General features: G+C 40.0%; 2 protein-coding genes and 1 long non-coding RNA gene across 4 annotated transcripts; all 3 read right to left on the bottom strand.

Moving 5' to 3' along the window:
- Positions 1 to 255: 255 nt before the first annotated feature.
- On the bottom strand, positions 256 to 6,109 carry malsu1.L (mitochondrial assembly of ribosomal large subunit 1 L homeolog). The gene is made up of 4 exons (XM_018267356.2): positions 5,745 to 6,109; positions 5,161 to 5,348; positions 3,098 to 3,179; positions 256 to 717 (listed from the first exon to the last, which is right to left on the bottom strand). The coding sequence occupies exons 1-4, from the start codon at positions 6,013 to 6,015 to the stop codon at positions 545 to 547; spliced, it is 714 nt and encodes a 237-aa protein (XP_018122845.1). The 5' UTR covers positions 6,016 to 6,109; the 3' UTR covers positions 256 to 544.
- Positions 6,110 to 10,173: 4,064 nt separating this feature from the next.
- gpnmb.L (glycoprotein nmb L homeolog) lies at positions 10,174 to 18,978 on the bottom strand. The gene is made up of 11 exons (NM_001095618.1): positions 18,903 to 18,978; positions 17,189 to 17,341; positions 16,735 to 16,878; positions 16,493 to 16,657; positions 16,176 to 16,334; positions 15,159 to 15,530; positions 14,685 to 14,864; positions 13,645 to 13,747; positions 13,342 to 13,547; positions 13,099 to 13,189; positions 10,174 to 10,718 (listed from the first exon to the last, which is right to left on the bottom strand). Exons 1-11 carry the CDS (start codon positions 18,973 to 18,975, stop codon positions 10,571 to 10,573), a joined length of 1,794 nt encoding a protein of 597 aa, NP_001089087.1. The 5' UTR covers positions 18,976 to 18,978; the 3' UTR covers positions 10,174 to 10,570.
- A 15,905-nt stretch (positions 18,979 to 34,883) lies between these two features.
- Positions 34,884 to 46,226, bottom strand: nup42.L. Of its 2 annotated transcripts, XR_005961780.1 has the most exons (8): positions 45,924 to 46,187; positions 45,855 to 45,887; positions 42,634 to 42,877; positions 41,852 to 41,946; positions 40,191 to 40,267; positions 39,329 to 39,415; positions 36,488 to 36,566; positions 34,884 to 35,783 (listed from the first exon to the last, which is right to left on the bottom strand). It is a non-coding gene; the product is annotated as a nucleoporin 42 L homeolog (long non-coding RNA). The 2 variants fall into 2 exon arrangements; XR_001936092.1 differs by having other exon boundaries at positions 45,855 to 46,226.
- Between the last annotated feature and the right edge of the window lie 14,722 nt (positions 46,227 to 60,948).

Genomic DNA, 60,948 nt, shown 5'->3' with positions numbered 1-60,948 from the left:
AATAAAATGCATATGGTTTAATACACACATTTGCATCCCATTCACATTCAAGGAAAAGGCTCTGTCTGTGACAGATACAGCACTTTCCATCTCTGCTTAATGCCAGTTTTTGTGACAACAGTGTGAGCTGCCTTTTGATTGTCTTAGGCAGACCATTCTTTATAGTCAACAAAAAAACAAGTTGCCGTAAATGGATAAAATTTGGAGATTGTTTTCTACCTCCCGTGTGAGCAGAAAGACCCCCAACACCATAAATTATTGTCTTTGTACTTGAATGTTTTATAGAAAATACAATTGATCAGATATACAATATTGGTTGTGAATCTTTTCCTCGTATGTAATAGGTTTTTACATTTTACAGACATGGAAAGCTGCTTCCAGTGAGAAAACACACTAGTGCTATAACGTGGAACTTGCTGCACCTCTCTCTCACCAGGTACCACGTGTTCGAACAAGATTTAAACAGGACTCCCTTGTGCTTCTATCACGGACACCGATATGCAAGAAGTACATTTACTTTATCCATCCATTAAACCAACATGGCTCACACTCCTAGGATTCCATCTTTGTGTGACTGAAGTCCAAAAGTAAAGTCAGAAGGTAAGACCTCCGGGGCAATCTGTGACAACTGATCATCATATGAGCGCAAAGTCCATAGTTTCTCCAGTTCATATTTTTCTCTGGTTTCTGGCAGCATAAAATGCACAACAATGTTACCTGTAAAACACACACAGATAGAGGTAAGTTATAAAGGAATTTACATTTCCATTTTTTAATTCAAAGTGTGAAAATATTAAACACTATAGGTAAACTTCCCAACTCTCTATTCACTTATCAGAGCGCTGGACTCGTGCTTTTGTAAATGTGTTGCCCTGTGGTGGCTTTTTTGAGCATTCCGCACACTTGAGATCATGTAAACAATCAATATGGATGCAACTGTGCACAATTGTACCTGAGTTTGCTGTATATGTGTGCTCCCATCAGTAGTTAACCAATTCTTTCCAGTGTGTTGGAATGCACAAAAAAAAATAAACCAGCCACTGACATGTAAAGCCTACATTTTCCTACCAATAATATATAAATTGGGCATATCTTCCCCACCCAAGCCACATCATTTGTACTGCATAGACCCCCTCCATTTGCCAGCGCCATCACATTTTCCTAAAACAAATAGCACCTTCCACCTGGCGGCCATTTTCCCCTCATCATCGGTAATATTGAGACATGTATGCTGTAAAGTTCATGCAATGCAGAATGCACGACATACTTAGATAAAAATCTCTGCTGGGGTTGAGCACTGTAAGGGCAAGGCCAGACGTGGCGTTTTTACGTTGCGTTTTTTTAAAAAGAACAGCCAGGTGTAAATACGCCACTGGAACCAAATGCATCCGTCAACGTGCATTTTTCATGCGTTTTTCAGCACGTACGATTCTTTTCCCAACATTCACTTCTCATTGTTTTCATTGTTCTCATTTAGAATTTGGACGCCATATTTAAAATACGCTGCGTATTTACGCAAAGTGTGGTTTCAAACGTGCAGATCCCATAGAGTCTATTGATTTGGTAGTTTCTTGACGTATTGGCGTTTCTGCTAAAAAACGCCAATACTGGCGTCCTGTGGCGGATTTTAGATTGCAAGCACCCTGTGTGAATTCCCATAGTGCGATTTCCATTAGTTTCAGTGGTAGTGCAGTTTATGCGTATTTACGCCTGGCTGTTCTTTTTTAAAAACGCAACGTAAATGTGAGCTCAGGAGAGTTGGTTAGGAGAAAGAAATAGGATCAGACAGCTAGAGTTTCTATGGGAACTAGGGAACAAAACAAAGAAGTAAAAAATGTTTTCCCCTTCCCACCACTAATTTGCATATACAAATTAGGGTTCGGTATTTGGCCGAATCTTTTGCGAAGGATTCGGGGTTCGGCCAAATCCAAAATAGTGGATTTGGTGCATCCCTAATGGGAACCAGCAATTGACAAAGGGCGCTGCCCGAAACATGTTGTGTATCTCTATCCCCAGTAAAGAAGTTTTGCAGTCCAGTTGCTGCCTTGGATTTGTCCCACACCTTTACATATTTCCACAGATTGACTCAATTGGGATATCACACACAGGATACCCAGTGCGAAAATCCGACAAAGAGATTTGGTGAGCTCCACTTGTACTCTTAATTGTAGAACCAGCAATGCTATCTCTTCATTGGCTGTTAGAGTGGAGGGTGTGTTTAGTAATCTGAGCTAAATATAGAACTGAGCATGCTCACGAGCCAACAGCCAAAGTAAATTCCAGAGGGAGGGAGCAGAGTGGGTTAGAGGAGTATACGGATTTCTAAGTGATTAAGTGTTTCATGCTTACCTAGCGCTTAGTCATAGACAGACAATCTCTAATGGGACACATGTCCCAGATACTTATATTCCATCTTATATAAACCCTCCCAATACTAAAACCAATCACAATTCAACACATCTGTTGTACAAGTCATTAATTAGAGCCTTGTCTATTGGCCCACTCAGTTAGATAATACATAATACAATAATACATAATACAAATTCCATGTTACGGGGTAAAATTGGAAAACAGTTTTTCACAGTTAAAACTGACAATATAAATAGTTTTCAAATATGGTTAAACATCACAAGTATTTGAAAACTATATTGTCAGTTTTAACAATGAAAAACTTTTTTCAACTTTTACCCCGTAACATGGAATTTGTATTTTGTATAAGTGTTTTCTAACTGAGTGGGCCAATGGACAAGGCTCTAATTAATGACTTATACAATAGATGTGTTGAATTGTGATTGGTTTTAGGGTTTATATGAGATGGTATATAAGTATCTAGGACAAGTGTCCCATTAGAAATTGCCTATGACTAATTGCTAGGTGAGGATCTAACGTGTTAGGCTCCATGTGGAGTGTTTTTGATATTTTAATATGATCCAATAAACAATATTTTTTACATAAAGAGCATGCATTTAGAAAAATGTTTTTGAATAACATGTTATATGTCTGTTTGGTCACTAGAGGCTTCAAGCATGCCAGTAATGGTTATCCATTTTATTTATAGCTCTATATCCTAAAATCTAGCTGTTGATTGTTTATTTACCAAAATCTATGCACATCCAGTCATCCGTGTCCGCACCTTCTATCTGAACGTGTGGCTCGTCCTCCCTTTTCAGGTATTTATACTGAGACACAAGAATAAAACACAATAAATAAAGTAAATAAATGTTCTTGCAAGCATTTGAGCTGCTCCAGTGTTACAAACGTCTCACAACTTACCATTTTCTGAGAGCCAGATACTGTATGATCGACTATGGACATACGTAAACCTTACGCTGATCAATTTGTGATATACAGAATGACCTTGTTTTTTACATTAAATGAGGTGGTTCACCTTTACGTTAACTTTTAGTATGTTATAGAATGGCTAACCCCAAGTAACTTTTCAATTGGTCGTTATTTTTTTAAGTCCAGATGATCTGACTTATTTCTATAGATATTTTTTTTATAGTTTTAAAATGATTTGCCTTTTTCTTCTTCTGACTCTTTCCAGCTTTCAACTAGGGGTCACTGACCCCATCTTAAACAAATGCGCTTTAAGGCTACACATGCATTATTGCTACACTTTATTTAGGGATGCACCGGATCCAGGATTCGGTTCGGGATTCAGCCTTTTTCAGCAGGATTCGGATTCAGCCGAATCCTTCTGCCCAGCCGAACTGAATCCGACTTCTAATTTGCATATGCAAATTAGGGACAGGGAGGGAAATCACATGACTTTTTGTCACATAACAAGGAAGTAAAAAATGTTTTTCCATTCTCACCCCTAATTAGCATATGCAAATTAGGGTTCGGATTCCGTTCGGCCGAATCTTTCGCGAAGGATTCGGGGGTTTGGCCGAATCCAAAATAATGGATTCGGTGCATCCCTAATTTTATTACTCATCTTTCTATTCATGCCCTCTCCTATTCATATACCAGTCTCTTATTCAAATCAATGCCTGGTTGCTAGGGTAATTTGGACCCTAGTTTCCAGACTGCTGAAATCACAAACTGGAGAGCTGCTAAATAAAAGCAAAGTTAGCTCAAAAACCACCAATATAAATAAAATAAAAAGCAAATGCAAATTGTATCGGGATGTCACTCTCTACATCATACTCAAAGTTAGCTCAAAGGTGAACAAACCTTTTATATTACATTTTATTTGGTTTAAGAGTTACCAGCATGCCTACAGTTTAAGGGTGATGCTGGGACACGTGGGCCATGCTGTTTAGGACAGAATGTGTACAACGCATGCATGACTGCGGACCCCAGCTCAGGAATGTGAGGGGGGTTTTATACTAGGGAAAGGCTGGTCCTACCATTGGAATTCTCTGTGAGAAAGGATTTGACCTGATTGGGTGTTATTGTTTGGTTTGGCCAGTGAAATTGATAGAAGTAAAGCATTTAGTTGTTATTTAAAGGGATCCTGTCATCGGAAAACATGTTTTTTTCAAAACGCATCAGTTAATAGTGCTACTCCATAGAATTCTGCACTGAAATCCATTTCTCAAAAGAGCAAACAGATTTTTTTATATTCAATTTTGAAATCTGACATGGGGCTAGACATTTTGTCAATTTCCCAGCTGCCCCCAGTCATGTGACTTGTGCCTGCACTTTAGGAGAGAAATGCTTTCTGGCAGGCTGCTGTTTTTCCTTCTCAATGTAACTGAATGTGTCTCAGTGAGACATGGGTTTTTACTACTGAGTGTTGTTCTTAGATCTACCAGGCAGCTGTTATCTTGTGTTAGGGAGCTGCTATCTCGTTACCTTCCCATTGTTCTTTTGTTTGGCTGCTGGAGGGAAAAGGGAGGGGGTGATATCACTCCAATTTGCAGTACAGCAGTAAAGAGTGGTTGAAGTTTATCAGAGCACAAGTCACATGACTTGGGGCAGCTGGGAAATTGCCAATATGTCTAGCCCCATGTCAGATTTTAAAACTGAATTTAAAAAAATCTGTTTACTCTTTTGAGAAATGGATTTTAGTGCAGAATTCTGCTGAAGCAGCACTATGAACTGATTCATTTTGAAAAAAAAGTTGTGAGGATTTTATTTAAAGATGTATCTTTATTCACACTCTTAACTACTCATGGCTAATAATGCAACTTATGGGGTAAAGAAACGTACCACTTTCAAAGCATACTGCGCCATGGCTTGGATGTGCCGCGTAGAGAATCCACTGACCACCACAAAATGGTCCGTGTACTTGAGTTCTGGGGGGACGCGTATCACGCACAGGTCTTTGGCGTTCTCCTGCCTCAGCAAGCCGACCAGGGTTTCAATGTCAAAACTGGGAAGCAAATCTTCTGTACAAACTAAAATATAAAATGACAATGAATTCAGTTAACACTGTGTTTCGCTAATGTCCAAACGCTGTATAAAAGGCTACGAAATAAAAGGAACAGTAAGAAGTAGGCGGACACATTGCATAAAGTTTGAAGAATACATTTACTTCCCCTTTAAGAGCTTGGCGGGGGGAGACCAAATAATAGTTCAAGTGAGGGGGGTGCTGAATCCAAAAGCAAGCTGGGCAAATGGCTGTTCCACGTAACTGTTGTCTGTGTGTGTAAAATACATATACAAGTACATATAGTGACTGCTTGTTCCTCTCTGGCTGCCTTTCAGTGCACGGTGATATGTATATAGTAACAGCCTGTTGCTCTGCAGCCACTTCCCAAGATCCCCTGAAGGCCACACATAAGGTGACTTACCCACTTCCGCCTCTCCATCAGGGTTGGCGGAAGGATCCTCAGTAAACGCGCTACCATGTGAGTGGGCTTCGCGTTGCTCCGCTTCGCTGATAGGGTCACTCACCCTGCTCCCGGCTGAGCACAGCGGCCTGATCCCGGAGTCCCACGTGAAAGCCGTCCGGCCCTCTGGCTTCAAGGGCATATGGCGCCGCCAATACAATTGGTTCTTAATGAGGCATTTCCCCGGTCGGTACAAACGAACCGACAACCGGGACAGACACTGTGCCCACATACTCCTACCGCAACGATAGCCGCAAAATGCAGCAATGCGAGTTACAGCGCCGCCTCGGAACGTCCTGATGCGTCAGTTCGCCAATTTGCGTCTGTGACGTTCCCCACTACCAAATTGTAGCGCTAGGTGGCGCTGCTGAGCCATACGTTTTTATTTTATTTCTAAGAAGACTAACCACAGATATATATAATGGCTAATTCTCAGCAATTTTTCAATTGGCCTTCATTTTTTCTTTTTATAGTTTTTGAATTGTCTTCTGACTTTTCAGCTATCGAATGGGGTCACTGACCCCTCTAAAAACAAATGCTCTGTAAGGGTAGGACTCCACGAGCGATTTTGTCGCGATCCGACGCGCTGCGACAAAAATAAGGTAAGAGATAGAATTGTCACATGGTGTTGCTGCGTTGATCCGACGCGACACGACTGTCGGATGCAGACGCCATGCGACAATTCTATCTCTTACCTTATTTTTGCGTTTTGTCGCAGCGCGTCGGATCGCGACAAAATCGATCATGGAGTCTACCCCAAGGTTACAAATGTATTGTTATTGCTACTTTTTATTCCTCATCTTTCTATTCAGGCCTCTCCTATTCATATTCCAGTCTCTTATTCAAATCAATGCATGGTTGCAGTGGTGTAACTTTAGAGGAAGCAGACCCCACAGTTGTGGGGGGAAAAGGGGGCCTTGGCCTAGAGTCCTGCACGGGTCGGGTACCTGCAGGTTACTGCAAGAGTTTAGCCAGCACTCATACCTCCAAAAATCCTTTCATTTGGTGCAAGTCTCACAGTTTCCACCACCAACTGATTTTGAATCCTTTGTATCACAGACAGCATCATCCATAAATGTATTTTCTTAAAATGCCTTTATTGAGACATAGGCTCTTGACCCAGATACACAACGTTTCAGAGCTGCATAGGACTTTTTTCAAGCCAAAAATACATTTATGGATGGTGCTGTCTGTGATACAAAGGATTCGAAAACCTGCAGGTTACCCGCAAGAAAAGCGGCACCCTGCAGAATGAGGGGAAGATTTTCAGGTACGGGTATACCCGCGGGTCTAAATTTATTATCTCATGTAATATTGTCTATATTTTAAAGTTTTACAGAAATTGTTTCTGTCCTCGCCCACTTTTGATGATGCCACTTCCTGTTTGATGGTGGTCGGTGGGTTGCGGATAAGGCAGTGGCGGGGTCGGGTCGCGGATCAAAGTGGGTCAATATGTGTTTTGCGGAATCGGGTCTTAGAAATTGGTTCCGCACAGGACTCTACCTTGGGCTCAGCTTCCACCTGTGATGGCAGGCGTGCATACACTTGAACGGACGGGAAGAGCCAGGAAGCCGCTCTCTGCATTTGGTGCCTGACCCCTTCAAAGCTTTTTCGCCGAGGGAAGAGCGGCCCAGAGTTGTTGGCGGGGGGGGAAGAAAGCTGGGGAAACAGCTCCCTGCAGTTGGTGCTGGGCCCCTTCAAAAAAGTTGTGTGTGGGGGGGGGGGAAGGCCCAGAGTTGTTAACACCACTGCATGGTTGCTAGGGTAATTTGGACCCTAGCAACCAGATTGCTGAAATTGCAAACTGGAAAACTACTGGTTAAAAAGCTAATAACTCCGTAACCACAAATAATAAAACAAGTGCAAATGGTCTAAAAATATCACTTTCTACATCATACTAAAAGTTAATTTAAGGCGGCCATCTCTTTTCTACCAGCCACACAGTGCACGCTCAATGCTGTACAGATCAGCGGGGAATCCAACCTGCTTCCCTCTAAATGAAAGTTTCAAGTAGGATTTCCACTGGTTTTGAATCTCGCAGTCTGGTTTTTAAAGAAGGGAAGTGACCGTTTGCACAATATAGTCACATGGCTATAAATTATTTTTGCAACAATATCCAGGCCCGGATTTAGGGAAAGGCCCCCTAGGTCCGGGCCTAGGGCGGCAAGATGTTAAGGGCGGCAAGAAGACGCCCCCTAACATCTTGTGTAAGTCGGCTGCTCCTGATAGATCCGGCTGGCTTTAGGACCGCTCCTCCAGCCTATCTCCCGCTGAGGCTCCGCCCCCTCCCACTCCTCTCTGTGCTCGTGCTGCGGCTGCCTCTGCTGTGCTGCGTGTGTCCCAGCAAGGTGATCTGTTCCTGGTATGTACATTTAATATTTTCCCTGCAGATCTGCTGTATATCGGCCATGTAGAGAAATATGTCAGTCAACTTGCAGATTTGCTGGAGGTGCAGAATCACAAGTGTTCTAACGTCTAAACCTGTTACAGATTTTTTTATGTCCCTTTCCTGCTTCCTACAAAATGAAAACCATTTCAGTTCTTGTATTATAAGGGATAATGTACCCCCTACTGTAAATGATAAGGATATTAGAAGTCACTGAGGGGTTCTATGGCCATATAAAGACACAAGGCTGCAGGCTGAGTTATACAGGGAACTCTGAGTATCACTTATGTATTATAATGGATAATGTACCCCCTACTGTAAATGATAAGGATATTAGAAGTTACTGACGGGGTTGTTCTGTGACCATATAAAGGCACAAGGCTGCAGGCTGAGTTATACAGGGAACTCTGAGTATCACTCATGTATTATAAGGGATAATGTACCCCCTACTGTAAATAAGGATATTAGAAGTCACTGAGGGGTCCAGTAACCATATAAAGGCACAAGGCTGCAGGCTAAGTTATACAGGGAACTCGGAGTATCACTCATGTATTATAAGGGATAATGTACCCCCTACTGTAAATTATAAGGATATTAGGAGTCACTGAGGGGTTGTTCTGTGACCATATAAAGGCACAAGGCTGCAGGCTGAGTTACACAGGGAACTCAGAGTATCACTCATGTATTATAAGGGATAATGTCTGCTGAGAAATAGGAACTACAAAGATTATGATGCTGCCAAGATTTGACCTTTTTTATTTTATAATAAATATTTAACTGATGCTGCGGCTGCCCACTGTAGCACAATTGACAATTTATCAAAACAAGGGACACATCTCTCTCTGCATCTATGTATAAAAAGGTGTCTATATATAGAGAATATATATAGATATATCTCAAACAAGCCTAACTGCTAGTTGATCCATCTGATCCACTTTTGCATAAATGTCCTGATTGGAAAAAGATTCACATCCAGAAAATGCGTGTGGGGGGGGCGGCACAGTAGCTGGGCCTAGGGGGGAAGGAGGGTAAATCCGGCCCTGACAATATCCACAATCACCAGCATTGAAGTGCTACTAAACCATTAACATTTTGTATGATGGAGACCATGCTAATCTGGAACATTTTGTAATTGTTTTTTATTTTCTGTGGCTTTGGAATTATTTAGCTTTCCAGTTTGGGGGGTCAGTAACTCCCTATTTAAAAAGCATGAAAGAGGCAGAAGAGAGGAAGACAAATATTATCCATTGGACCCTGAGGGAGGGGGGAATCTGTTTCTCGTTGTATAAAGCAACGTTTGCTTCAAGTCTTTCTATTTCCATGCATCGCTTTATAAGACTTGCCAGCACACTTTGATATACAGCTATGTTTGGTGCATAACGTTGCATTTCTTAAGGAAGAGTTTAAGGAAGGCTTTTCTTTTAATGCTAACAATGTTCTTCTAATGTAGATAAATAGGATTCTCACTAGATAATCCACTTGTATATGTAATTATGTTTGGGCTGCCTATATGGAACTTCAGTGAAAGGGCCTCTGAATACGTTTTTGGTTTTCCCCTTCGGGTGGTCCAGTTCTAACCCACCATCCTGCGATTTACTGCTCCAAAATCCGGACAAGTTACCACCTTGAGACATTAATCATTTCTAAACTCTCTGAATTTCCATATGCCCATAAATCATTCCACCCATGAGGCATCATCAGCCCACTTATTTTCATATCACTATAAGTTATTAGTCTCAGTGTGTATTTATGAGAGCCAAGCTATACGTCCAACATGTAGCACTCCCAGATTCAACAGCAGGGGGATAACAAGAGGTGTCCATATGTACTACCCTGCATGATGCCACTTGAAGTACCCAGTCTACTGTACATGCCAGATTTCTACTGTGTGTTTCAGGGCATATGGTTGGTTCATACACACAGCAGAAGGGAGATTGTTTTACTCTGTAAATGGGTTTGATTCTCATTTCCATTCTTTTAAAATGCAAACAAGAATACAATGTATTAAATGTAAAGGCAAGCATTTATTGTACAGCAATCTAGTGTAACCGACATTGCACAGTGCAGATGAAGTCTATAGGTAGTCAGACTTTCAATTTAATATGAAGTGCCAAATATTAACATTAGACAAGGTTTCATGTATAGCCAGAAATATCAAGAAGGCCGGTTAAATAATGCATTCCTAAATAAACACTGCCCTAGAGTGGCACATTGGCTGTACTCTAAAATGCACAAGCCTGCATATGGGGGAACAGTCTAAAGTATGCAGCAATATAAACACATTCAATTGTTAATTGAATTATTACTAAGTAAAATATAATTCCACTTGTTTTATTGAAGCACCATTTAGGGGGGTTATTAAGACCCTATTGAGCCTTACAGTAACCTATAGAGAGGGAAACTAAATGATCCTTTGCTTTGTTTTCAGAAGTGGGTCCTGCTCATTGTTTCCTGGAAAGAGAACAGATTTGACTTGGCTGAAATATACACTAAGCCCACGATTATCACTGGTTGCTGCATTGTCAATGGGTCTGTATTCCTTGTATTTTCTGTAAGAGGAAAAATAAAATTAGTCAAAGGCTTTGATATTAGGTGTACCTGCATGTTATAGATATATTGCAAATATGGGGTAATTTCTCAGCCTGTGTATTACAGTCATTTCACTTGCTTTTGCTCGCTCCTCTGCACTGACATTTACTGCATAAACGTTGCCACATGTCTGCTCACATTTGAGCCAAATAAAGTACACCTTCAAATTTTACACAAGTTATAGTGTGCTGCAGTATATTGGATTTCTGACATTTACTGCATAGGCCTGGGTTCAGGCACAGAGGGGATTTTGGCAAGAAAATGCAAGATTCATTTTTATTCTGAAATCTGCTCTGCAAATCTATACCCAGGCTGATGCATTGCAAACAGAGTGAGTAGATTTTTTTGGCCGGTGTTTATATAGGCAGGGCAAAATGAAAATAGCCTTATACTCTACATAAGAAAAACGTATTCACTGTGACAAAATTCTGCAACTATTCTCAGCTTGTACTCATTCAAATGCTCCGAGAGGGTGAATCAGCCAAATAACCAAACCGAGTTGGGAAATATTCCCTTATGTAAATACAGGGATGGGATTAACGGTCAGCCACACCAGAAGATGCCTAAAGGTATAACCTTCTGAGAAGCGAGAGTTTTCCTAGGGGCAGTATTTGTAGATGAGCATTTACTGTAATTCAACTGCCCAGCTTAGGTGTCTGAGTGAAATCAAATGAGGGGAGTTAAAACTAACCTGCATGTTCCCATATGAGCAGGCCCACACTGAATCTGTATTCTGGCAAATGCCAGAGGGGCTACTGAAAGATACCATAGACAATCACTATTTAGTGGGCTGGTGGGGGGTTGTTTGGGTCTCTGTGTAATTGAAATGACAGGGCCTATTTTGAATCCCTGTCCAGACCTGCTTATGAGAACTAGAAGTTAGGGATGGCAGGGTTAGAATTTACAGGCAAGGTAAACTACATCTGTAAGAAAAACCTTTAGTGGCTTGGCAACAATTAACCACCACAATGAGGGGTCACTGGGCCCAGTGGCACATGTAAAAGTTACTCCACTAGCGTATTTCAGCCTTGGGGGAAATTAAAAAAAAAAAAAGTTACGCCTCTATGCCGTCTACCATTGAGATGACTAACCACTGGTCACAACTCAACCTAAAAACGACACCATTATCAGATGAAATAAATTGGCAGAAAAGTATTGCATATGACTTAGAAGTAATAGTTCTGAATTGCAACCTACAGGGCAAATTGAAAGTGGGCATATCCGAGTATAAAAGGGACTGGATAAAAATCATACCTCATAAAATGTTAAAAAGTATAATTGTATTGTAATATATGGTCATGAAACTGATCCTATATATGAAACTCCTTTTATATATTGTGGCAAGCTGGCGGCTTGAACACGTAACTTTTAGGGGGATTAGTCAATGGTGGGCAGGCAGCATAGGAAAAAGGAGCATAAGACAGGGACACACAGCTTCTTCAAGGAAAACACAGGTTTATTTTCCCCACTTTCCAACAAACACTGTCAATAATGCATGGACACAGGGGTGACCATTGTATCATACAAACAAAACAAAATAAAAACCTAGTCCACTGGGCACTACCTTCACACTTTGAAGCAGTCCCTGACTAGACTGGGCCCCCTGTGGACAACCAGCACAACAAATAGTTTGGCTCACCCCTGTACTCACAGGAATTTCTCCCAGGTAATATTCAGCCTCCTGGTTTCCTCACAATACTCTCTGCGAGAGTCACAGGCTACCTCTGCTTCTTGCAGTTAACAGGCAGCACTCCCAGCTCCTCTGGGAGTTCCTCACACAGCCAGGTCTCCTACCTGCTGTGCCGTGTTGAGAGACACTCTCCCATTCTAATTAACTTTAAATAGTCTTTCCCAAGGACAGCTTTCCTGTGGAAGGTGAACTCCAATCTCTGGACTGGATCTGCGGAATGGAGTCCCTGGCTACTAAAGTCTTTAAAACAGAGCACTGATTCTCTGTTTAGCAACTCCCTTCCTGGAGCATCTCTCAGTACCTGGGGAGAAATTAAAGGCTAGAGTGACCTTTTTCTAGTCACTACCACAATATATTAGTAACATTGCCAGAATGAGGCTTTAGGAGTTACAGTATAACCAATTTGAGAGATCTTAAATTCCTATAAAGACTTAGGCATGCACTAAATCCACGATAGATAGGAGATATCTCTATATCTGTCCCTCTGCAAAAGTTTGACCTTTAGTAGTCATGCCTTTAGGGGGTTCAGTTTCACTTAGTCTGAATGCTGGTATGCGCCCTGGCTTCAATGTTTAATGGAGAACATAACAGAAACCATACATTTTGTTATTACACATGCAGGCAGTATATAAGACATATTGCTCACTTACTTGAGCAGAATGGCACCGACCACAGCTGCAACTATTACCACAAATCCCAGAGGAATCAAAACAGCCGCCACTGTCTTTTGCTTTGCAGAACCTAAGGAAATGGCAGGAGGAAAAAAAAAAACAAAAAAAAACCACACTACGATTAAAGACCCTTGTGGCTCATACCATATTTCAGAAAAAACAAAGTGTTTATGCTACCCCCACGCTGAATAGTAAATCAAATTGTAAACTATTAGCACTTACCTCCACTTACAGACACCAGAGTACTTGCAAGAGCAAGGCTTGCATCATCACTTAGGGTAATGTTTACACAATAGGTTCCTGGTTGTGCAAAGGCACGCCTTAGGGTTAAGGAGCACTGCTCAGTGGCAGGGACCTCTTCACAAACCATGTTCTGTGGAATCATGCATGTGGAGTCGGAAATGAGTGTACAAACATCCTTAGGCAAGCTGACAGGTGAAAAAAAGCGGTTATTGAGAAAAAAAAAATAATTCATACAAAATCAAGCAGGGATTAAGATAAGTCATTTGATTGGTCACTCCTTACCTTCCTTGGCAGGTCACAACAAAGTCAATCAAAGCATTTTCCGCTTGAGATGCAGGCACCTGGACATTTGTCATTTCAATAATATTTATCTCTACAATACCATCTTAAAGAGAAAAAAAAAAAAAAATACTAAGAATCAGTGTCTTATTTTAAGGAGATAAAGGAAAACTATACCCCCCCCCCTCAGAATGATTATTTAACCAGATTCATTTATATAACTGTAAGTGGCCTGTAAAGGAGAAGGAAAGTTTAAAACTAAGCAAGCCTTATCAGAAAGGTCCACCTAAATATACCAGTAAACCCTCAAAGTAGTGCTGCTCTGAGTCCTCTGTCAAAAGAAACACTGCATTTCTTTCCTTCTATTGTGTACACATGGGCTTCTGTATCAGACTTCCTGCCTTCATCTTAAACCTCCTTGCCCCGGGCGTGAGCATGCTCAGTTTGCTCCTCTCCCCCCCCTCCACTTCCTTCTCTGCTGTAATCTGAGCCCAGAGCTATAAGTGAGCAGAGACTCAGGCAGGAAGTGATGTCACTCCAAGCTAATACTGCAGCTGCTATCCTAAACAAACAGAGCATCTAGAGCTTTTTACTCAGAGATGATAAAACATTCTACAGAATAAATATAGTATTCTAGCTTGCACAATTGCAGCTAATCCTTGGCAATAAAAGTAGCTTTCAAGTCTCCTTTAAAAAGAATCATACCAAACTGCATGCAGCTCTAACTGCAACAGGAAGAAGTTTGGGAGCAAAAGACAGAACAATGTCCTTTGGCTCATGTGACCTAAAATGTATGGTTTGCTTTGTGTGCACCGTTAATCATAGTATCCCAGGGGGTGCCCTTAGTTCTTAAAATGTCAGTTTTCTATTTAGGAGCACCCAATGGCACATACTATTTAAACGAAAGTATATTTTTTTAAAAAATGCTTTCTTTAGCTAAAGCAGGGTTTTACATACGAGCGTTTTTATGTAATAGAATTTAAATAACCCACATTGTTGGGGGGGGTATAGTTTTCCTTTAAGTAAAGGAGAATGCCACATACCTACAACTGTTATATTTGTACTGTAATAGCCATATCTGTAGATAAAACACCCTGCTGCAGCTGTTGTGTGCTCTGCAGTTGTGGTGGTCCTTGCAGTTGTGGTGGTCCTTGCAGTAGTTGTGGTGATCTCTGTAGTGGGAACAGGCTCTGTGGTAAACAAGGCTGGCTCAGTGGAATTTCCTGGCAAGAAGAGAAAAAAAATAAGTGCCACATTGTTCATAACTGGTTATCATCGTGCCCCTCGCTGTGACAGGCAGCTTTGTGTGCCATAAGGCTGAACTAGTTTCCAGTCACTCTTTCCAAGTAGCGGCAGACAAAATGCAGTGCACCACAGCATGTAGCATCCCTTTGACCAAAATGAGCCACTATAAAACAGTGGGAAGGATGCTGCAGAGATGTCATTGTGCTCTCTAATACAATTTCCATGTGCCATAGAATTACATTATATAAAACAAATTGCCATGTGCCACTTACCAGTGGTGTTCTGAGCTGTGGGAGAAACTGTAGTCGTCGGCATAGGTTGCGCAGTTGTGGGAATAACTGGTGTAGTAGTAACTGGTGTAGTAGTCAGTGGATTACAGGGGCTGGGAATTGCCGCTTTGATTTTCAGATTGAGGCTGAAGTTTCCAAGCAGTGTGAAAGTGTGAGTAGAAGCAGGATTGTTTGACACAAAGGAACCGCTCCCATCACCAAAATTCCAGGCAAATGATACCACAGAATTATTGAGATAGTGGCTTGGATCATGGATTCTGATGTCAAAATTAATTGGCGAATCTTTAATAAACATCCTGTCTGAGGCATTGCGGTCATTTTTTTGAGAAATGTTCACATAAAAGGGGATTTGATCTGGGAATTAAAAAAAAAAATAAAAATTAAAAAGTATCAGTAAGTGATGTTTGTGATATTTAAGTCCAGTGACTCCACTACCCTTCATTAATACCCAACCAGGAGTAATCCTACAGATCCCTCAAGTAACATTTCATGATGCAGACAGCAGTAGTCTTTATTACTATTTATGTTTTGCAACAGCTCAACACACATGGCCATAGACGCACTGATATCGTACAACAAAAATTTTTTGTACAATATTCGGTGCGTGTATGGTGGGAGATGACTCGACAGATATCGGCAGAAGACTTGGATATCGGTCGGCTCGTCGATCAAGCTGGCTGTAAAATTGATTGGGCACATTTGAAGACACCCAAACATTGGTCATTGTTGGTGCAGAATCCTCAGAAACAGGTAGAATTCTATTATTTCTACCTTTATATCGTGACGATTCAGCTTTAGAGGTGTGTATTGAAACCAACAATCTTTCCTGGAAAGTTCGTAATTGTTGACATCTATGGCCACCTTTAAGGCTAAACTACACTGGAGATTTTGAGCAGTTTTTTTCAGATCAGACTTTTATCTGACCAACAAGACCTTGGTCATACAACAGCACAGGATTTTGCGTCACTCACACAAGATCTTCAGCTAGTAAGCCCTTACCCGTAACAACGTAGAGCAAACTTGCTTTGGTAACTGGATAATGTTGTCTATGGCCTCTTCTGTAGACAGACACTTCAACCATCTGTGTGCCGGCAGTAATGTTTGTTGTATTTAGTGAGAGCAAGGCTGAAGATCCCCCAGTTTGTTGGTAGTACTGGCCTGAGAAAGGAGCGGCTGTTAGTAACCAGATCAAAGATTGCAGTAGACATTGGCTGTGGACAGGGCTGTATTTAGAAATAAGGAGACAAAGAGATAGGGCAGAAAACACAGAACTTGTAAAAGGAGCAGGAATAGGGATATTTATGCAAGAGTCTAACCTAAAGTTTGAAAAATGTATATAAAGTTCCTTCTTCTCCAGTCACTGTGATAAGGAAAGGGACTTCCATCTGGGAACTTGCTGTTAAAGCTGCAGTTCCCCTCATTACAGAAATCATTCCACTGGGTCCAGTTATAAACATATTGTTCCTGCAGACTAGAGGAACCTGAAAAGCATACAAAGTTACTGTTTGTTGTATATACACACACAGAGCTCTTGTATGGTCTAAGCAGCACTACATACCATTTAGACACTGGCTTTCATAAACAATATCCCCATTAACATCTTCCTTCTGGCATCTAGGGAACTGCAGCATCACAGCAAATGTAACATTTGACCCTATCAGTGCTGGGCTGTCACTGGTCAAACGTGCCACCACCTTCCCACCTGGAAGAAAAAAAGTCAGACCTCATAGTGGACAGATAATGGGGACTTCAGATGACAGTTGGGCCAGGGGAAGTTCCATCAGCCATGAACTGTATTGATCCAAGTTTGATCAAGAGGACATTTCACTCAACCCAGATCTAATTAATACTGAACACATGCTGAACATTCAGGAACCACTTGGAAAGGAACACTATTGTAAAGTGTCCAGCCCTCTCAATATTTTCTGCTGCCTGACAAACTGGTGGATAAAAGTACCAGAATTCGTTAAATGGCTGCCCTTTGGGCAATGGAAAAAAAAACCAAAACCTACCTCTCCAGCATTTTTCCCATCTTGAATCTCCAGCTTTCCAGGAAGGGTACCGTTTCTCATCCCAAGAATTGCTGCCAGGGGACCAACCATGCAGTCGCTCATGAGAGTTACCGTAGCCAGGTTGCCTTCCAAGAACCATCACATCCTTAAATCCTAGAGGACAGGGGCCAAAAAAACCTTTCAGTAATGCCTGAGCGAAGAGGAAATACCCTTTAGAACACTCAATGTAAGTATGGGGTATTTTTCTTTAAATTAACTTTAAGTATGTTATAGCATATCATGGTTTCATCAAAGGACATGCACAGGCAGGTGCTTTGCTATACATGAATGTAGTATTGGCTATTGCAGGTATCATTGTGTCTACAGTTAGCATGAATCATGCTGGTACCAATGTTAGATATACTGATTAAGCCAGAGACTGTCCATCACAAAACATTGTTCCAGTTAAACGACGATGCATATATTTCTGCTTCAGTGCAGAGGCACAGTCTTCCAAAGATCTAACAGGTTCAAGTGCAAAATCAGTACATGCCTTAAAAAGGAATGGGAAGTCCACATTCATACACATCTCTTGTGCACCTAGTACAAAATGCATTTGACAGAGCAGCTTCAACTTGGCCTATGAGAAGATGTGAATTTTGTGTGTGAACGGAAATGTGGATTATAAACCAGAGGGCTCTAATAAAGCATGAGGTTAATTAGACTGACTGAAATTACACAACCAGCAGAGCAGGACAAATCTTTTCTTGCAGTCTAATGCCTTCGTTTGAGCAGAATTTAAGAGTAAAAAGTCCAATGTTACATTCCTATGTAATGGAGGACTAATGGGGGCCCTGACTGATTATTTGGAAAGCCTGGTGGAAGGGAGTCACACAGATGTTTGCAATAAAAGGGGGAAGCTCCCTACCTGCAACAAATATGGTGTTTGTGCAATTCTCTTCCAATACTCTACTTGTGTTTGATTGACATGTGCCGATCGTCTAGGGGGATCTGCACCACCAGGCAGGAGAACCATAGGAAAGGTGAGGCGGTGTGGTATATTTTATTATTGTTAGTTTATACCATAATGCCCTACAACTATTTATGCGGCTTCTGAAAAAGGACCTAAATGAAAGGGGTGGTTTACCTTTCAGTAATCATTTAGTAGGTTATAGAATGGCCAATTCTAAGCAACTTTTCAATTGGTCATTTTAAGGTTGTTTTTTTTTTTTAATGATTTGCCTTTTCTTCTGATACTTTCCAGTTTTAAAATGGGAGGGGAATTGTTATTGCAATTGTTATTGCTACTTTTTATTACTCCTCTTTCTATTCAGGCACTCTCAGTGCAGGATTGCTAAGGTAATTTGGACCCTAGCAACCAGATTGTTTAAATAGCTATCTGCAGAGCTGTTGAAAAAAAAAAAAAAAAAAAAGCTAAATAACTCCACAAATAATAAACAGGAAGACCAATTACAAGGGATCTCAGAATATCACGCGCTACATCATATTAAGTTTACTCAAAGGTGAACAACCCTTTTAAAGTAGTCATTCAAGAAATTGAGGGATATTTAAAGCACTTGATTCTAGTACGGGAACAAGTAACCCTAGCAAGAAATAATGTTTCTCACTGCAATGGCTGCATAAGTCACACAGGATATAAAGAGTGAAAAGTAAAAACCCAACATGCGGAAGAAATAAAGGAGAGCCAGCCGGAATTGTTGGCAAAATCACTCACGTTTAACTGCTTGGGATCCAGAAACCTGCAGCAGGAGCAACAGCACCACACTCCCACTCACCAAACACTTCATTCTGGCAAACGATGGAAACAACAAGAGCTCAGAGCCCCAGACTTTAAATCAGTTCTCAGAAGCTGCCAGCTGGGGCTCATAGCAAATCAGGGTGCACAGGTCCCTCCTCCTGGTCAGGAAAGTGCTGCAGGCTCATCATGTGATAGAATTAAGCAAAGTTGCCTGATTTCTGTTCATATCCCCCCACTCCTGCTCATGTGCCCGTGAGTCACTCATGTCAGGCCCAAACTCTTCCCCAGCTCTGCGTGTATCTAGGTCGGGAGATTTAGGCTGTATTTCTAAAAAGAAAAACAAAGCAGCTTCAGACAAGCCACTTTCACTCAGGATCACCAGTAACACAGAATTACCATTAACTCTGTATGCAAAATAATGAAATAATGCTCTTAGCGAGGTCTGATGAAGGAGCTAACCACAAGAAATATATAACATAGGAATAAAAGCTCTGGTTTAAGTCCATCATTCCCCTTTCTGAATAGGTGCAGATATTTCCTTTAATGGTGGACTGGAAAATCTTTGTATAAAAAGGATGACTTGTATTGCAGGTTATAACTTCAATCAGGGCCCTGCTGGCCCCAAGCATGGTCGGCTTTACCCCACCTGTATAAAACCATAGTTAAATCTCTATGCCTTCCAATATTCCACCTTAAATTAGTATTTCTTTTAAAACCCAGTAGTGAATGGTGTGCTAAAATATCTGCACACGTGCAATTTAGCTGTAAATAAAGGGACTAATGCCGGAAGGTATGCATCTGCAGTTAGCATTAAGTTATATGGATGCTGCATAATACAGTGCTTTCATTGCTAGCCAGCCATGCAGCATATGGATTCTATGCATCTGAATTTAAAGTTACATATACAGTAGTCCATTTCAAGGGAGCAACACCCCAACCAAAAACAACTCACCCCTGTGATCGCTTCTGAGGAAGTGGCGAGACGCGGCGAAACACGCAAAGCGCATGATCCAAAGTTCAATGATATGATGTACTGGACTCGTTTAAAGATGAACTATTAAAGGTGAAAATTTATCACTTTACTCCCTCTTAGTGCTCCGTGGTTTTTTTGATATTTCGTCTAGAAATATCTAGCAGAACAGCAAATACGATGTCCATACCGTTAACACTGGAACCAAACAGGAAAAGGTCTCCAAAATGTTTAGCAAATTTATATAAAAAAAAAAAAATTGCGAAGAAAAGAAGATATATTAAACACAGTGATCTGCAGCCAAATGTTGTACTTTGTACATGTATAGGATCCGTTATCCAGAATATATTTTATTAAATTATAACTACTGTCCTTTAGTAAATATGCCTTTAGTGATGGATTAGCTAAAAGATATAGTGTGAGTACCACTTTCATCTGTGTGGGGGGACAGTAAGTGGATCTATTAAATTTTCCCTAGTAATACGCTTGCTTATTTACTAAAGCAATACAGGTTTGAGACTCGTTATCCATAATGCTCTGGACCTGGGGTTTTCCAGATAATAGATATTTGGATCTTTATGCTTGTCTACTAGAAAATTATGTAAACATTAAATAAACCCAATAGGCTGGTTTTGCCACCAATAAGGATTAATTATATCTTAGTTTGGATCAAGTACAAGTTACTGTTTTATTTCTAGAGAGAAAAAGGAAATCATTGTTAAAAAATTAGATTATTTGGATAAAACAGAGTCTATGGGCAATGGGCTTTCTGTAATTCAGAGCTTTCTGGATAAAGGGTTTCCGGATAACGGGTTTATTTAATGTTTAAATGATTTTCTAGTAGACTTAAGGCATAGAGATCCAAAGATCCAGAGCATTATGGATAACTGGTCTCAAACCTGTATTGCTTTAGTAAATAAGCAATCTTATTACTAGGGATGTAATAGATCCACTCACTGTCCCCCCACACAGATGAAAGTGGTACTCACGCTATATCTTTTAGCTAATCCATCACTACAGGCATATTTACTAAAGGACAGTAGTTATAATTTGTAATATATTCACCAAAAATGATATTTTACCAGTTTACTAGGAGGCAAGAATGACACGTTTTGGCAAATTAATTTTGCATGGATGAACATTCACATCTTTTCACGAGGTGAGATTTCTCTACTGCAAAGCTATGAATATTTGCCAGTTTATCATAAGCACAAGAATTAATTTTCACCAAGAGGAATTACACCAGGTTGTGAATATCCTGGATACATAAATTCTCTAGTGAACTAATATCTCAACTAAGATATTACAGTAAGCCCAATGGAAAAGGTGTATTATTTCTGGCATAAGCACAGATCTGGATTGTGTTTCAGAATCGGCCCTGCCATTTCAAGTACAGGTAGGGGATCTGTTATCCAGAATGCTTGGGACCTGGGGGGTTGTTGGACAATTGATTATTCCATAATTTGGATCTTCATACCTTCAGTCTACTAGAAAATCATGCAAACATTAAATAAACCCTACAGGCTGGTTTTGCTTTCAATAAGGATTAATTTTATCTTAGTTTGGATCAAGTACAAGGTACTGTTTTATTATTACAGAGAAAAAAGAAATATTTTTTTAAAAAAACATTTGGATTATTTGGATAAAATGGAGTCTATGTCATATGGCCTTCCGGTTTTTCAACGGATCCCATACCTGTACACAGAGGCCTAAATAGCCCCCCACCAGGCCACTAAATAGTAATGGTCTATTGCACCTTACAGCTAGGGTTGCCACCTTTTTTGGATATTTAGATTTTTCCCCTGTTAATAACATTGGGGTCAAGCATCATTTTTACCAGTCAGGCCGGTAAAATACTGGCCAGGTGGCCAGAGGGGTACAAAGCATTTGCTAAGATGAGTAACATATAGTAATTTAGGTTTAATAAAGGCATCCATCCATCAAGTTTAATCTATTCGTCTCAATCAAAATTGCTTAACTGCTAATTGTTCCAGAGGAAGGTGACAAAGACCATCTGAAGCTTCTCCAATTTGCCTCAGTCAGACCAGTTGCATCAACAACTAATAAGAGTTAATTTCAGTGTATTTTCTCACTTGCTATAAAGGCACAGAACTTCTTCTTGAAGCTATTTACTGTATCTGCCAGTACGAACACTTGAGGGAGAAATTGCTACAACTTAACAGCACTCACTGTAAATAAAAAATACCCTTTTTTGCATGTTCAAATGGAAACTTCTTTTTTCTCAGTAGAGGCCCGTTTATTGTATGGTGCCAATGATATATTTATGTATATACTTATCAAGCTCCCTTCTCCAGTGTAAACATTCCCAACTTGGCCAGTCTTTCTTCATAACTGAGACCTTTTGAACAAATTTTCAAACACAAATTTCAAACTGTTTCAAGTGGTCACAACAACCATTCCCACATATTTTCTTTGATATAACAGTTAATAAAAAATATATATGTTGTTTTTTTTCTAAACATGTGATGCTGTTGCACGGAAGCGCTTCCATTTGATCTAACAATATGTATCCAAGGGCACTCACACTTTTGTCTACGTGAGTAAAATGTGCGTGATTTTACACTCAGATATACCCATCACGCTCTCCTAGACTTGAACAAGTTCCTCACTGTTATGTGAGTGTCCTTACTAGATACTCCTCTCTCTGACAAAGACGTTATTATATGATTTGTACTTTTATCCTCCTGCTGATTTGTCTAAATATTGTGTAATGTTTTTTTTCTAAATGGCTTACAAAATGACCGATAGGATACTGTACATATAGTGTATTTTATATCTCTTCCTGGGATCCTTCATTAAATTAAAGCGAATGAAAAAGAATACAGGACTGTCCACCACCAATGTTGTCTCTAGTTCTGATCATGATACATCATTTATCTCTCCCCCGTGGAGATCCAATACTCTTTGGTACTGTAGATGTTCTGTAAATGTCCTGACCTGCTGCAGAGGAAAAGACAGATCCACTCCCACTACTACTGAGGCTCAGACTGTTTAATGATCAATTAAATGGATTCTAATAAAATACACCGGGCTCAGTTATGAACTCAAGTGCAGTATTCACTTGAAATTTGCCATGTGTTGTAACCACAATGCATTGTTTTCCCCCAAAATTCAGCAAAATTGCCATCACGTATTTGCATTCACTGCAGTTGCCGCTGAGGCACTAAAAAGTGTCCGGTTGCTCTTGCATGTTGACACAAATCAGCTGCAATTGCTCTAAAAATTGTCGCAGCGGTGATTGCACCATTTCTGGCACTTGGCATTACAATGTTATCATATGGTTGCCACCTGGCTGGTGTTAAAAAATAACTGGCAATGTAGTTGCTGGTAAATCTTTAATAACAAAAAGTTCAGCCCCTGGCCCCCTCCGGATCCACCCAGAATGTGCCGCAAACTACCCTTTGTCTGCCTTTTCCCTTTCCCCATCATCTGTGAAATAGCCGTGATGTCATCATCACTCTGCCCATATCGTTATTACAGCCCCCTGGCCGGTAAGTTAATTTTACAAAGGTGGCAACCCTATCTGCACATGACTTTTTAGTCTACTGCACCTATGGACACAGTCCACAGTGCAAACCCTGAAATAACCACCACCATCAAGTAGCTCCAGGGTTCCCCTGCATCAATAGGTGACCTTGCACAAGATTCATTAGAACAGACTGAGATGGGCACATACCACAACATGCAAGTGACAACATGGAATGTGTTTAGACACAAGCACCTTTAATAACTTTAATGAATGGGGTCAATATATGCAACAAGCAGGGCCGGATTTACAAAACAGGTGCCCCTAGGCCCACTGCCTTCATCACCCCTGTCCCCTCGCCTTTATTCGTGCCACTTTTCATCATCGGTACTGAAGCAAAGGGGTTAGGCGCATGGGAAATTTAAAAAAATATTGTATCTCCTGCGCATCCCCACTATTTTTAAACCTATGTGGGTGCGGTTGGGCAGAATTCTGCCGCCCTAGGCCCGGGCCTTGGTGACCTTTCCACAAATCCAGGCCTGGCAACAAGTGTATCCATTCTTGCTCAACCACACTGTCTAGATTTTGAATTATACCCATATTGGCCAATAAACATGCCAGTAGATGACACTGGCCAAGAAGGTTTTTTGAGTATTCAGTTATGGACCAGTAACATAACAGTACAATATTTCAAAATGTGAACTATTAAGTGATGACTAAGTGAGATAAGCCAACACAAACCCAAATAACAAATGTAGGTCATTTAGATGAGACTGATCATCCACATGGACAATCTTGAGCAATTATACCAAGAGGCAATGTGAACCCTGGATTTGGGTGCAACCAAATGTCTTCAATCAACAGGTCTAGCAGAAGAATGCCAGAATGTCTCATTCATTGTTTGCATTATTTTCATGGTGCATATTTTTTTCAAAGTTGCTACTAGAGGCCAACCCCCCCCCCCCCAAAAAAACACACGGAAAAAGGAAAATCAATACCTGGTGACAATATAAACAGGACATATACAAATATTTTGTGCATTTTTGACCATTGGCAACCAATGAAACGCTTGCATTCATTGCTAAATCAGCAGCTGGCTGAAAAAAGCCACTTACTGATTGGTTGCTATGGATTACTGCCCATGGGCAAATTTGCCCTGTGTTTATAAATTAGCCCCAGTAGTGTGTGCAATGGGAAGTAATTATTACTTTGGCTGTTGTGCCACATAAGCTCCTCAGAGGCTTTTACATCTTGAAGGTGCTGAATCCACCCTGTCAGGTTTCACTGTGTATCCAAAGTTAACCTGTTGCTTTTTTTATAAATAGTGACAGCACATTGATATCTTTTGCAGAGAAAATACACAAATACATTTTATTGCACTCGCCAGATATTATTTAAGCTATAAGAACTTTGTGAAACTTGCTAAATAGGGGCTGCTGGGGAAGCAGCTTTTCTCTATAAAATGAAAGGGGTGATTTGTAATTTTATTGTTTTGATGGAAATATCACAGGCTACAGTAGGCACACCAGTTCCCCAATGTTTGTAAAGTATTTTCTGCCACTTCTGTATTATTACTTCATATGCCAACAACTGTCTGGGTGCATCATGTGGCATGTGAAGTACATTCTGCCTCGGATCACTTGATTCAAGTCTTAGAGGCTTTTCATATGACCACAAAAGGGGAAGCCCAGAGATTTCAGTGCCACGGAGAGATGCTGGGCGCAGGCTCGGCTAACAATGAATCAGCATTTACACACACAAGGCAACCTAGTTTTTAGGCAATAACACATGGTCAAAAAAAAAGGAGAACACAAATAACACATGGTCAACATTTCACAACATTAAGGAATGTAAATCCAGCATATAACAATTTAATTAGGGATATTACATTCATTCAGGGAAATCAATGCGTCAGGAAGGAACTGCTTTCTCCCTCATGTGGCAGCATTTGCAAGACGTAATGGCATACCTGATGTTTTCTCCATTGCCATTTTGTAGGAGAACATGTTACCTATGGAGAACTATTATATAGGCAACCCGTAGATGGGGAGGCACGTTTATCAAGGGTAGAATTTTGAATGCATGTGCGTTTTTTTAAAACTTACAAGAATACTGAACAAGGGAGGGCACTCCAAAAATTTAGAAATCTAGAATGACATGGATAAGAGTTGCAAAATAACCCAAAAATACTCCCCACCGAGTAACCAAAATACACAATATTACAGCTATTGGGTTTGCACACTCACAAAAAACTGCAAATACACGGTGGTATGAAATATAAAAAAAAATCTTTATATACATTTATCAATCAATACATTGCACAAACAAGTCTCCCATTTATCTATCAAAGATGAATATATACATATACGGCAATGTCATCAAGTAAAGATACATACCACAATTTGTGTGAAATCAAGGCAAAAAAGAAACCACAAGCAATGGATACACTTGCCAGCAATGAGAATTAACCCCAACGTTTCGGCACATTAGCCGTTTTTTTTTTAAAACTCCCATAAATTTGAAAATGTATTAATAAAATCAGATTTTTCCAACTCGGACAAATTGAAACGCCTGGATAACTCAAATCGAATTTGAATCTAATACAAATCAAATTGAATTTGATCGAGCCCGATTTTAAGTTTTTAAGAAAATGCGAATGTCAGGAAGGCTGCAGACATTCCCAAATTGATGCCCATTGACTTAAACAGCAATTCACAAGGTTTTAGGTGGCGAATAGTCAAATTTGAATTCTTAAAGGGCCAGAGTATGATAAATCTCGAAAATCGAATTCGAATTTTTTAAAAAAATCTAATTTGGATAACTCCCTAGTCGAATTTGAGAGTTTTGACCATAAAAAAAAAATTGATTTCAATTCGACCCTTGAGAAATCTGCCCCTTAGAATCCCTAGTAAATGCCTTGTGGTCACTCTAGGGCTCTGGCTGTAGATTTGGTTATGCAATATAACACATAGAAAAAAAGCAAATATAACAGGGCCCATATTCTAAAGTGCTCAAATGCTGTTACAATGGTGGTTGTACACTTGGCTGGACTGCATCAACTGGTTAATGTTGCCCCAGATCGAAGGGAAAATCAAACTTGCCCAATTTTTGTCCAGATATCTGGAGGGTGGGCCCGTTGGAGGTCCCCATACACCGGCAGATAAACTGCTAAATCAGTGTAAAGGGCCCGAATCAACAGATTAAATGTGCCTGTGTATGGCAGCAAATGGAAGCCTCCGCTTTATAGTTATAGTTATATTTTTTAGATGTTTCAAAAATACCAATGCACAATGTTGATTTTATTGTCAGATTCCAGCCCTTCTGGCAAGTAATGAGTGTGGATACAGTAAAGCTGGCCATACATGGAGAGATCCACTTGTTTGGCGGTCACCAAAGGTGAGGTGGGCAATATCGGGCTGATCCGATCGTGGGCCCTAGGGCCCAACGATCAGATCCTAACGAATGGGAACGGGCGGTCGGATCGCGGGACCGCATCAACAAACAGCTGCGGTTGCGATCCGACTGGATTTTTAGTCCCATCAGATCGAGATCTGCCCGAAATCGGGGAAGCCCCTCGGGGGGCTTCATACACGGGCCAGTAAGCTGCCGACTCATCTGTCGGCAGCTTTTAACAGCCCGTGTATGGCCACCTTAAGGGTCTCCCATGCTATATTTTATGTCGATAAGCTTGCATACATACAGTGCAGAAGAACAATTCACACAAGAAATACTGAAGCTTATCTCGTGCTTGAAGTTTCCATGAAACCACAGTGTGCAAGTTAGCGAGTCCGTTTGTTCCCATGATTTCATGCCAGAAAGGGAAGTGTCTAGAACTTGCAGTCGCATTGCTATAAACACAACTGTTGGGGAACATGTAAGAAATATCAAAAAGGTTTTAAAAACACACAGTGCCTCAGAGCATTTTCTCCTGTGTCATAATAGTGATCCAAGTGAACTTAAATTTATGGGAGTTTCACACAAAACAAAAAAATTAAGAGGTGGCAATAATGCCCAAATAATATCCCAGGAGGAGACCCGCTGGATAATAACCCTAAAAGCATTGCAACCAAGTGGTCTAAATAAAGATTTGGATATAAACTGTTTTATCTAATAGCCATGGAAAATATATACGTTTAGTTTCTGACATCAATTGGTTTTTAGTTGTGGTCTTAAGATGAAATCATTTTTATTTGTAACACTAACTTCCTGTCTTACTTCTTATGAATTGCTATTTTTAATAACTTTGTTTTATGTTATTAGGTAAATTATTGAATTTGAATCATCATGTTCAAAATTTGCTAATTGGAATCATTGATCCAATTGTGCTAATTATAAAAGGAGTAATAATATCCAATATTGGACCGCTGTATACCTCACAAACCACAGATTATTGAGGGGGAAAAAACAGAAATATGTATAATATAGTGTAGTATTTTACAAAAAAAAATTTTTTTGTGACACCCTTAGGGGCAGATTTATCAAGGGTCGAATTTCGAAGTAGAAAAAACTTCGAAATTCGACCATCGAATAGAATCCTCCGACATTCAAAGTCGGAGGATTTTATACATCGTAAGATCGTATTCCGATCATAGTACGATCGTACGATCGTATGATCATACTCTGATTCGAACGATTTTATCGTACGATGGTATGATTTTCCCAAAAAATCCTTCGAAAAACTTACCAAAACATAGAGGAGGTCCCCCATAGGCTAAACAGCAATTCGGCAGGTTTAAGTTGGTCGAAGCTTTTTTAAAGAGGCAGTACTGAGATTATCGAATGGTCGAATAGACGAAAATTCCCTCGAATTCACTTCGACCCTTGATAAATCTGCCGCTTAGTGTTTTTTTATATTTGATTTGTGCTTGAAAGTGACTGAAAAAAAGGGGAAAAAAGGAGGCATAAAAAGGATCCACACTCCACAATACTGCCAAATGCTTGTATTATAATTCAGTGAAAACCAAAGACTTTTGTGTGTTTTATGTCACCTTTATGTTTTTGAGGCTGAGCTTAAGGAACGGTTGATTGGAGGGTAAAGATCGTGAACTGTTTTACCGATCGATATATTCCGGAACTCTGTGTGACTTAAAGACATTCAAGCCGTTCAGAAATTAAAGGGAGACAGAAAGTTGGTGCAATATTTCTTAAAGGAAGCGCATACAATTCTAACTTTTTTTAAACAACTGTCGGTTTATAGGGCTGAATTTCAGGCTTAAAAACGACTGGGTCACGTTACGAGACTGTAATTATGGGATCTATTATCTAGATTATTTGGGATGTATGTTTCCTGGATAGTGAGTGTTTCTGACTTTCTAGGGATTATATACCCTGTTTCAAAGTAGGAGGGCCAAGTGGGAACTGCCATATTGCTTCCCTTATTAAGAAGATATTTTTCAGCAAAAGCATTGCTCCAAAAGCTTATACAAGTGGAGATGGGGTTTAAAGGGAACAGCTGCTTTAAAATAACGGAACTCACTTATTTTATCCATCTCTAATGCCCATGGTCTGTTTACCCTTCAACAAAGTCAATCCTGGTTTTACTCCAAGTAGTAAACAAGGTGCTAAAGGCCATCATAGCTGGAATGTATTAGGGAGCCCCTAAGAGTCCATCTTCATGATTCATTATGTCCCCTCTGTAAAGGGTGGGAATATGGATACTTATTACTCCCACCCCACTGTGAATCGGTGCAACAAGGAGAACCTGAGGTTTCAAGCTTAACGGGGTCCATAAAGTACCATACACTTCAACCTAATACTTTCTCATTATCTGGTGGTGTGTTATAAACTTGATAAAGTGGTATCATATTTATAATACACCCTGACACCACAAGATATTGAGAGAATAGAATTCAGTGTATGTCCTTTAAAAACCATCTATATAATAAACTTGTCTCTATATTTCTTGCACAGATAAATCTGATAAAAATATGCTGCTGAGATGTTTTCAAAATATTTATAGAACTGGTAGAACTCCTGGAAAGCCATATTAAGCCCACAACCTTTATATTGTCTCCATATTAGTCTTTAGCTGATTGGCTTGGTAGCAAAAAAATTAGGTGAACTGATATAAAAAATGTATACAATCTAGAAGTGAGGTTTTCTTAGTTTTCCAGTTCAAGCCCTCTTTGAGACCCAGCATATGTTTAGGGCCCACTTGGATCATAACAAGGTCACAAATATATGAAAATATTACTGGATCACCATTTCAACCTTAGTTCCAAGGATTTCTAGGTCAGAAAAAAATGCTCAACCAAGATCTTTACCTAATTAACCTTAAGGGCAGGGGCACACTGGCAGATTCGGGGAGATTTAGTCGCCTGGCGACTAAACGCCTCTTCTTTGGGGCGACAATCTCCCCGAACTGCCTTCTCCCTGCTAAAATGAAAAATCGACTGCGCCAATGCACTTGCGGAACTTTGATTTCCAAAGTCGCCCAAAGTTTCCCCGAGAGAGGAGTTTCGGGCGACTTCGGAAATCGAAGCATCACGCGTGCATTGCGGCAGACGATTTTTCATTTTAGCAGGCGGAAGGTAGTTCGGGGAGAGTGTTGCTCCGAAGAATAGTTGATTAGTCAACAGGCGACCATCTCCCCTTTTGCGAAAGCCCTAAAGATGGGTTTCCAGGAACATGTAGGAGATACAGTAAACCAGACACTGTTCCACCTTCAGGGTACACAGATTACTCTGTTATATGTATGTATGTCTGTCTGTCAGACGTGTTTATTGAAAAGTCTAAAATAGATGTGTACAATATCATGAAGTAAGATTATAAATACAGAATATAACTGCTGTTATTTTATCAACCCGAGACAAACTGGTCTTCACAAGAGGATTAAACATATGAAGAGGTCTATGAACTCATAATGCTGTATCTGAAATGTGTGGGTGATGGTTAAAGGAAACTGAAGTTTGTTTAAGCAATTTAAACTCTGAACACCTCTAAATAGATGATGCCATGCCAGCCCAAACCACAGTGTTGTTACCAGAATTTACTAGTCCCACAGCAAAATCAATTTAAGGACCCCCTCAACTTTGGAAATTAGACAATTAAAGACATATAATTAGAGTGTTTAGAAGTCAGTGTCCTATCTGGCTCCTATACCTCCTGGCACCCCAAATATTTCTCTTTGTTAAAGCAATAGACAAAGAGTATATTGTGCAGTCTGATTAGCTGAACTTATATTTAACAATGGTATAATGTCCCCTATCAGTTAACCGGACTATTTAAAGGAGAACTAAAGCTTAACTATAGAAGTAGCTAGATATGTTGTACATTATGTTGGGCTCCTATACCAGCCCAAGGCAACCACAGCAGTAACGATCTGTGTATCCAAAGATGCCCCAGTAGCTCCCCATCTTCTTTTCTACTGATTCACTGCACATGCTCTGTGCTGCTGTCACTTACTGAGCTTAGGGACCCACTCACAATATACAGTACACATAGAATAGAAATGTCACAATGTAAGGCTGATTAGTAATTACAGACCAACCTCATTTTCTGCTTGATAATTTGCAACGACCCCTAAGTTTAGCTTCTCAACAGCTGCTCAGAGACCACTGAGCATGTGAGTGTCACAGACACTTTCCAAGATGGTGACCCCCTGCGACAAGTTTAAAGTCCTGGATCATCGCTGCTATTGAGAAGCTGAAACTTTAGGCTGGTGCAATAAGTTCAGTATATAAAATATGGCATTTTTATCCATATTCATTTTTAAGGTTTGGTTCTCCTTTAAGCAGCAGAACAAGGCTAGAGCCACATGGGCAGACATGGAGAAGGTGGCTCTCAGCAGTTGACTTCAGGCATTTGAAAAGAAAGCAAAGAGAAGTGTGGCTGCAATTTAGCAAACTGTTCACTCCAGTGTTTCCCAAGGCAATGTAAATTGCTACTTGGGCAAATACTAAACGGTAAGGCACTTACCGTAACACCAAAAAATGAAAGTGGTTTTAATGACCATGGCTACACAGCAGCTTGTTTATATAAACTATGGTAATGTTTCTGAAACCAACACACTGGTTTTACCAGTGCAGCAGAACACTACCTTATATTTTCATTACTTTAAAAAACTTTTTTTGGTTGATTTTCTTCCCTATATCGGTCCCATACTTGTACAACTTAACAATGACACTGTGCTAACACGTGTTGTGTACATACATGTAATAGGAACATCAAGTTCACTGTTCTGTTTTCCCTGTATCTGTATATTTTGCTTCTGGAAAATTGTCTAAATAGGAAGCTCTCTCCAATGTATGCATGTTGTGTCCAATTAGCAGTAACTCAATAATATTAACAAGCGCATGATCAAGACACCAGTCAGATCATCATATGATTTGGAGTCCAGATGTCAGATAAAGTAAATCATACCAATTTAGCATTGCAAAATGTTTTATTCAGGCACAAACTTGTTTGCGTGCACAAAAGGCTGCCTTTAATAAAAAATAAGGAGCATTTAAAGGGATACTGTCATGGGAAAAAAATTTTTTCCAAAATGAATCAGTTAATAGTGCTGCTCCAGTAGAATTTTGCACTGAAATCCATTTCTCAAAAGAGCAAAAAGATTTTTTTTATATTCAATTTTGAAATCTGACATGGGGCTAGACATATTGTCAATTTCCCAGCTGCCCCAAGTCATGTGACTTGTGCTCTGATAAACTTCAATCACTCTTTAGGGCTATTCCACACGGGGAGATAGCGACGCGTTTGCGGTCGCGACGACAAAGCGCCGCGACAGTCGCCGCGACCGGCGCAGGCGACAGTTTTGTATGGGCGCCTATGTAAAAACGCCTGTGCTAACCACACGAGGCGATGCGCTTTTCAACAGTCGCCTGAAAAAGCCTGGCGAGGCATTTTCAGGCGACTGTTGAAAAGCGCATCGCCTCGTGTGGTTAGCACAGGCGTTTTTACATAGGCGCCCATACAAAACTGTCGCCTGCGCCGGTCAGTCGCCGCGACCGCAAACGCGTCGCTATCTCCCCGTGTGGACTAGCCCTTACTGCTGTACTGCAAGATGGAGTGATATCAGCCCCTCCCTCCCCCCCAGCAGCCAAACAAAAGAACAATGGGAAGGTAACCAGATAGCAGCTCCCTAACACAAGATAACAGCTTCCTGGTAGATCTAAGAACAGCACTCAATAGTAAAAACCCATGTCCCACTGAGACACATTCAGTTACATTGAGAAGGAAAAACAGCAGCCTGCCAGAAAGCATTTCTCTCCTAAAGTGCAGGCACAAGTCACATGACTGGGGGCAGCTGGGAAATTGACAAAATGTCTAGCCCCATGTCAGATTTCAAAATTGAATGTAAAAAAATCTGTTTGTTCTTTTGAGAAATGGATTTCAGTGCAGAATTCTGTTCGAGTAGCACTATTAACTGGTGCGTTTTGAAAAAAACATGTTTTCCGATGACAGGATCCCTTTAAGTTTTGGTAATTAAAGTAAAAAAAAAAAGAAAAAAACTACATACAGGGGTGTTACTTTTACAGCCCCTCGCTGTATTTGCTCACAAATTATTTGCACACATAAATTAAGTGAAACCTCAAACAATAAAATGAATATTTCATAGTAAATGCCCCATGGAAATAGAGTATAAAAAAGAAAGATACTGGGAAGATATAATCATGGGAAGTAGCAGACAATACAGCCCCTATCATAAGATCTGAGGATGTTAGAAGGGCAGCATGATTGTATACTGGTTTTATAAAGTGCATAAAACATCAAGATCTATCAAGGTTAATTCTAGTAGGAGATATAATTGGGAAAATCCAAATAATTGGGACAAAGCCTTATGGTTTGCAAATCTGATTTTGTTTTTTGAGTTTTCATAATAAACATAAAAACCACAATAACAAATCATACAAAACTTAGAAAGGAAAGAAAAAAGATAAAGGAGAAGAGAGAGAAGGTCTCAAGGGCCATAAGAGGTGGGGTCGAGTGACTCATCCACATGTTTGAGTTGCCACATTGTTATGTTTGCGCTGCTACCCGGGTGCCCCATACTGCATCGAGCTTTTTAGATCAGCCTCTGGCTACATATGTTAGTTTCTGTATAGAGAATGCCATTGATTAACTTTTTCCAAAAATTGAGTGAGGGGGCGGTCATAGATTTCCAATGGAGTAATATTGATTTTTTGGCATAATACAGCAATAGCAGACAGCATAATCTCATATACGAGTCCATGATAGAGTCTTTCATGACACTAAGGAACAAATTTACTAAAGGGCATGGTGTCAAACGCTAGCGAAAATTCGCCAGTGTGATTTCATTACGGGACTTCACGATTAACTAACGGGCGCTGGCGTAAATTTGCTAGCGAAGGGGAGAGACTGTAGCGCTACTTCACACTCCAACGCCAGGCAAATTTTCGCTCTAGCGAATGGACGTAACTACGCAAATTCACTAAGATGCAGATTTTAATGAACGTTACTTCTTGCGCCAGACTTGCCTTCGACACCTCAGACCAGATGAAGTGCAATAGAGTAGATAGGAGTTCCTCAAAAAAAAATTTTTTTTTACATTTTTCCAAAAAAACGCTGCCGACTTTTCAGTTTTTCAAGGTGATAGGCTCCAAAAGATCGTAACATTTTTTTTGTGTAGGGCATTATAACAACGACGTTTGGCGCCCTCGAAGCAACTTTGCATTTTAGTGAATGAGCGTTGTCCAGACAAATTTTTCGTCTGGTGAAGTGTGGCGATGTGAGCGAAGCCGACGCTGGCAAATTTCCGGAGGTTAGTGAATTTGCCCCTAAGAAGGCAGACTAGGGGGGGGGAGCATGCATCAGGCAGGTTAAGTTTTGCCGCCATGTATTGTATAACCTCAGTCCAGAATTGCTGTATTGACGTACACTACCAAAATACACGAAATAACCTACTGTGGTTCTACATCAGTTGCTGTGGGTTACTGTTTAGCCAGCCTGTTTGGAGTATAGTATAGAATAGTATACTCCTATACTTTAGGTGGTGTTTTATGAAGGAACCCAGACAACAAGTTCTGATTGGGACATTAATGGCAATGGCACTTTGCACAATAGCAACACACTTGCAACTGCCCCCACCATTGACTTTTATTGTAATCTCTTTGGCCCTTCAAATATGGGCAGTTACTGTGATAAGTCTGTAGAGGGGCAATTGTGAGCATTTTGTTTTTCCACTTGCACACAGAACTGAAAAGCATGCGAGTGTCAAAAACAGTCACTATTCTAGAGTGTTCCATTGTCCTAAGCGATTCAGTCGGGTCGCATCCGTCAATTATTTCTCCCTCAAAAGTGATTGATATCTAGTATTTTTGAGATACTGTACTTTTGATAAACTGAAAATTCTCAAATATTCTCAAAATATTAAATTTCCAAACACCTTACCTTACAGCCTGCCTCTACAGAAGTAACTTCTTAAATAGTATACCTGCGAACCAAAACAATTCCGGATCAAATAAAAATTCAAACAAACGTATGAAAAAACCACCGACAGCCATAACCGACAGGATATAGAAAAACAGCAGAAGACGACTTTTTAATAAAGGAAAAACCTTTATTTAAACATATATTTAAATGGCAGTAAAACAAATATATGCAATACATTATTCTGAATAAACATTACTTTAAAAAAATGAACATTATTACAATGCAGTTTGTGATACAAATATTCCAGGTTTGTATTCTCAAAGAAGCAGTTTTGTACAGAAAAAGCCAACAGGAATATAGAAAGACCAATGCATGTCTTATGTAACTTTTAGAAGATCAGCTGATGGGGGTTTAATTGGAGTCTTTCCCAATGTAAATTGCTTGGCTTCAAACTGTGCAAGATCTTCTACGGAAAGTTCATTCCGTGGCGTAAACAAAGGATTGCTTGTATTATCAGATGTAAAAGAACCAGACACAGCAGTAGCCGAAGTTGATGCCTTGAAAGGCTGCCCGGCCAGTGATGTTGAACTTGCAGTTGTATTTAAGGACCCAGTAGCTTGCCCAAATAATAAGGTAGTCTGTACCGGGACCGCAGTCCCAGCACTAAAAAGATCACGAACGCTAGAAGTCTTAGCTCCAGTGTTTACTGTTGTGCCGAAGCCTCCCCCAAAACCAGAAGCCGGTGCAGTGCTGGAAGCCACACCGAAAGCAGGAGCTGCAGCAATATTAGCGGCCCCCTGAAAACCAGCTGCATTTGAAGCAGCTCCAAAGCCTGAATTGGATGCCGTGGAGCCAAAACCAGATATTGTTGATGGAGCAAAACTAAAGGAAGCTGCAGCTGCTGCCACTCCACTTCCAAAACTTGGTGCACTGGTGGGTTTGTTTCCAAATGCAGAAAAATCTGATCCAGCTAATGCATTTGGCACAGCAGGTTTAGCGGCGGTTGTTGTGTCTGCTTTAAAGCTAAACGTGACTGCTGTTGGGGCTGTGTTGCTTGTAGGAAAACCTGCAAAAAAGGAAAAGAGCCATAATCATAATGACCATATTTTAGAACCTGAAAGCAACATACTTGGGTATAAAAATTAAACCGACATGAAAAAAAATGCTAGGAAAAATCTAAATCACTTTAGCATTGTATGAAATACCAAATAAGCTGGTGCCTAAAGGGGTGGTTCACCTTTTTATCCAGCATCTCTTCAATTTGCATTTTAAGCAATCTGGTTGCTAGGGTGCAAATACCCCTAGGAACCATGCATTGATTTGAATAAGAGACTGGAATATGAACAGGAGAGGCCTGAATAGACGGATCAGTAATAAAAAGTAGCAATAACAATACATTTGTAGCCTTACAGAGCATTTGTTTTTGAGAAGGGGTCAGCGACGCCCATTTGAAAGCTACAAAGAGTCAGAAGAAAAAGGCAAATAACTAAAACTAATAAAGAATGAAAACCAATTGAAAAGATGCTTAGAATTGGCCATTCTAACGAATAGTAAAAGTTACCTTAAAGGTGAAACACCCCTTTAAGTAGTACAAATACAAGTAAGGCCTCAGCAAGGTCTGGACTTGTACATTGTCACAACTACAGATGTATTTGGTTAGTGTCAGAGTTCTGCTGCCTTTTTTTCATTCTTATACTTTGGGGCAGACGTTACCCTGCTTACACCCAATACAAAACGATGACAGATGCAGTTACCATCAGGTTAACTTACTTAAAGCACCAAAGGCAGAATTTTGCTGTCCACTATAACCAGGAGTCACATCAGGCGATGGACTGTTCAGTTCATTTAGCTGCAAAATAGAACATCATGGTTAGACTAAATTCAATGTTAGGAACAGCAGGGACAGAAACACAGATGAAACATCCAGTTTATAAGTTAGCATGTTCTTCCTTGTACACTCCTTAGAGAAATAACAGCTATAATTGTTTGGTGGCTAAAACAATATATAATGGGTGTAACGCAGTATAAAGAAAGGTATGTACACTTTGTGGTTCCTTGATGCATTTTGTAGAGCTCAGAATGTACTTCTCTACCTTTGAAGGAAAGTAAAAGCTCAACATAAAAACTTTTGTTAGCAAGAATTTATTAGAACTTTATTTAATAGCATACATTAGGAAGGAACACATCTCAATCTTCACCAGTTTATCTGATGGAGGATAAGTCCATTTTGAAATGGTGCTGATGTGATTTGTGAAAGACTCTTTTTTAGTACTAAAGTTATAGCTGTGTTTTTTGTATTCTTTTAATTCACTGTACTTCCTAACAACTAAAGAGTTAAGAAATATCTTTATTTTAAATTATAATACAAGTATGGTATCCGTTATCTGGAACCCCGTTATCCAAAAAGCTCTGAATTATGTACAAGCTGTCTCTCATAGACTCGATTTTATCCAAATAATCCAAATTTTTACAAACGATTTCCTCTTTCTCTGTAATAATAAAACAGTAGCTTGTACTTGATCCAAACTAAGATATATAATGAATCCTTATTGGAAGTAAACTCAGCCTAATGGGTTATTTAATGTCACATGATTTACTAGTAGACTTAAGGTATGAAGATCCAAATTACAAAAAGATCCGTTATCCGGAAAACCCCAGGTCCCGAGCATTCTGGATAACAGATCCAGTATTTTGTGACTAGTCTTTTGCTGCCCTCTAGTGGTAATATTAAACAAAGTTAAAGAAATCAGATGCAATAGATACAGGTATAGTATTTGTTATTCAAAATGCTCGGGACCTGGGGTTTTCCAGCTAACATCTTTCTAGAATTAGTAACTTAAGCCTACAAGATAACCATTCAAACTCAAATAAATCCAATAGACTGTTTTTGCTTCCAATAAGGATTAATTATATCTTAGTTTGGAAAGTACTGTTTTATTAATACAGAGAAAAGGGAAATCATTTTTAAAAATCTGGTTTATGTGGATATAATAGACTGAATGGAATATGGCCTTCCCGTAATTCAGTTCTTTCTGGATAAAGGGTTTCCAGATAATGGATCCCATACCTGCATATTTAAATAAAAGGCACAGCATGACCAATCATATATACATTTGTAAACTGCCCATATGTGAAAAAGGTGCATGTGCCCTGTCTAGAAAGCAGCACTATATCACTGTTTGTATCCAAACATGAGGAAACTTCGGGCGACTTCGGAAAATGTGTCATCCCGCTGGCGATTTTTCATTCTAGCCGGTGGGAAGGCAGTTCGGGGAGTTTGTCGCCCTGAAGAGAGGAGATTTGTTGCTGGTAGGGATGCACCGAATCCAGGATTCGGTTCGGGATTCGGCCAGGATTCTGCCTTTTTCAGCAGGATTCGGATTCGGCCGAATCCTTCTGCCCGGCCGAACCGAATCCTAATTTACATATGCAAATTAGGGGCGGAGAGGGAAATTGAGTGACTTTTTGTCACAAAACAAGGAACTTAAAAATGTTTTCCCCTTCCCACCCCTAATTTACATATGCAAATTAGGGTTCGGATTCGGTTCGGTATTCGGCCGAATCCTTCGCCAAGGATTCGGAGGTTCGGCCGAATCCAAAATAATGGATTCGGTGCATCCCTAGTTGCTGGGGCGACTAATCTCCCCGAATCTGCCTGTGTGTCCTGACCCTTAGGTTTAAGCAGCTCTAGTTCAGCACATGCTTGGATTACAAGATATAAAATGTATTGCATTACAGGAAATTACAAGGGAAGGGACATGCTCTTAGGGGGGGAAAAAAAACAGCACTATGTATTTCCCTGCTGAGAGTAATCACATTAGGCACATTGATTAAAGGGTCCAGTGGGACCCGAAACGTTGTCCTTTGTTTGTTTGTATATGGGCTAAATAAATCACTTAAGATTTTGTATTAATTCCAGAGTGCTACTGGATTTTTTTTTTCCTGGATGTATCAGTTGACCCAAAAAGCAGGCGAGGGTCTTCCAGTGTAGCACCTGAAACCTACACAGGTATTAAAGGACCAGTAACATCACAATTCTCTAGTATACCACGAAAAAAAAAACGCACAGCCTTGATTAAGAAATAGCTTACCGAAACTCTGCTTGCGCTCCTCTTCAGAAAAGGCGACACATCAACGATCCATTGAGCGTTGCACAATTTCTCCTCCCTGGCTATCTCCTATAAGGAAGGCAGGGAGGAGAAATCGAGCGCCGCATGATGGATCGCCTTTTCTGAAGAGGAGGGCAATAAGAGTTTTGGCAAGTTATTTCTTAACAAAGGCTGTGCGATTTTAAAGTTTAATTAGTCTTGGTGTTTTGTTTTTTTCGTGGTATACTAACAAATATTTTTAAAGGTCCTTTAACGAGGGTAGAGCACTCTTAATTACTAATATATATGCTATTAAGGGAAGGCATATGACGAAGCTAAATCATGGCTAAGCCTCTCATGTGTATTTAGAAATTAAATAAAACACAGGGCTTGTACACCTATTCCTCATAAGTTTGTCTGGACTTCTGTTAAGTACCAGTCTATATTTCCCCTTTACGACAGCACAGATTAAACAGATAAGAACCCTTCAGAACACCTAATAAAATGTATTAGTGAGACTCACCAGGGCTGTTTTTATTGATGGATTTGGGTTTTTTAGTTCAAGTATCCGTTGTTTCCATTTGCTTCCAAGTTGCTGAACAGCATTGATCTGGAGAAGAGGGATGATTACAATTAAATGTAATGCTATGTATTTTATGTGCAAGCTTGTAGTACAAAATGAGCAGATAACACCACACAAGAAAAATAAAAAATAAAAACAAGGACAATTTTAAAATCCACATGTGGCCACATAGCAGCACAGTAGTGAGGAGCAATATGTGAGACCTGGAATGAAGAGATGGAGGCAGAGAACAGACTAGGACATTGCTTCTGTAATGGTAGGCTTGATCTAGCTAACTACTTGTGACAACATCAAGAACCTTCAATAACAATGTGCAAAAATCTGGCTAGGATAAGTTCAAAAATAAGATCCACTATGTGTCACAGAAAACAGGTACAAATGGGACAGAATTCCCTTACTACTCACATTTTGCCAAGACTGGTTAAAGGGCTTTTTCATCTTTAAATTAACTTTAAGTACAAATTACCCTAGCAACCAATTAGTGATTTGACTGCAAAACTGGAATAAGAATAGGAGAGGGCCTGCATAGCCTCACAGAGAAACAGTTTATGGACTACCAAAGACAGTGACCCCCATCTGAAACCTAGAAAGTCAGAAAAAGAAGGCAAATAATTCAAAAACTATAAAATACATAATATCATAAATATTTCTAGGGCAAGTAATTACAATCAATATTCACTAGATAAAGTAGAATGAGCTCTAGTGCAGGGTAGGATGGGCTGTGTAAGGCAATGGATTTAACTATTTTGGTTGACCAGGTATAGGATAATTGTGGCTCTTTGAGTTGGATACATTCACTTACATATTTCAGAGGATTTCCTTCCGCCTGGCAAACAGAGTATTCAAGACGCAGCTCCTCTGGGGAGAAGTCTGTAAATCCTGGGGAAACGCAGACGAAAAAAAAAATTGAGAATCCACAATCACTGCCCATAATGTTATCCAACAGCAGTCCTGTTACTGCAGGATTCACCTCTCTGAGTGATCTCACCTCACCTTTATCCTATGGAATATCTCTACACTCTAGCTTTTTATTCTTTTAAGCTTCCAGTTGAGAAACTACAATACTTTATAACATGACTTTTACATAACATGGTTTATGGAGAATTTCATGCATCTGTGTGAACTGTGCGTATGGCAAAGGCCGCAGGCATTTTCATCACAGCAATCTTTTGAATGAGACATGGTAGCTAGAGTATACTCAGTTTCCATTGGGAGAATCACAATGTGCCAGGTGTGATATACAGGCAACAGGCATATCCCATGGAACAGAATGTTTACCTTTAGGCTGATGACACACTAGGAGATTAGTTGCCCATGATAAATCTGCGCTAGCTTGAGCACCTTATCTCCTGCAAATGCTATGCCATTAGCAATACTGTAAAGTGCTGATGTTTTTGTGGCCCAAAGTTTGCACCCAAGGCAACTTTTGAAGAATGGTGTATATTTACCCACCAGTGATTTATATAAATGTCAGTGAGAAAGCATTTGCAGATTAGTTGCCCACAGTAGAGCAGATTTATCATGGGCAACTCCTAGGGGCAGATTTATCAAGGGTCGAATTTCGAAGTAGAAAAAGCTTTGAGATTCGACCATCGAATTGGAATACTTCGACTATCGAAGTTTACATCGAATTTGGCCATTTGCAGTCGAAGTAAAATCATTCGATCAAACGATGAAATCCTTGAATCGATCAAACGATTTTTCTTCGACTTCAAAAAACGTAGAAAAATGCTCTAGAAGGTCTCCATAGGCTAACATAGCACTTCGGCAGGTTTAATTTGGCAAAGTATTGAAGTAGAAGTTTTTTTTTTAAAGAGACAGTACTTCGATTATCGAATGGTCGAAGTATTTTTACTTTGAATCGAATTCGAAGTAGCCTAATCGATTGTCGAAGTATCCAAAAAATTACTTCGAATTTAGAATTTTTCCAAAATTCTCTCTAATTCACTTCGACCCTTGATAAATCTGCCCCTACTGTGCCATAGCCCTTATATAAGAATGTAATAGATATTCAGATAATAAAGTAGATAATAAATTTTCTTATTATTATTTATTAATTAATATGCTTTTTTTTTTTTTTTCTTCTTTTCTTCTTCTTTCCTTCTTTTTTTTTAATGTATTTATGTATACAGATAGATGTATTTAATGAGTCATGATGACTATGCAATGAGAAAACATTTATTGCTGTATTGTTCTGTTATGTGTTTTACTCTGTTTTAACAAAAGAAAAAAAACTGAATAAATAAATTAAATATAAAAAAAAAATCTGCCCCTACTGTGCCATAGCCCTTATACAAGAATGTAATAGATATTCAGATAATAAAGTAGCAATTGCTCTTTATTATTTATTTTGCATGTTGCTTGAATTATCAACATTCCTATTCTTCCTATTGCCTGCGGCAGCTTACTGAAAGACTGTGAAGGTTCTGTTTGGTTGTTATTTTTATTTAGGGATAAAATTACCCGAGATATTTTTCTTCTCTTTCAACATGGAGTAAACCGAAAACATCCATTGCCCTGAAGATTCCCAGATCTCCATATCCTTCATTATGTCATCTCTAAAAGGAGACAGAGACCAGTAATATTTATTGACTGCAGCAGTAATCTGGGAAACACGTGTATAAGAGACCTGACACTGCAATATTCTATTTCTCTGAATAGGAGGTGCTTTTGCTAACCACCATTAGGTATCAGATTGTATCCAACCCAGTAGCTGTACAATAAAGCCCTTCAATACCTTCAATACCAATGTATTCCTATCATAAAGACATTAGAGAGTAGATTTTTTAGACAGTTAATTTCTGATTAAACATGAGCTCTAGTACCAAGTTTTATTAAGGCCATTGGGTGATAGGCACATGAGAGCAGTCAATTCTATATTGGTATTCCCATGCTAGGCAGTAGGTGTGGCGAGAAAGGCAGAATCCTATTCAAACACAAGTAACTACAGCTTTTTCAGAATTTAATAAAACCCCTTTGCCAAAACAGTGTTGTAGATAAAGGTGGCCATACCTGGGCTAATATAAGCGGCTGACAAACCCCTATCATACTAAGTCAGTAGATTACCAGAGAGTGTATGGGGCTTGTTGGCCTCCTGTATGGCTACCAGATATCTAGCTGACCCAAGCAGTTCTACATTGGCCCACATTAGGATGATCCAATGCAAAAGATTGGATAAGTCAAAGATCTGCTCATTTGGTGACCTCATCAAGACAAGTCACCACCATCAAAATAAAATGACTTACAGAATATTTCCTTTGTCTGTCTGACCATCTCTGGAATTGTCTTGTGAGCTTAAGGCAGCAAAGCGATTCTGAGTCGAAGGGAGTCCTGTGGCTGCTGTAGATTTAACATTCCTGCTGCCAAATCCAGAAAATGATCCAGCTGAAGGTTTTTCACTGTCCCTATTGATCCATGTTGTGGATTTGGAAAAGTTGGATGGTTGTACATATCTCTGCGATGATGCACCCCAGGTGCCCTTAGCATTACCTTAAATGATGAGGTAAGAGTAGGTTACAAATAATAGTATTTTGGAGATGGTAAAGTGTCTATAGTGCATTTGCCAACTAACTACAGATATAATCAGAAAAATCAACGCTACGATTTTCGGACTGTCTGTGGGGTAGCATAATAGTCCCAACAATTCCTACCATGGCAATCAGTTGTTTAGTCAACCGGACAGGTTAGAAAATTTCAGTCAGATAAAACAAGTATTCTTACAATTGCTGTCTGTCAATGTATGACCAAAACATTGTCTGATTTGTTACTTTATCTACTTTAATTCTACAATTTCAATCTTTAGCGTAATTAAAACAAGCGATCGAAATCTGAATGTCCACCGTACACAGAATAAGATATGAAAGTCTATGGCCAGTTTAATATGATACAGGCCTATAATTATGGCAACTGTATGTGGGAATGATATAGTATCCATTACAGTTTAACTTTTTTTTTTATAATATGTCTCAACAGAATTAGTTGGTTGAGATGGGTTAAAAACGCTGGCCTGCACAGAGCCCTAAGCCCAGATAAGTAGAAGCTGTTATAGCAGCGAAGTGATGACCAACTTTGTACAGGTACCGATGATTTCATTAAGTAGATGTCTGTATATTTTTGGCCATAAAGTGTCTCCGTCTCTTTAAAGGACAGTGTTGGCATACATGTTTTTCATGCATACAAATAAAGTCTCATACTCAATGGTTGATTTGTAATAATATCCACTGCTTGCAAGGAGATTGCTTCAGCTTCTATGTCCATTATGCTGCAGCTGTCAATGTTATTGACAGGTGCCCTTTAGGTGGAAGGCTCTAGGCAACCCTGCAGGGTGTTTGGCCAATTGGTGTTGGGGCCAAATAAAAAGACACAGCAGGACCGGTGCATCGCCTCATTCCATTGTTCTGTTCACCCAATTTATAGTGCAGGAAGTTTCCTGCTACATACATATTTAACACCGATAAATTAGTTAGGATGGGTAAGTTGTCAGAACACAGATCCTTCTGGCATATGGTATGGGCCTGCCCACAAAGTATTGGGTAGACATCTGTGCTTACATATCAGAGGCTCTGGAGATTTTATATACACCTGAAAATTGCCTTCTGGGAATTGTAGAAGATATTATTCCTGCACACCATACCAGACAAGCAGTGAGATCATTGCTGTTCTATGCAAAAAAGATGTTAATAATGCACTGGATCTCTACCATTGATTAAACTTACATATGAAGCAAGGGGATGCTCATCTAAATTTCAGAAAGTGTGGGAAACATGGTGCGACATACACTTAGGAGACAATCTACACTGATGTGTTGCTGGCTAATTTTATGAGTGATTGCAAATAAATAACGTGAAGATACTGTACCCCCCTTCCCCCCCCCCTTTTCTGTACCCCCCTTTTTTTGTTTGAAACTCAATAAAAAAAGAAACCTTTTAAAAAAAAAAGTGCAGGCAGTGAAGAGGAGCAGTTCCAATTGATGGAACCAACCATAAGACCTGCACAACTAAACCTGGGCACATAGGGGCAAATTCACTAAAGCACGAAGCGGCCAACGCTAGCGCAAATTCGCCAGCGTGACGTCATTTTGTTACTTCGCCGATTTACTAAAGGGTGCTGGCATAAATTCGCTAGCGATGTGGACCTACTCTAGCGCTACTTCGTACCCTTACGCCTGGCGAAGTTGCGCTATGGCGAAGGGACTTAACTACGCTAATTCACTAACTTGCGCATTTTACTGAACGTTACCTCTTGTGCCAGACTTGCCTTCGCCACCTCAGACCAGGCGAAGTGCAATAGAGTAGATAGGGCTTGCTTCAAAAAAAGTCCTGGCGTCTTTTACTTTTTTAAGGGTGAAAGGCTGAAAAAGAGTGTAAATTTTTTTTGGGGGGTACCCTCCTTCCCCCCTACATTTCCTGACATATGGCACCTCAACTATACAGTGGGCACATGTATAGGGCAAAATAACAACTCTATTTTATTGTATGAAGCTTTCCCAGGCTTGTGTAGTGTAATGTATTTGCTGCTACATATACGTCCATTGTACTTTAACTTGGCACCATATGCAAATTAGGCATTGCTATTGTAACTTCACTTTGCTTGAGGAATTAACGCTAGTACAACTTCGCTACCGTTCGCCTCCCTGAGCTCAACTTTGGATTTTAGTGAATTAGCGGCACCATGGTGAAACGTCGCCTGGCGAAGGCGTCGCTAGCGTATTTTCTGGGATTCGTGAATTTGCCCCATAGTACTTGTTTGGTGGTAGAAAGCAAGATATTTGCATAAAAAAAAAATATAAAAAAATACTTTTAGCTTGCAGGACATTTAGGTGCAGTCGTGACTATATACCATTCTGCGGAACACAACAGAGGAAGTGGGGAGCTCACTCTAATAATATCACATACAGCACAGAAATAGTTTTTGGTGTTACTGCTCCTTTAATTGCCCATTGTGGATTATGAAGCTGCTGTGGGTAACAGGTTTCATTTCATGTCACTTTATTCCGTTCAGTTGCGCAGCAAATCTTACAGGGGTTGTTCACATTTAACTATGTTATAGAATGGTCAATTCTAAGCAACTTTTCATTTGGTTTTCATTAGTTATTTGCCTTTCTCTTCTGACTCTTTGCAGCCCTTCTAAAAAAACAAAAAACAATGCTCTGTAAGGCTACACATGTAATGTTACTTTTTATTACTGATCCTCCTATTCAGGCCTCTCCTATGCAAATTCCAGTCTCTTATTCAAATCAATGCATGGTTGCTAGGGTCATTTGGGCCCTAGTTACCAGATTGTTTAAGCTGCAAATTGAAGAGCTGCTGGATAAAAAGCTAAATAACCCCAAAACCTTCAATAATAAAAAAAATGAAAACCAATTGCAAATTGTCTTAGAATATGCCTCTCTACATCATTAAAAGTAAGCTAAAAGGTGACCCACCCCTTTAATAGCCCGAAACTCAATGTAAACAAATCAAAGTACCTGCTGGCTCTTGATATCGGTTCTGCTCCGGATATCGGCTCTGCTCCGGATATCGGCTCTGCTCCTGATATCGGCTCTGCTCCTGATATCGGCTCTGCTCCTGATATCGGTTCTGCGACTGGTACCGGTTGCCTCCTCCTCCTCCGCCGCCTCTCGGGTGTTCATTCCAACACTTCTCTCCGTACCGGCAGCGGCCCTGAAGGAAAAAGTTACAGATAGCCATGGTAGTCACGTGAGCAGGACGTCGGAAGGGGCGGGAGAAGGCGCCGGATGGGACTTGTCTGGTAGGTAGCAGAATCCAACCCGCCTGCTGTGGGCGTATGTTGTTGTGGAGCTTCAGGGAGGCGGGGCTTGTCAGGGATATGTCGCTGGCAGATGCTTTTGTCCATAAGCCTCACCTGCTATTTTTTTTTATCCCTCACCCGCCGACCCACTAACTAGTAACCTGAGTCTGAGACCGTCTTCTTTATAACCCTACTGCTCCCCTATTAATATGAAGTTTCTCCTCCTTTTCTTTCCAGCCTCCTTTATTCTTGTACTGGGGACAGTGTGGAAATATATTATATTCAAGTCAAGTGTTTTTCTGTTGTGGGACATGGTCAGTTGTATGCTGCTGTATTAATAAATACAGATGTCATTTAGATATTCATATTCGTTCTTACATTAGTGCCAGTCCAGATGTACTGTAACCACTTCCAATTAGGGTTGCCACCTGGCTGGTATTTTACAGGCCTGGCTGGTAAAAATAATGGTTGATTCCAATGTTATTAAGCGTAAGGGCACATGCTAAGATTAGGAGAGATTTAGTGGCCCTGCGACAAATTGCCTCTTCTTCGGGCAACTAGTCTCGAAAAGCCTTCCCGCCGGCTAGAATCGAAATCGCCAGCGAGTTGGCACTCGGAGCTCTTTGTTTTCCGAAGTCGCCCAAAGTTTCCTCGTGAGGCAACTTCAGAAAATGAAGTGCTCCGAGTGCCATCCCGCTGGCGATTTAGATTCTAGTCGGCGGGGAGTAGGGTTGCCACCTTTTCTGGAAAAAAAATACCGGCATTCCTATATTCTTGCCATTTTTTCCTATCAATAACATTGGCATCAAACATAATTTTTACCGGCCAGGCCGATAAAATACCGGCCAGGTGTAGTTCAGGCAGATTAGTCGCCCGAAGCAGAAGTGGTTTGTTGCTAGGCGGCTAATCTCCCTCAATAGCTTTGTGTGCCCCTGCCCTAATAGGGAAAAAAGATATATAGGAAGGCCGGTATTTTTTTCCAGAAAAGGTGGCAACCCTACTGCCAATAAACTTGCACTCCACTCTTGACTTTCTGGCAGGTAGGGTTGCCACCTGGCCAGTAAATATGATGGTTGATCCCAATGTTATTAATAGGGGAAAAAAAATATATAGGAAGGCCGGTATTTTTTTCCAGAAAAGATAGCAACCCTACTGGTACCGCCCTCACATAATTTTGGTGGCAGGGTGCTGTAGAAATAGAATTCTTTGGTAGGATTAATAAAACAGGACCAGTGGCTCCTAAAAGTAAGCAATAGCTTCTGCATATACTCACTTTAAAAGTGTCCGTGAGGGGCCAGTGACCAGCCTGCCAATAGTCAACCTGCAAATGTCCAACCCAACCACCAAATGTCAGGTCCGCCAACTGGAACCTAGGTGGGAACACTCTGTACACTTGAATCCCTAATCCAGGTCTCCTCCTGCTTTCCTTGTAGGAGCATCAGGCTGCTCAAATATTAAGCTTATCTCTCAGTCCTAGAGCAAACTATAAAAATAGATATTCTCACAACTGAAGGTGGCCATTCACAGGCAGATTTAATAGTGTGAAACAACCGATTTTAGCATGACCCAATTAAATTGTCTACTTGTTTTTACACTCATAGGGGTATATTTATCAACGAGTGAAATTAGAGGTCACCACAGTCCTCTAGAGTGAAAGTCCACCTCTCTCCATTCATTTCTATGGGTTTTTAAAAGAGTATTTATCAATGGGTGAAAGTGAAAGTTCATCCTTTGATAAATACACCTTTAAAAATCCCATAAAAAATAATGGAGAGTGGCAGAATTTCACTCTAGAGAACTGTGGTGATCTCTAACTTCACTCTTGTTCCGACAAAATTGTCCCTAGAGTCGATTGGACAGGTTTAACATTTTATGTTGTGAAACAAAGTTGATCAGTGGATGGGATAATCAGCTAACCATCGTTAACCCTAAGTGCCAGCATTCCCATTTGTACTCGATGCCAGCTAATTCTTTTTACCGTTTTGTGCCCTCACACTTGTGCCATTTCCTGGGGATTTTCAATTTACCTAGGAAAACTATACGTTGGTTTTTTTTTCTGGAGAATTTAAGCTTTCACACATGGTCCGAAAATCATACGAATCCACGATTCGTACGATCGGATCTTTGCGTCTATGGCCAGTTTAAATCTGCCTGAGGTTTTGTAGATTTTCACATCTGGAACAAGATTTAGAGCTCTACATACAAAAAAGAAAAATTGCTATTTTGCAAGTAGGTATCTCCCACATAGCATTATGTACCAAGAAAAAAACATCCGAAATATGAATGCCAGGGGTCCACTAAACAGTTTGATGCACATTGTGCATAGGATTACCAAAGTATCTGGCATTTACTGGCCTCAAAATGAAGTTAGCGCATACAAATTGTCCCGGAGGTCACTTGGAAAATCATCACATTTAGTCAAGTCAAGTCAAGTGGATTTTATTGTCATTTCAGCCATATACAGTAGATACAGTACAGTAGAAATGAAATGGCATTCCTCCAGAACCCCCCGGTGCTATACAACAACTCTAGTACACGGTCATGTTGGGCAAAGTGGACATTTCAGTTCCTTATGAATATATTCAGTTCAGTCCTTAAGAGTTACTGCATATTTGTCGGGTAAAACACAAAAATATATGTTGATGCCCCAAAACCATATATTTTTGGAAAGTACAGATTCAGGTGAATCCAAAATCAATAACTAATGCCTTCTACTCCAAACAACACGTGCCTGCTTACGGGCCCCCTGGATGATCGTGCAAAATCTGCCTTTTATATGGCCAGCTTAACTTCCCTTACTCAACCTACCTCTGCCCAGTCTCTAATCTTCTTCCACCTTCCTTCTCAGGTGGAATCCAAGAAGAGTCAATGAGCTTCTCCCTTTTATACAATAGCACAATGACCCCTCTAGTTATGGAACTGCCAGAAGCACATGCAGACATTGCATATGGCAACGGTTCCCCCCAATTGTAATTTAGGACCCACACTTTAGCTGTCTATAAACTGGGACTGCCAGCTAACATAAAGAGCAACTTAATTATCAATCCCCTACACAATTAAAAAATAAATATGTTTTATTTTTTATATATGTTTTATATGTCCTTAAAAACATACCCTTTTTTAAGTCTTGTGATGTCCCAACACTGCCGTAAGCTAAACCTCTCTAAGACAGAAATGGTTATTTCCACATAACATCAGTGTGTATCGTGTTAACGACTCCATTTTCACTTTATATACCTAGGCCTTATGCCTTGAGGTTATCATTGATTTCTGTACTTCACGGAACATATCCAATCTATACTAAACCATGTCACTTTTACTTAATGAATACTTCCAAAATACTATCATTTATCAAAATGCCACCAAAATGATGATTTAATTATGAAACCAATAAATAGAGACTATGGGGCAGATTTACTAAATGGAGAAGTGGCTAAACTAGCGACTCTTTGCTAGCATTACCACGCGCAGGGACATTGCCAATTTACTATCGGGCGCAGGCGCCAATTCGCTAGCGAAAGAGACTGGTGTTAGCAGTCATTCGCACTCTATCGCCAGGCAACTTTTTGCTCTGGCAAACGGATGCTACTCCGTAAATTCACTAAAATGAGGATTTTACTGAACATTATCTCTTTCGCCAGAGCACAGTTATTTAATATACACATGGTCAAATACATAAAACATGAAAAATTTAAAATACGTTGCTGTAAAACAGCAAATTATTAGGAATGGACTGAACCCTGCATTCGGTGCAGTTTTCAGCTGAATACAAGCCTTTTTTCTGAATTTAGATCTGGCCAAATCAGGAGCACCAATCCAAACCTTAATCAGCATGTGAATTCATACTACTGGCCAACCGAAGGAGTATTTTTTGGTGATTTTGCATACCTCAGTTGGGATTCATTGGTGATGGAATCAACATTTGATGCACCCTGCCTATTCTATGAAAATTCAAATAAGCCAACCTATCATTTTTAACCAAGCCTGACAGTTGTTTAGATTTAGCCATTTTACAACAAACTACAATTTAGCGCAAAGCAACATAGAATGAAGATATCAGCATGAATCAAACAAGAATATAGGATGTCAGAATACATGTATATAAAAAGAAACAGGAGAAAGCATGCTGAATTTGGAAATGTTTAAATAGTGTGTTCCCACCCTGACATTTTTACCCCTTTGTACAGCAATCCGACTTGTGACTTATGCCACTGGAATTGTTTTCTCTGAGACTGTTGGTTCTAACAGGGGGAAACATAGACAAATGGAGCTCATTAACTTGCTTAAGTGAGCACAGTAATAAAGCTAAAATTAACTCTCCCAGCTTCTCAGAACTATCTGCCCTTACTAATAGGTATTTAGCTTATGCTAATGTTTATACTGAATGAAAATACATTTTTTTCTATATGAAGAAGTGTAGAATTTCATAAAAGAACCACCATTACAAACAGAGAAAGGTTTCAATTATGAACACCGCACAATCTCATTGGTACATAAACAATAAAAAAAACCTGATCTGGTAATGACCGGAACAACAGAATGTGCAATAAAACAATGTGATTCCTATGAAAGGTTATCGCCTTATGATTTCTAGACAAATTATTACAGTGCCCCATCTTAACAGCTGCAGTTACAACTGGGGTTCCTATTTATCAGTTACTTTGTTTTCTAGGCTATTATACAACAACCTGAAGCATCATCTTATTTGAGAGTTAAAATGAACTGAACCAATAGGACACACAGCACATTGCAGCTGAAAGCACTGGCTAGGGTTGCCACTGGTCTGGTTTTTGAACTGGACAGCCCGGTAATTTGAAGGGCGGCCTGGGTCAAAACTGTCTGCCCGGTTTTGCAAATTAGGGCAGGATTCCCTAAGATTGACACGGCGATCTGCCAATCACTGCGTCCTAGCCCCATCCCTAACATCACGATCGCCCCTTCATGTCTGACCCCCGCCCCATCCAACCCCGCCCCCTGCTTGGTCTTCACCGGGCTAAAAGGTGGCAACCCTACCGCTGGCACATGACCAACTTGGTCTTTTTAGATCAAAATCTCAGTCAGCAAGAAAAGCAAGCATACAAAAAAAAATACAAAATAAAACAATGGAACATAATGCTTCCTTAAATATCCAAGGTTCGCCAATAAGTGCAAAAACAAACACAGTGGTAGCCATCTTTAAACCACCAGTCCATGTTTTCTGTGAATTACTAAATATTATCCTATTCTTAGTTCCTTCATGATACTGATACCAAGATCAAACTAGTCACATTAAACTATTGTTCAAATTCCACAGTATTCTACAGTCTCTTTCTGAGCTTTTCAAGTCTTAGTTCAGGTAAAGCTGACTCTACCTCCACACCAATAACAAGCATGTGTAGACCTTAAGGTGGCCATACACGGGCCGATAAAAGCTGCCGACAGACCGAGTCGGCAGCTTATTGGCCCGTGTATGGGGGCCCCCGACGGGCTTCCCCGATCGAGATCTGGCCGAAAGTCGGCCAGATCTCGATCGGATGGGGTTAAAAATCCCGTCGGATCGCGGCCGCATCTGTTCGTTGATGCGGTCCCGCGATCCGACCGCCCGTTTGCGAACGTGAAGGATCCGATCGTTGGGCCCTAGGGCCCACGATCGGATCAGCCCGATATTGCCCACCTCAAGGTGGGCATATCGGAGGGAGATCCGCTCGTTTGGCGACATCGCCAAACGAGCGGATCTATCCGTGTATGGCCACCTTAAGTCTTCAATTATTGGGGCAGTTATTTGCTTCCAAGAGGTGTGCACTCCATCATGTTTCCAGAGTCTCTTCATTTGCACCAACGACGCAGATTAGGCAACTGGTCCCTGAGAAGGCCCAGTCCTTAGAGTTTGCTATCCACTTGTCTGCCTCTGTGTTGTACTCCAAGATATGTCCTAAATGGCCAACTCCTTGAAAACTAGCGAGGACATACTGTACATTACAGAGCCGACAGCTGCACATTTTACCGTTATGCATTTCCAAGACATTGCAGACACCATCTTCCATTCATTCATCTTAATATCATAATATTCCACACATCCAAACCACCAAAAGTAGATTGATAGTGAAAGTTACCAGCAAGTAATTATTCAATTTATTTCTTAAATAATTTTGTTCCCTTTGCTTTACATGAAACATTGAATTCTACTGCAAGATTAGTTAATTTACAGCATAGACAACTTAGATATTTCTCCCCAACAGATTTTATTGGAAAGCTCCAGCTGGTTAAAGTGATTTGACTTGCCTTTAATAATGCATATTTGTTTAATGGTTCTTGTTTAAAAAGTTTCGTATTTATTGCTTTGTCACATGATGTACTTCTGATTATTACACAAATATTACTTGTAGTGCAGGTAAATAAAAAGTAATAATAACAATACATTTGTAGCCTTACAGAGCATTTGTTTTTTAGCTGGGGTACGGACTCCTATTTTTCAAGAAAATTCAAAATCTATGTAAAAAAAATTAGGGCCAATTAAAAAGTTGCTTAGAATTAGCCATTCTATAACATACTGAAGGTTAACTTAAAGGTGAACCACCCCTTTAAAGGAGGCAGCATCTAATCCAGGAGGGAATTCTGGGTCGCCCCAAAGTGTAGTGGCTTGTTTGTCGGGAGCTAAGAATTTGGCTGTATTTTAACAGAGCCCCAAATGGTAAGGACATGTCGCATAAATGCACTCATGGATTTGGGTGGTTGTTCAGCAACAAGCCATGGAACAGTAGCCAGGTTAACTTGGTAAATGAGTCACTTCAGCCTTTATACATTACATTTTTGGCTAACTAACTATATTAGAAACATTTTTTATTTTGCACAGCCTATCTATTTACCCAGTTTTTATTTTTTCATTTGTGTCCATATGGGAGGACTGATATTCGCAATGAATGGAACAGATATAATTATTTTGGTGAAATAACCATGTTGACCTCATTGATCCTTCCAAGCCAAGATTTTTATTTTCACATTGACATTGAGATTTTCAGTGTTACATTCTCACAACAAGACTTAATACAGAAAACAGCTCTTCAGCATTTGAACTCTATAAACAGCAAAGTGGTTTATGGACTGTATTAAAGGACTTCTGAGTCGCAGTGGAAGATTGACTACAATATTGTAAAGGATACTTGAAATGTGGTTAGTTTTGTCTTTTGTAAATTAATTTTGTAATGCTCCTCTCCTTTCAATTATTCTACTGTTCGGGTTACGGGGGGGGAGAACTTTTTTTAGTAATGTTCAATATACATTTTGTCTTTTAATATTGAGGTTTAATGTATTAATATTATTCATTTGTTAAGACATGTCGCTGAATTTTTAAGTGATCTGCTAACCCTAGGTTTGATGCAGAATATGTATGTAGCAGTTCATTATACAGGGGTGTAATTAGGAAAGGGGGTGTAAAATGGAACACTGTCTCTAAATAACTAAGGTGGGTTTGATGTTATAGTGGAATAGCTTACATTTGCACTGCTGAAAATGCACCCTTATTTTATGGTGTCACTCTGAGCAAAGATGTACTCCCCCTTTAACAGAAACCATACTCTATAAATTACCATAAGGTGAAAATTCATTCCAGGCATGAAACATCAAATAGGGCAGATTCAATGATGCAAGTGATGGGCCCCACACGGTTAAATAGTTTTCTGTGATAACAAGCCAGGATGCGAATAATGTATCTGCCATTCATATGCCAGATATCTTTGGATCTTACATTTTCCTGAATCCACCTTATTACTGTATGGGGAATTCATTTAATGACTGCTTTGTTTGGAAAGACCTTATTGAAATGTTTTAAATACACCAAATAAATGAGGTTTAAAGGAGAACTAAAGCTTAACTAAATAAGTAGGCTAGAAATGTTATACATTGTGTTTTGGGCCCAATGCAACCACAGCCCTTTAGCAGTAAAGAGCTGTGTCTCCAAAGATGCCCCAGTAGCTCCTAATCTTCTTTTCTGCTAATTCACTGCATGTGCTCTGTGCTGCTGTCACTTACTGAACTTAGGGACTGACTCAAAATATACAGTACACATAGAATATGAATGCCGTAATATAAGGCTGTTTAGTAATTTTAATACAGGTAATTACTACATTTCAGCACAGAAACCAGTGTAACTAGCATGATAATTTAATAATCAACCTTGTAGCATCAGCTTATATTACAGGCCAACCTCATTTTCTGCTTGATAATTAGCGACGACCCCTAATCTTAGCTTCTCAACAGCTGCTCAGAGCCCACTGAGCATGTGAGTGTCACAGACACTTTCCAAGATGGTGACCCCTTTGATAAGTTTGTAGTCCTGGATCATTCCTGCTATTGAGAAGCTGAAACTTTAGGCTGAAGCAATAAGTTCAGTATATAAAATGTGGCTTTTTGGGCCATATTCATTTTTAGGGTTTTAGTTCTTCTTTAACTTGTGCTGTCTGCATGTAGAAGGTCAGCTCTTATTTGAGCAGACAGCTGATATCTTCTGGTGTATAAGAGTATGTGCCCGTAGTTAGCATCATTCATACATGGTACATGCATCTGCCAATAAAGAACATGCTTCACAGTTTCTGTAATATTGCAGGATTCTGTAACAATTCATTTTGAATTATAGCATGATCCCCTGAAAGTGCATGCATTCAGCTTTTAAATAAGGGTTGCATTTTAGAACTGGGTTTAAAGGAGAAGGAAAGCTACCAAAACAGTTTATTGAAAATAGATTAGCCGCAATAGTGCAAGCTATAACACTACATTTATTCTGCAGAATGCTTTACCATACCTGAGTAAACAGCTATAGAAGCTCTCTCTGTTTCTTTAGATAGCAGCTGCCATTTTAGCTTGGTGTGACATAATTTCCTGCCTGAGTCTCTCCCTGCTCACTCATAGCTCTGGGCTCAGATTACAGTAGGGAGGGGAGGAGGGAAGGGGAGAGGAGCAAACTGAGCATGCTCAAGCCCTAGCCCTGGAGGTTGAAGCTGAAAACAGGAAGTCTGATACAGAAGTCCATGTGTACACAATAGAAGATAAGAAAAGCTTTTTTTGATAGAGGACTCAGAGCAGCATTACTTTGAGGGTTTACTGGTATATTTATATAGACCTTTCTGATAAAGCTTACTTAATTTTAGCCTTTCCTTCTCCTTTAAGGCATGTATTGTTTATTGAAATAAGCAATGTATTAGCTGAAAGGTATGTTCTCATAGCAAGATCTTTATGGGGGCACAGTGCTTGAGCACATAATGTATAGACAAACTCTAATTTAATAACAAATATGCTAATCTGGACCAGTGGGGTAACCCACAGCAGCCAATGAGGCATTTGTTTTCATAATTCTAACTCTTATTATATTGAAACTATATGCTTATTGCTAATTGTATGTTTTAGGTTACTGCACAAGAAACGGGTATGGGATCCATATGGGATTCCATTTGACTTTCCTAAATTAGAAACCATTCCACTTTTCATAAATAACCCCCTAATTGTTAAAAATATTTTCTAGTACACTTGAGTTATGTCCAGATCATGCTGGGTAAGAGGTCCCATACCTATACCTGTAAGTGTGCATTTCATGTGCAAGTGTTACTTTTAGAAGAGTATAATTAAAAATGTATGTTGTTTCCTTCACTTGACTGAAACTTGATGTCCCTGGGTTCAGAAGCTCATACAGTATCCATTAGGACTCAGTCCCTTGACTGTGAAACTGGGTCATGTCCTTCAACTGCCAGTCTATGCTCAGAGAACTAGCCAGCCTTGGCTTCACAGGCATCAGAAATGTGTTATTCATTTGTTGTCAGAGAGTCTGACAGTTTCATACAATATGTAAACATGGGAAACGTTTCTCACATTAGCATGCTGGAAACTGTGATTCAGCAATTGAAGTAAAAACTTCTCTGGATCAACTAAAATTGAATATGGAATTATGTTAATAAAAAATATTGAACTATGCTACTCCTTTGTCACTGCATTTATGCCTTATGGCCCCGGATTATGACAATGTCCCCTCTCATCCAGGCCCAGACTGGCAAATGCCAAAGTGGCTGCTGTAAGATGCCATAGAGTCTAGACCAGGAGTCCCCAACCTTTTTAACCTGTGAGTCACATTCAAATTTAGAAAAAGTTGGGGAGCAACAAAAGCCTGAAAAACTCCATGGGGTGCCATATGAGGGCTGTTATTGTTATTCTGTAGTCCCTATGTGGACTGGCAGCCAACAAGAGGGTATGTTTGGCATTACACCTGATTTGTATGCAACTAAAACTTGCCTCCAAGCCTGGAATTTAAAAATAAGCACCTGCTTTGAGGCCACTGGGAGCAACATGAATGGTATTGGTGAGCAACATGTTGCTCATGAGCCACTGGTTGGGGATCACTGGTCTAGACTGTTACTATATTGGGCTGGTGGATGGCTGTTTAAATCCCAGTCCCAGTTTCAGCTTTGTTTCCCCAGAATTAGAAATGGTATAGTTATACATTATCCCACCAGATACCTGTTAGAGATAACAATAATAATAGTTTAAGCACTTGTCTGATTATGGATAACATATAACAATTGCAACAAATGAAAAACTATAGTGAAAGGCACCATGAAAATATAGATTTCTGTCAATAGGTGTCACTCAAGCTCCTTACTGTCCAAGTAATAAGCAGCCATAAAGTGTTTTATACAGGCAAAATTGTGGCCTATACAACTGTACATGCTGAAAAGAGGATGTGTAACAACATGATTCCCATCACCAATTTTTACATAATAATGATATAATAATCATTATTTACACAGAGGTGTATAACAGAGTTTTTAGCTCCGTGATATTTTCCCATTAACTTGCATGTGTTAAGCCAGGTCTAAGGTGCTGTAAAAAAAAGGCATCTAAAGCAGTGAAGGCAATTTTTATACTGGAGTTTTACATTGGGCTTTGCATACACCTAAAATAAAATGCACAGATTCATAAATATGGCAGACTTTACACAGCAATGTTACCCAGGTATGGGCAGTATATTTATACACCATGTTTTGACATTGACCTCTAGTTCTTTTAATGCATAAAGTAATGGATTGTGACACAAGGTGTAGAGCCATGCATAGGGACATATACACAGCTGTAAGGGTACCTGGTGGTCTAGTGGGTAATAGGGGCTGGCAGGAATGCCTGCAGCCCCAGTCATCCTTGTTCAGCGCCGGGCTCACCTATGGCGTGTGTGGCGGGCACTTCCGCAATTTACACATCTAACGTGATCATCCCGATTTGGCACAAAGTACAAATATTTAATGGGGCTTCAGGCTAGAAATCATTCGTTGTTAGGTCTAACTTGCTTAGTTCCTGGGTGTGATTTTGTCTGCATATTCTCTGGTTTTGATCCCTGCCTGTCTGACTCTGCTGAATTCTGCCAATCCCGACCTTTGCCTGCCTGACAATTCTTTTTTGTACTCTGACTGCACTGACCCCAGCCTGTCTGACTTTTCTTGAACTCTGCTTGCAACAACCCCTGCCTGCCTTGACCACGCTTTATAGTCTAATCCTTAAGAAGCTGTTGTTTTCTCCCGTCCTATCACTGGTAACAAATGTGCCCCTTTGCTCATTCAGAACACTTGCTTTGCTCTCAAGTTAAGACCTGCCGGCATCTGAGTAGCTGAGGGCTCCTCCCGAGGCCAAAGGCGGCTGCTACAGGTAGACGATTGAGCAGTGACCAGGAGCTTATCACTTGTTCTGAATTTTTCGAGCCGTGCGTGACAACAGCTATATAAATATGCCATTTATTGTACACCACTTTTTACACTGTTTTGTGGCATAACTGGTTATATTTAAAGAGATGTGTGATAGTACTGATCTTCATTTTTACCCCACATTTGAGAAACTTTCATGTTGAAAATTTAATGTTGGACCTGTGTATAATGTGTAATGTTGTACACAGTAGAAGGTGCCCTGTTTATTGAATGAAGAGTTATTGTATTCATAGTCGGACTGAGCAGATGGGCCCCGGCTCTTTTGGACATCGCCATCCCAAACCCGCTCCCTGCACTGCTGCTCTCCTAACCTCCCTCTCTGACCCCGGTTGCTGCACCGACCACCTTCCCTGGCCCTCCCTACTGATACACATGAAAAGGTACATGTGAAGTGGATGGGTTGCATCTGGAATGGGGTAGCTGGAGGGAGATTGTGGCTGGGGTGGGGCCAGAGGGGGCTTTGCAGCTGGGGGGCCTGTGGGATGCTGTGGGGGACCTGGGCTCCCCAGTCTAACGCTGATTGTATATCTAGACATGTACACCTAAACAGATCACATATAGATGTGGTATAAATTTAGAAATGTGTATAGTTTTGTAAGTTGCAATTCATTCATTCCAATAGGCCCTCACACTATGCAATCATACAACGTTGCATCACACTATGGGTCAGACCTCGGTCTGGATCAGTGTTTCTTAAAGGCATGATTCACCTATCAAATTTTAGTATGTTAAAGAATTGCTAATTCTAAGCAATGTTTCAATTGACCTTCATTTTTTCTTTTTATAGTTTTTAAGTTATTTATCTTTGTCTTCAAACTCATACCAGCTGGGTCACTGACCCCATCTAAAAACAAATGCTATGTATTACTCATCTTTCTATTCAGGTCTCTCCTATTCATATTCCAGTCTCTTATTCAAATCAGTTAATGGTTGCTAGGGTAATTTGGACACTATCAACCAGATTGCAGATATTGCAAACTGGAAAGCTGTTGACACAACTCAAAAACCACAAATAATAAAAAATGATAACCAATTACAAATTGTCTCAGAATAACTCTCTCTACATCATGCTAAAAGTTAATATAAAAGTGAACAACCCCTTAAAACTTTCTTAGGGGAATAAAATTAAATTGGAAACGCTCCCTCAGGACTAATAACTAGGTTTAAAACCAGTTAGGCATGTTGACCAATGACTTTTTTCCATAAAGATTAATTTAATTCATGGGATTATGGAGGCCCATTGTAAACACAGTGGGGACTACTTTTTGTCTCCCAGACCAAAGGTTGGCAAACCTTGGCCTAGATGGAAAGTGTTAATAAGCCAATAAAATTTTGATGGAAAAAGAATAGTAAGAGATTTAAGGAATTCACTTTGCCAACTGTTTGGGGATTCAGCATGGTGCCAAAGATACAGGCAATACAGGGTACAATGGGATTTGTTAACTCATTCACTCATGAACATATAAAAAAAGCCAATGGGAACCCAATATTTAACATCTCTGTATAAGAGCCCTTATATGCACAATCAAAACAAAATCAGCAGTCCACTGTATAATGATCTGCTCCGTTTCTGTCCTTTTCATACAGTACTCTATATCAGTTACTGTACACTGCTTAATATGTAATAATTATATATACACTTTCATATCATATTTAATACATGTGTATCTTATTTTTAAGCAGCTTTACTTTTTGGAATAAAATTATGGACTGCATATGAATACATTTTACTCTAAATTAAAATTCTTACTTGATAGCTATTGTATAATCCTATTGAAGTCGGTTCCCCCTCCCACCATTTTACTTTCCTGTAGTGAAAAGAACAGACGCTTAAGGGAAAAAAAGACTCTTTTTCAAAGGTGGTGATTTTAATATCAGAAATTACTGATCAAAATTCCCTTTACAAATAAATTACATTGAGTCTTGTACCGAGACCTGAGTGCTGTGAACATCAGCAAATTTACAAAATAATGGTTTTCAGAATTGCTCTTTCATTATTCCTTCACTGTGCAATGGAAAGCAAATGCAAATGCAGTACAGAAACTCATTCTTTGTTATTACAGATGGGGTTTATTTTTAAATTGCGGCAGAACTGTGTACATTGCTCAGGTGCATTTGTCCTTCAGAAATTACACATCAACTAGGCACTGAATAAGAAATCAAAGCAGCACCCAGTAATTCAAAATCACTATTAAGAGTAATAATAGCAGCCACAGATGTTCTGCTGATATGTTCTTATCTTAGCCGACAAAAGGCACTGCTCATGTGCACCCAACAGAATATGAATCAGCTAAGCTCAACTTCCCAGAGTTCTTTGGCCTGTAGATGAGAATTATGAAAAAAATCAATGTAGAGCAACAGTTCACAAGCTGTGGGGCAGGCATAGGGGTGTATTTAACATACAGGCACTAGAGGGCCTGTGCCTAGGGCAGCAGATTTAAGGGGGCACCCTTAGTTACCTACAGTATATGGTAAAAAACTTTCCAGAAAAAAACCTACTTCCCCTGCTGCCTGATGTTTTCCTATTAAATCTGGCAGGAGATGTGAGGTGGTAGGGGGCCAGCTTGCATTGTGTGTCGTGCAGTGACTTCACACACATGCATGGCACACACATGACGTCACATCCACTGACCTCACACAGGGGTACTCTCAGGTCCAGTGCATAGGGCAGCACCTCAACTGGGTACCTTAGCAGCAGTCAGGGGATGGGCCAGGTTGAGGGTCAATTAAGGAAAGGACTCATTTATAAACATTGTGCAAATTTGCCCATAGACAGTAAGCCATAGTGACCAATGAGTGATTGGCTTTTTTCAGCCGTCTGCTGGTTTAACAATGAATGCAAGCATTTGATTGGTTTCCACGGGTTTCTGCCCATTGGCAAATTTTCCCAGTGTTTATAAATAAGCCCAAATGTCTATTTAGTCTCTGGAAGCTAGGCTGAGGGTCTGTTAGAATGAGATTTGAAACACTTTTCTTGTTCTAGATATTATGGAACAATGGCTGAATTATTGAGCCTGGAGTAAACTTAATACAGTATGAAATAAAAAGGGGCCAAACAAAATGGTAAACCTCAAAGGAATGTTTGAACTCTGAAAA

This window comes from Xenopus laevis, chromosome 6L (genome assembly GCF_017654675.1).
Source record: "Xenopus laevis strain J_2021 chromosome 6L, Xenopus_laevis_v10.1, whole genome shotgun sequence".
Taxonomy (NCBI): Eukaryota; Metazoa; Chordata; class Amphibia; order Anura; family Pipidae; genus Xenopus; species Xenopus laevis.
Note: the sequence above shows the minus strand (reverse complement) of the source record. Positions and strands in the feature narration are given on the sequence as shown.

Excerpts from the sequence above, each read along its gene's own strand:
- malsu1.L (XM_018267356.2), bottom strand. The coding sequence starts at position 6,015 with ATGTGGGCACAGTGTCTGTCCCGGTTGTCGGTTCGTTTGTACCGACCG. Across the intron at positions 5,349-5,744 it reads TGATGGAGAGGCGGAAGTGG|TTTGTACAGAAGATTTGCTT; the intron begins GTAAGTCACCTT and ends TTTATATTTTAG. Across the intron at positions 718-3,097 it reads CTGGATGTGCATAGATTTTG|GTAACATTGTTGTGCATTTT; the intron begins GTAAATAAACAA and ends TGTGTTTTACAG.
- gpnmb.L (NM_001095618.1), bottom strand. The coding sequence starts at position 18,975 with ATGAAGTGTTTGGTGAGTGGGAGTGTGGTGCTGTTGCTCCTGCTGCAG. Across the intron at positions 13,548-13,644 it reads GTTGTGACCTGCCAAGGAAG|CTTGCCTAAGGATGTTTGTA; the intron begins GTAAGGAGTGAC and ends TTCACCTGTCAG. Across the intron at positions 13,190-13,341 it reads TCTGGTGTCTGTAAGTGGAG|GTTCTGCAAAGCAAAAGACA; the intron begins GTAAGTGCTAAT and ends CCATTTCCTTAG.